The sequence below is a fragment of the Telopea speciosissima genome, chromosome 1 (genome assembly GCF_018873765.1).
Source record: "Telopea speciosissima isolate NSW1024214 ecotype Mountain lineage chromosome 1, Tspe_v1, whole genome shotgun sequence".
In the NCBI taxonomy this organism is placed as follows: Eukaryota; Viridiplantae; Streptophyta; class Magnoliopsida; order Proteales; family Proteaceae; genus Telopea; species Telopea speciosissima.
The window spans coordinates 40,787,465-40,859,553 of NC_057916.1; the positions used below are offsets into that span (position 1 = coordinate 40,787,465).

The 72,089-nt window shown below is 41.2% G+C and overlaps 1 protein-coding gene and 1 long non-coding RNA gene across 2 annotated transcripts; both read left to right on the top strand.

Moving 5' to 3' along the window:
• Nucleotides 1-6,305: 6,305 nt before the first annotated feature.
• Nucleotides 6,306-13,042, top strand: LOC122647426. Its single transcript, XR_006330888.1, has 3 exons — nt 6,306-6,317; nt 7,849-7,852; nt 12,909-13,042. It is a non-coding gene; the product is annotated as an uncharacterized LOC122647426 (long non-coding RNA).
• An 11,163-nt stretch (nt 13,043-24,205) lies between these two features.
• LOC122649550 (uncharacterized mitochondrial protein AtMg00810-like) lies at nt 24,206-31,904 on the top strand. The gene is made up of 4 exons (XM_043842749.1): nt 24,206-24,254; nt 27,297-27,628; nt 27,751-27,970; nt 31,561-31,904. The coding sequence occupies exons 1-4, from the start codon at nt 24,206-24,208 to the stop codon at nt 31,902-31,904; spliced, it is 945 nt and encodes a 314-aa protein (XP_043698684.1).
• The last annotated feature ends 40,185 nt before the right edge of the window (nt 31,905-72,089 follow it).

Here is a 72,089-nt window from a genome sequence, read left to right on the forward strand (position 1 = left end):
ACTCAGATATCATCGCAAATAAAAGAGAGAACAACCTGTCGAATATTTGGTTTATGTGGAAGGAGGGACTGTCGATACCAGTAATTATCCTTGAGTCCAATCAGCACATTACTCTTCAGGTTGAAGTGAACAATATTAAAAGCTTCATTTCTGTGGTTCATGCTAGTTGTTTGCAGGTGACTGGACGTCATCTTTGGTGTGATTTGGTGTCGGTAGAAGGGATCTCCTACCCCTGGCTAGTGATTGGCGACTTCAATTCCTATTTATATGCAAATGAAAAAAAAGAACCTGGGCGGTTCAACAAGGGATCAGTCGAAGACTTTGCAGCAATGGTTGATTTAGCTTCTTTGACGCCGCTCCCCTCTTCGGGCAACAGGTTCACCTGGACCAATAATCGAAATATGGGGAATGTTTAGGCGGTTCTGGACCGCAATTTCTACAATGACGCGTGGTGGCAGAAATATGACGGTAGTTTGCAGCGGGTTCTAATTAGGGGCTCCTCTGATCACTCGCCAATCTTGGTTGTATGCAATAATCTGCCTCGCCCGACCAATGTGTCATTTCGCATGCAGCGTTTCTAGATGGAACACGAGGAGTTTCAACACTTTTTGCAGCGTTCTTGGGGTGAGCCAGTTTTGGCTTCCCCCCTTTTTGTGATAGCAAAAAAATTGAAGCGCCTCAAAGGTCCTCTTCGAGAATGGGCAAGAGGAGTGTTTCCCCATGTTGATCATGAAGTCTCTCGCACAAAGGCTAGTCTAGAGTTAAAAAGGAGGACGAAATGGTTTTGACGGATGCCAGTGCGGTAGGAGTTGCATGGTGGCCCATTTTGAAAAATTTTTCAAGCATGGGGTGTTTACTAGAGATACTAATCTACTTGTTGTGATCCCTTCGTTGGTTTCTGACACAGACAACGAAATGCTAGCCAAGATCCCTTCTCAGGAGGAAATCAGAGAAGCGGTCTTTGACTTAGACCCTACCAGTGTGCCAGGCCTAGACGACTTTCCAGGCACATTTTTCAGAGTTTGCTGGGATTTTATTGGCATGAACATCTACCGTGGAATCCAAAATTTTTTTCGGGAAGGAGTGGATACAAAAGGGATGAATTGCAATTTCTTAAGCCTAATTCCAAAGGTTGAGAATGTAAATAAGGTGGGGCAATTTCGGTGTATTTGTTTGGGAAATTTTTTCTTCAAAATTATCCCAAAATCATGGCAACTAGGTTATCTTTAATTTTGCACAAGTTGATTTCGGCAGAGCAAGGAGCTTTCTAAAAGGGCAAGGTGATTTTCGAGAACATAGGGGTGGCTTCGGAGTTAACGAACTTGATGGCTGCTAAATGCAGGGGTGGTGGTATGGGTATGAACCTGGACATCCAAAAAGCTTTTGATTCGCTTGAATGGGGTTTCCTATTCGTCGTTCTATGTGCATTCGGTCTCTCTCAGCTGTGGATTTGGGTGCTCCAAATCCTGCTCTCTACCAGGATCTTCTTGCTTATTAATGGAGGACCCACCGGTTTTTTTGGGGTCAAAAGAGGTTTGCGACAAGGAGACTCACTGTCCCCTCTTCTATTTATTTTATCAAAAGAAGTCCTATGCAAAGGACTTAGTGTGATTCGTGACAGGGGGTGGATCACAGCCCTACCAGGTCCTCGCCAAGTTTTTACTCCCTCCCATCTCTTATATGCTGACGACCTCTTTATTTTTATGAAAGCAGACTTGGTGAATGCATGAAGGATTAAAAACTTCCTGGAGGTCTACGGGGAGTACTCGGGCAGGTGATAAACCTAGCAAAGAGCAAAGCTTTTTTAGGGTGCATCTCTGTTGCTCGTAAACAACGGGTAGCATTGGTTCTTCAAATCCCAATTTGTTCTATCCCAACCAGATACTTGGGCATTGAACTGCTGAAAGGCAGAGTGAAACGAGAGGTTATACAACCCATTGTCGATCAGTTCAATAGAAAGCTGGCCTCCTGGAAGGGGCAACTATTGTCAATGGCAGGGCGTATTGAACTGGTTTGATCTGTAATGGGAAGTATCCCGGTGCATAATTTTTTCATTTACCTTTGGCTAGCGGGCACAATCGACATCATGGAGAGGTGGATTCGCAACTTCATCTGGTCAAGGGAAGCGGATCAGTCTAAAGCCATCACTATTCAATGGGATAGTTTGTGTAAGCCAAAGTCTAAAGGGGGCTTGGGATTCATCGTCTGCGTGACCTGAATTTGGCATTGATAACCAAGTTTGCTTGGGCCATTAAGACAGATAATTCGGTTTGCACAGGTTTTTTGAGAGGAAAATTCTGAAAGTCGATGGTCTCCGTAAGGTTTGGGAGTTTGTTGAATCGGCCGAGCGGTGGGCGGTTGGTAACGGTAGTTCCATCAAATTCTAGTCTGACAAATGGGTGGGTGACCAAAGTATTGAAGAATTGTTGCTTCTAGCCCAGATCCCACGCACCCTATCGGCTTCAGTTTCTGATTTTTGGGAGGCGGGCAATTGGATTTTTCCGGAGGTGAGGGCCGCAACCCTTAAAAATATCTTCACAGTGATCCAAGGTTTGGAAATCTCAATCTCTGATAGAACTGACAGGCGATTTTTGGCTCATACAAAATCAGGGGCTTTCTCTGTTAAGTTTGCCTGGGACGTGCTGAGAGCGAAGGCACCTACCCCTGCATGGGGTTGGGCAATCTGGCATCGGGATCTCCTCCATTGCACGTCGGTGTTTGGTTGGCGACTTGCTCATGTGATGACAAAGTGTGTCGCAAGGCTGTGCCTCTGGCCTCTAGATGTGTACTTTGCGCTGCCGCTTGTGAATCAAAGACCCATTTATTTTTGGACTGCATTTTCTTGGGTCATGTTTGGAGGGAAATACTATATTTCTTTAATGTGAACTGGTGTGGGTTCCCCTCTACTAAGTTTCTTTTTTCTTGGTGGCGCAGAAAATCTAAGGTGGTCCCTCTTCCCAAAATATGGGAGGTACTACCTATTGTTGTTTGCAATCAAATCTGGATGGAGCACAACAGGCAAAGGTACGACAATTTGAAACGAACTCCAACGCAAGTGGTGAAAATATGCTTCAGAGAGGTTGCGGATTGTTCCCGCATTAAGGGGGTACAAATCAAGTCGGTCCAGGACCTTACTTTGGCAAGGAAGTTCAACATTGCTATAGAAAAATCTCCATCGAGGGAAATTTTGGAGGTAAGGTGGATGCAGCCCCCTATAGGCTGGTGGAAACTAAACATCAATGGGTCATCCTTGGGTAATCCAGGGTCTGCAGAAGCAGGTGGGATTTTTTGAAACTATCTTGGGTCACGTATAAGATGCTTTGCATCCTATCAGGGAGTGGGCACTAACTTCATGGCTCAGATGGGCGTCTTCTTTGTGGGAGTAAAACAAGCTCAGGAGTTAAATAGTGATAAGCTTTGGATTAAGAGCGACTCGACAGCTATGGTTTCATCCATTCTTTCTCGCAAGATTCCATGGTGCTTCGTGCAGACTTGGTGGTCGGTCACTGCTTTCCTTGACTCCATACAGTGGAGAATCACCCACTGTTGCCGGGAGCTAATCATGCTGCCAAATCTATAACTTCTACTATCTGGAATGTCTCCCCTCAATTCATAGTTCAGGCGACTTCTTGGGAAGCGCTCGGCCGCCCATACTACAGGTTTACTTAAGGTTGTTCTTGAGTCGAGGGCGTTCGACTATTTCACATAGCTTCTGTGAAGTTTTCTAGGTTTTTGCCATTTTACTGATGGTTAAGCCGAAGGTAAACTGGCAGAGATCGAAGTTTTTTTCGATAGTTTTCCAGTCATACCTGTAACACTTTTCCTTTATAATCAATATATACCTTGCTAATCATTAGCAAAAAAAAATAACCTTTGTTACTGTTTATAAACTTTATATTAATAAGAACATAAAAGCAAATTCTCATCTTTGAATCTAAATATTTCAATAACTCTCTATATCACTGATTACATAGTAATAAAAATTTATTCTTCAAATTACTACAAAGTGATATCTCTTGTGAAAGTTCTAGCATTTAAGCATATAAGTTATGTATTTTGAATGTGAAACTTGAGTTAAAGAAAATTGGCCTATAAAGATGAAACAAAAAGCCCTATCCTTGCTCTATGTATTAACTAAAATAAAGATTCCAACAACAAAGAAAAGGAAACCTAACTTTGTCTAGCAACTATATATAAAACCAAACTAAAATACAAACTACTAGCTAAAGTGAATAAATGAAAAGCAAATCTTGATCTTATGGCTGTTATAATCAAAATTTGTTTGATCTTTTAGGTTCAATTCGATAAACAATAACTATTACATTTTCTTTTTCGAGATAAAAGAGCAAATTATGAAGACTTAAACTTTGATAAAATGAATTAACAAAAGGAACACCAATAAACTAACCATTAATTTGTAGATGAAAATATAAAAATTAATTGAATGAAAATATAGAAAAAATGTATTATTTAACAAGAGTAGAAAGTGCTAAAAGTAGAAACATAGAGTTGAAGAAAATTGTCCCGCAACGATGAAACAAAATGCCCTATCCTTGCTCTATGTATTAACTAAATAAAGATTCCAACAACGAAGAAAAGAAAACCTCACTTCGTTTGGCAACTATGAAACCAAAATAAAATACAAATTACCCAATACAGTGAATAAATAAAAAGCAAATCTTGGTCTTATGGCAGTTAATATCAAATTTTGTTTGAGCTTATAGGTTCAATTTGATAAACAATGTTACTTTTTTTTCGCTAAAAGATGATTTGTATTAAAGAGAAGAATTAAAAATTTTCAACCAAAAAGAGAAACAGGGAAGCCGCCTGAAACTACAAACACAAGGAGCAAAGCTAGCCCCTCTCACATTCAGCAATGCCATCAATAGGAGGAACTGACTTGCAAACAAAAAACAGCAAGATCAAAAAACACGGAAATGGGGTCGACCCTGAGCATCCATCTGTAGGTCATGCACAATCGACCGAAGAAAGTGAATCATTAACTATTAGATTTTCTTTTTCAAGATAAAAGAGCAAATTATGAAGACTTAAAAGTTTGGTAAAATGAATTCATCAACAAAAGGAACACTAATAAACTAACCATTAGATTGGAGAGGAAATATATATAAAAGAAACTAATTGAATGAAATTATAGAAAAATGTATTATTAATGAACTAGGGAACCGCTGACCTACCGTCCATCCAACATGTATAATATTGATTGGCCCAGTAGAACCACTTTCTAGAGCCATTATAGCTTCACTGTATTGATCCATTAAAACATTTGGGCGGTAAATACTCATTAGGGGACCTGCTCCATGGAATTTTCCATCGGTTTTGAAGACAGCAACCTAATTACGTGAAACAATATTATGCTAATAAATCATTGAAAATAAAATTTCTTAATGAAAATTTTAAACAAAAAAGCCTCACTTAGCAGAGTTAACTTACATAAAATTGAGCTGGGTCATTTGAAAGTGGATTAAAATTTCTATTATGTCTTTTTTAAAGTGACTTTGCTCGTATCAGACCTTCTCTTTGTATCCTTTTTATGGGAACTGTTCCTGCTAGACATCCTTCATTTGTGTGACTATCTCATAAAGGTATAATATGTGATGCAGCATTATCTAGCATTGTTTTTCGAAAAGAAGTAGTTCCTTTTGGGAAAGAACTAGGTTTCATCTGTTAAGTAAACACTTTGAAATGATTAATAAATTTCCAAATAGTTAACATATAATATAATTATTTCAAATTAAATAAGAAAGAATTAGAACTTGTAACTACAACATATCTATCAAAAAATTTAAAATTAACTACTACAGTTATTCCAAAGAAATTCTAAGAAACAACATAATTAGTAAAAGTGAGAACTTTTTTTGTTGTATATATTTGCGAGAGCCACTATGACATGTGACAATTAAACAATGTTTATAGAAATGAAAAATGCTCTCTCTCTCTCTCTCTCTCTCTCTCTCTCTCTCTCTCTCTCTCTCTCTATACCCTTTGAACTGACCCCATGTCCCTCCTGCATGATGCCCCGTCCCGTACCCCTATTGGTGCTTTACGGGAGAAGTGTGCCTATCCTTCTCCCATAACATATACATCAATAAAAAAAAATTAAGTCAGAGCAAAGCATAGTATGGTTCCTCTCCAATAGTTGATTCTAACTTGATGTAGAACAGGAATAAATAATTTAATATAGAAAACATGCTTCCTGGTATTCATACAAATGTAATTGGTGTAATTATATTTTATATAATCTATGTTTATTAGGGGGGATAAACTATGGTATCAAAGAGAATTTTTCCCGCTAAAAGGTCATGTATATTAATGAATGAAATAAAAATACAAAACAAAGAGCATTTGAAATTGTGGTATAGATGAATATAGTAGATTATTGGTGATCATAGAATGTCATTTTTCTAGGAGTTTTAATAGGGAGTGATACAGTTGGATATAAATTTCCAAAGGAGTGGAACTGTGTTGAATCAAATGTTTTAAGTTCATCCAAGTCATTAATAAAAGAAGGGTTAAATACACATGCACCCCCTAAATAGTTAAAAAATTCCGCATGCCCCCCTAAGATTCTGACTATTCCACACGCACCCCTTGATAATTTCATGCACACCCCTACCTTTCAAATTATTCCATATTTAAGTCCATGTCGTGAATATCATATGTCATTGCTTGTGAACAATATATCATCCACATAAATAAGAATATAACAGATCTGGTGACCAAAGCGACTTATGAACAGAGAAGTGTTCATCTTGGAGCCATGGAAACCAAGCTGTAGAAGAAATTCAGAGAGGCATTGGAACCACGCATGCAGGGCCTGCTAGAGACCATAGAGGGAACGCTCAAGCTTGCATACATAATGAGGATGGTTGGAGTCCACAAAGCCAGGAGGTTGGGACATATAAACCTCCTCTTCAAGCCGGCCATGGAGGAAGGCATTGTGGACGTCCAACTGACGAATGGGCCAGCCCTGAGAAATTGCAATAGAGATAACACTGCGAATGGTGGTGGGTTTAACTACGGGGCTGAAGGTCTCACCATAATCATGACCCTATTGTTGATGAAACTCCTTAGCAACCAACCAACCCTTATAACGCTCAAGAGTGCCATCTGCCTTTCGTTTAATACGGAACACCCACTTGCACCCTATGAGATTTTGGTGGGGTGCAGGAGGGACCAATCTCCAAGTACCATTGTGGATCAAAGCATTAAATTCCTCAGACATAGCCGCACGCTACTCCAAAACCTTAGAGGCTTGTGTAAAACAAGTAGGCTCAACAGAGACATCAGTAGCACTAGTAACCATCAAAGCACGAGAACGAGTGTTAATCGGTTGGGTGGTGGCATAGATATCTTGGAGAGGGCGGTACTTGGCCGGCAGGGAAGGAGGCGAGGGTGTTGGTGAGAGGTTCGGCAGGGGTAATGGGGAGTGGGGAGGGGTGCCTTGGGGCAGCGGGGTAGGGAGTGGGGAAGGCGATGTCGGTGGTGATGGTTGGCATGGTAAGGGAGTGCCATGGGAACCATTTGGAGGTAACCGAACAGGTGTAGCACCCCACGGATGAGTAGGAGGAGAAGCCGTGGGTGGTGGTGGACCAAGAATGGATGTAGAGAAAGGAAAAACGGTTTCATCAAACTGAACATGATGGGCGATGACGAAGCGACCAATAGATGGATTAAAGCAGCGATAAGCATGATGGGGAGGACTATAACCGAGAAAGACACAGGGGAGAAGACCTAAAATCCATCTTATGATGGTTGTAAGGATGAAGGTAGGGAAAACACAGACAACCAAACACACATAAAAAGGAATAGTCAGGAACCTTGTGAAAGACAAGTTGAAAAGGGGAAACACCATTGGAGACCGAAGATGGCATCTTGTTGATGAGAAAGACAGTAGCTTCACAAGCATAATGCCAATAAATTCTTGGAACATTGCTTTAAGCAAGGAGTGTCAGCCCAGTCTCAATTATGTGACAATGGTGGCGCTCAACACTGCCCTGCTGTTCATGGGTATGAGGTGCAGACAAGCGATGAGAAATGCCCAATTGAAGAAAGAAGGAGGGAAGAGTGCAAAACTCCCCACCCCAGTCTGTCTGAACTGACTTAATTTTACGCTTAAATAGGCTTTCAACAAGGGCTTTAAATTGAATAAAAATGGTAAAAACATTAGACTTGCGTAGAAGAGGATAAAACCAAATGTATTTAATATTATCATCCACAAAAATAATGTAATAACGGTGACCATTACAAGAGGCAGTAGGGGAAGGCCCCCAAACATCACTAAAACAAGGTCCAAAGGAAATAAACTACGACTACCAGTAACAGGTAAAGACAGGCGACTAGCTTTCCCCATCTGACAAGCACTACAAAGAGAACTAAAACAAGAAGAAGTGCAAGGCAAATTATTTAAGCGGAGCATGGAACGGAGGAGACACTCATGAGGATGACTAAGACGACGATGCCACATATCAAGAGAAGTAGAGACAACGGCATATGCAGATGGAGGAGAAGGTAGATCCAACTCATAAAGACCACCCTTACTCGGACCGGACTGTAGAATTGACTTGGTGATCTGATCCTTCACAAGAAAATGAGATGAGTGAAACTCAAAATAGACATTGGTATCATGCACAAATTGATGAATAGAAAGCAAATGTTTAGAAATTACAGGAACATGCAGAATATTATTTAAACACAAAGAACAATTAGAAGTAGTGGGAATAGATGAATGACCAAGATGTGAATTAGGCAAACCCTTACCATTACCAACATGAAGTTGATCTGATCCATTGTATTCTTCATACTGTGAGAGAGAGTGAAGGTCAGGGGTTACATGGTGAGTGGCACCCGAATCGGGATACCATGGTAGCGAGTGGGAGGGGGGTGGTGTAGGCAGTAGTGGTGGATTAGCATTGCCGTAGGGAGGCAGGGTGGTGGGATAGGTGTAATGGGCGGTAGGGTAAGGGCCGGTGGGTGGGTAGAACGGTTGAGGGAAATTGGGGTAGCCTTGTTGTTGTCGATAAAAACATCGATCCGTGCTATGATTTGTGCGACGGCATATGGTGCACCAAAAATGGCCATAGGGCTGACCACCACAGCCTCTACCACCACGACCATGACCACCGCGGTTAGTTGGGGCAGCACTGGAATCACCAGGCATGGGCGTGCACTGAGCAGTGTTTGCCGATGGAGATGTAGGGGCAGCAGCAGGAGACTCAGTGTGAGAGAGTTTGTTCAAGAACAAACCATTGAGGAACTCATGATTGAGGAGCATTGTATGAAGATCATCATACTCAATAGGTTCCGTGCGTGTAAGTAAAGACGACACCATAGGATGAAATTCTGCCTTGAGCCCCCTGAAGATATGGAGATTAGACTGAGTGGAGCAAAGAGGTTGCCCAGATGCTGCAAGTTCTGCCGCAGTAGCCTTGGCACGTTGTGAACTGCGAAATAGACTCATCGGGCTTCTGTTCCAAGTCTTGAAGTACCATGGACAGGGACATGATGCGACTCTCAGAGGGAGCAGAGAAGGTGGTGCAGAGTGTGGTCCAAATTTCACGACTAGTACACTTACCAAGCACCAGAGAGACGACCTCTTCACAGAGAGAGGCATGGAGAAGACTGCGGATCATAGAGTCTTGACGCCGCCAATGAGCGGCAGCTGGTGGATCGGTGGGGCAGACATTGGTTCCATCAACATGACCAAATAGATCAAGGTCATCATGAAACGGTTCTATCTAGGTTTGCCAATACAGAAAATTCTTCGATGTTAATTTAATGGAGATGTAATGATGTGCATTAGGGAAGGAAGGTAAGCTCGGCAACTCAGTGGAAGAGGAAGAGATGGCGCCGGCAACCGTGGAGGAGAGAGCACCTTCTGTCATGGTGTAGAGAAAAAAAAAATTTAGAGGATTAGGGCACTAGTTGGAGTTGTGGCTCTGATTACCATGTTGGAATTAGTAAGTTGAATTTCATTCCTTGATTGATCTCTCTAATAAGAGAGTTTATATAGGAGTACATTACAAAGGATCCAATATAGATTTACATGGAAATACATTACATAAAATATAGAAGTATAGAACGAGTGATTCACTGAGTTGCCATTCATAAGAGGTTTCCATATCACATGTGGGAACTGAATTGACTTGCCATTCTTAGTAGGATTCCATATCACATGTGGAGATCTTCAGCCAGGATTTTAGTCACGTGCATTCTCTAAAAGAGAAAGACATATATACCCTTGATAGTCCCAATCTTTGGCTCAACTAAACACAGGAAATCTGGCTTACTCTCGTTAACAAATAGTTTTAGATGCGCACGTGCCCTTGTGTTCCCAACCCCCCTTATATTCCAAAAGAAACATTTCATAATCACTGAGAGCATGGGATTGCACTGCGCGCTGCTGGAGCGCCTTCATGTTGGTCACCAGCCAAACCCTCATCAACTAGTCCCACCTCTGTCGCATTTTTACCACGACGTCATGGCCCTGAGATGATATTTGCACGCTCTATGTGCTTCCCCGTACCTGTCGGTAATGAGTGACTTCCGTGAACTGGGCAGCACCCCCTTGCTCGGCCTCTGGAGCAGGCTCTGTATGCACAACCACCGCCGTTCAGCCGTTGTCTCGACTTAAGACGGAGATGGGAGAAAGAACGACATCTAACTGGTCTCCTTCCCATAGATAAATTGAACCAACCCGGTTTGAATCAATTTGATGGGCTGCCACCTCAGTTGGGTCAAGCCGAGTTGCTGACGCAGGCGCCACATCATCGAGGAGATCGAAACTGCTGCTTGCGTGATCTTCTAAACTTGCAACTGCACGGTTGAGGGAATCTGAAGCTCTAGAGAAAAGGGATACGTGCCCAGGTGGCACACGGTTGTTATTAGATTTCTCCTGGATTTCCTCCCCCAAACAGCCTGCTCCCTAGATGTTAGCCGCTGATACTGCCACGTGTGCCGCCCTTTCCAAAATGGAAAGACCTTCGTCCCCAGCAATCTGAACCTCCGTCGACCCGACCGGAGCAGGCCTTGGGCGCCACACCCTCTGTTGACACCTAGTATGGTCCTGTGTATCCACATAAACCGCACCTGGGATTTCACCCTCTGCGGGTTTGCCTTTCACTTGGTCCTTGCAAGAATCCCCCCGATGCCCATAACGGCGACATACCGAGCATCGGGACGGAGGATCCTCGAAGACCACAGATTGCTTGAAAACGAACATCTCTGAAGAGCCTTCCTGTTCTCTCTCGACGTAGACCTCTTCAACATAGGTGATCGTGTCATCAATGTCCACGCATTCCCGTGCAAAGTGTCCGTAGAATGAATCTTTTGTTCTTTTATCGATCGCAATAGGCCTCCCTACTGCCTTTGCATTTGATAGCAAGACATCTTCATGTCAGTATTCCTGTGTTAGTTTTGGTATGCAAATCCAGGTTAGCCTGTGAGTGGTGGCTTGATCATCAACCTTGAAATCTTTCCTTCATTGCTGGAATCTCAACAACTAGCCATCTACTCGAAACGGACTTCGCCTCCAAACGTTTGTCGTTTCCTCCTCGTTGAGGAAACTAAAGATAACAAAACCCTTGCCAAGAGACTTCATGAGAACTCCCTCCTTCAGTCCCCAGCCCCTAGCGGCCTCTCGAAGCCTATCCATCGAAGTAAACCGGAAGTTCATCCTCCCCAGAAGTGAGAACCTAAGGCTGCGTTTGGTAACGGTCTGAACAAAGAATGCCCGTTCTTGACTAAGAACGTTCTTTTGCATTCTTCGTCTAGAACGACGTTCTGAGACTGAAAATGATCGTTTGGTAACGGTCTCAAGAACGTGTTCAAAACGAAAATGATGTTTGGTAAAACCTATTCTTCCCAATTTGATATTAATTATAATAATACCATCCTCATCTATATTAAGACCAAAAAATACTTGTCAACCCATTTTCTCTCTTACCAACCTTAGGTCATTGTAGAAAACAAACCAGCAGGGGCAACAACCTTTCAAATCGATTCAGCTCCTCAAACAAGGTCACCCATCTCATGGAAGATCATGAACAGGTTTGTAACCCTTACCCCTATTGAATCCACACTACCCCAACATTTTATTTATGCACCAGTCCTAAGACAAACTCCCAAAGTTGAAGATGCATGGTACAGTCACAACCAGTGATAGTGGCTAGTGCCGCTAGTTTGTAACTCAAACAAAAGTGAGCTTTCCAGATCTGAAACTCTAGGAACTATCCCATATTTGGAAGCCCTTTGATAAGGATCTCAAGGTGCAAGGGCTAGGTCAGAGAGAAATCAACCCACTACTGTAGGATTACAACTATCACCCAGATCAGAATATGATTCACTGTGAGCAAGCTAGAAACAGGGAAAAACATGAGGAAGAAACAGAGGTAACCTGAGGAAGAAGTTTAGACTCGCAAGAAAGGGAAAAAATGAGAGAAGAAACCCCCTTAAAGAATAAACCCCTTAAGTATCAAGGCTAGTTGAATGATCTGAGTTCAGATTTGCAGTCCCAATGGTGAATCATAGAACCCATTTTACTAGTAAGCAATCTGCTTATGAACCATCCTAAATTATTTTTCAAAGACTGCAACCATTTCAGCCTCCATTACTCTAATTGAAAACGAGATATAAATGAAACTAAATACAAAAAATAGAAAAGGATCCAAATTATTTCAAAATTCACAAGATATTACATCCATTTGAACTCATCTACGTTCTTGAACTCAGAAAAAAGACAACCCAAGAATTTATACAAGGAAAACCCACTACACAACAAGTTTCTATCATTAAAAAGGGTTAAAAGATAACAAAGAATTAGAATCTAACAGCAACCACTTCCTCCCTGCATGTTTCCATTCTTCTGACTTCAATTGATCTTCTACCAAAAGCAGCGATTATTTAACTGTCGTCATCAGCAGCAATGGACTTTGACGAACCGTTACCAGTCTTCTTTGGCAACAAGAGATTGTGAATGTTAGGCATCACGTCACCGTTGGATATTGTAACAGCACCAAGCAACTTGCTCAATTCTTCATCGTTCCTTACCGCCAATTGAATAGGGGACATTTGAAACCCACCTCTGCTATGAATTAAACCCTAACCCATAGATAGGAAAGAAACCCTAATAGATAAATAGGGGAAATTCGAAACCCACCTCTGCTATGAGGTATTCAAGAATAGCAGCAAGATACACAGGAGCACCGGCACCATTCTATAGCCTTCTTCGCCGCTCATGAGCCAAGAGATTTTCCCCTTCCAGCCATTGTCAAATATCAAACAAAGAAATTTTGCAGAGCTTGTTTGAGTTAAAATAATACCGCAAGCGTACGGGTCAATCGTAGCTACGGGTCGAACACGAGGAGATATACGCCACCCTATTTAATTAACTTAAAAGTAATGCAAAGTGAACCAAATTAAAATGTTAAATTAAACTAATTAAACTAATGAAAATTAATGCATCCTAACTCATAAGCATCTAACAAAATTAAAGGATTAAATTGGCGTCCTAACACATGAGCATCTAACCTATCAAACTAAAGCGAATTGAAAGGAATAACAAAAACGCAGCCACACTTCATAATCACATAAAAAGAAATAAGAGAATAAAAGTGCATCCACATACCACAACCATATAAAAAAAATAAAAGAAATAGAGGGAGAAGAAGAAGAAGATAGAGAGAGATAGAGGAAAGGGAGAATGAGATTAAGGGTTTAGAGAATGAGATACCTTGATGTGCTTGAATACTTGAATAAACTTACCATGGTTTCCTCTTCTAAATCTCCATGTCTTGTCATCAACATAGGAACTTAGACTAGGAAGCTTTAAACTAAAACTATTACAACCATTAAACTAGACTTATGAAATCAAAATTAAGAACTTGAAATCAAAACTAAGAACTTAAGCCAAAAATAGGAAAAGAAGAGAAAATTTCACTAAGTGAATGAAGTAAAAATTACACTAAAAAACTGAATTAAAATTGAACTAGAAACTAACTAAAAAACTGAACTAAAAAACTCACTTCTTACAACCCAAAGGGCAAGGGGTATTTATAGGGGAAGAGAGGAGAAGAGAGAAGGGGAAAGTGTAGGAGAAATATTCCCTAAGAAAAGAGAATATTCTCTTCTCCTTCCTCTTTTACAATGCCTTGAATCCTAAGAAAAAAAGAAAAAAATAGAAAGAAGAAGAAGAGAAGATTATTTACATAGACCTTCTATTTTTAGAAAAGTAAATTTCTAATTCTAACTTGTGTTTCCTTTTCTTTGTAGATATCTTCTCCAAGCAATAAAATCAAAGCATCTTTGACTTTTCAACTTTCCATATGTGAGAGAATATCTTTCAAAATAAATCTATCCCAAGTAGAATTCCAGAAGTGCCCTTGAGAAGTTGGAGGAGAGAGAGAGTAAGGGTGATGACTAGGATTCCTTCAAGAATAAATAAAATACCCATTCTGTCCTTCAGAAAACGTGGAGCATGGGATGTTTATATAGGCCTCACCATTGTGTTCCTTGCAAAAAAGCACCCAAAATAGACCCAAATTTCGTCCAATTTAGAGTTTGGGAGCCCAAGATATCTCAAGTTGAAGTTGGACTGTCCAGAGCCCTCCAAATGGAATCTTTCGGGTACAGGAAATATAACTTCTGGCTATTGCAATAAGGCCCCTGAAATCTAAACTTTTGCTTCACTTTGTCCCCGGCCGACTATCAATAATTATAAATAAACCCCTATAGACCATTTTCGTGCTTCGTTACGGAAACGGCCGTAACTTCTTCGTTTCAACTCGGAATCAAGTGCCGTTTGAACCATTGCGAAGCTGACTCGATGGGCTACGCATCCAAGCCATTAACACCTTTAAACAGCTTAAAAACATTTTCTTAGCATCATCTCCTCCATTTTCACAAGAATTCACCTAAAACCTGAAAAGCACAAGAAAACACCGAGTAACTCTGTCCGTTGTGGTAAAATGTATGCTTTATGCCCTAAGATTTCACACATAAATGTGCTCATCAGATTCCCCCACACTTGAACGTTACTTGTCCTCAAGTAAAGCAAAAGAAAAACTAACCTAGAATGCAGAAAATCCTAACTCACTTTCGTAGGAATCACGGTTGCACTTAGCATATGCAACAAGCCTTTGAACCCCTAGGTTACCCCTAGTGGACGAGTTGTGTCTCGTGGGTGTTTGCAGTGAATATACACCCAAAATTCAATTGTAAATGAATGCTGCAAATTTTAATCATAGCATAAGTAGGACAGTGCACATAATCCCAAAAAGTGTTCAACTAAAGATCAAGGAGCCAAAGGTTCCCCCACACTTGAATTTTATCACCCCACATCAATTCAAGTAACAAGTATGCATCAAGTTCAGGGGATCTCCTCATATTTTCTGAACACTACTCACCTTCAAGTAAACCCCCCCATAGCATCGATGGAACCAAAGACTTAGGCATTGAGTATTGTTGACCATACTTTCTTTTTCAGGCATTAAGGCAAAAGCTTTTTTTTCTTTCTCAACAACAAACTCTTTTTCTACTCCACTACTATTCCCTGAATGACATGGTGGAGCATACACCAGACACCCAAATACTTGGTAGCTTTGCTTTTTGCATATATCCATAAGACATTGAGACATTGATGCAAGAGTTTTTTTTTTTTTTTTTTGAGTTTCCTTCCAAGGAATTTTGATCAAGTCACCCCGCTTCATGAGGCAGGTTCTGTCTAGTCCCAAGGAATTCCACCTTCCTTTCTTTTTTTTTTTTTTTTTTTCATTCACTTTCATGCCTTGCCTTGTCACAAACAAATTGGTCTCAACTACTAGCCAAAAGATCAAAGGGTCCATAAAATACATAGAGAAATCTAACCATCAAATGAAATAATGCTCATATTTTCCAATTCAATCACTCTCACCGGATACAAACCAACCACCGTCCTTGAAAAGGGATTTTTTATTATTTCGCATGCTAGGACACCTAATTCCCTTTCTCTCTCGTTTTGCAATCAAAGAGACATGCATAAAACCAAACTATTGCCACAATCAAAATTCACCAATTAAGCCCAACATCCCCCCCACACTTAATTCATGCAGTGTCCTCAATGCATGCATAAAAGAAAAAAAATAAGGACATGGGAGGAGATGAAGGGGCTTACCAGATATAATCAACAAAGAGGATCATGAAGAGTCATGAGCGCTACAAAAAGTGCTAGGAGCAGCAATAGAAATCTCAATCCATGGCCAGTAAATGGAGAAATAGCTTCAGACCCAGAAAACACTCGACCATGAATTTTAGTAAAGCGAGAAATAATATGAAAGTTAAGAACAACTGAGAAATATCCAATAGAAAAATCTATCCTCATGGGACAGTGGAAAATGAAGGCATTAAAATTCAGGCCATAAATCCGTCCCTCCTCTCCCGTTTGCAATGTAGAACACCAATAATTCTTTGAAAAACCAATCAAAAACGGATCACAATAAGCATAAAAGGGATTATGAATAACCTCATCTAAATAATCATCAAAAATTGGAGATTTACTCAAATCAATCCTAGCAAGACAACTAAACGTTCTTTGCATAACTTGGTTTGCCAAATAAGGATCATGGAAATATGCTTGAAAGACATTATGACTGACATTGTCCTCCTCAATAAAATCGTCAAACCTAGGAGGTTTGGACAAATCAACATGTGAGACAATGAAATCCTCAAAATGACAATTATCTAAGTTTTTCAAAGAGAGAGGGGGAGATCGAATTTCTTGACTTTCTATGTTATCATGAAAATCTGATTCTAAATCAATAAATTCACTAGGCTCACTAAAATCAGAAATTTCAGGCAAAAGGTGGACTTCCCCAGGTAGCTCATCAAACCTCGCTTCACTAATATCTTTAGGAGACTCAATCTCAACAAATAAATTGTCATGAGAAGCATTTTGTTGGGAGTGACTCTCATTAACCTCAAATTGGGGTGGTGGACTTTCAATATCATTAAATTGGGGATGGAGTGGTTCATTCTGAACAGGAATCTGGTAACATAGACTAGGTTCAGGCTGACTAGGTAATGTACCCATTTCCTCCTCCTGCACCATGGTGATCAGTTGAGAGAGTTGCTTCTCCATGGTATTTTGGCTTGTTGTGAGAAGATCTATGTATTTCTCAAGTTCATTCAGTCTGGCCTCCTCACCCATGTTCTGAAATTCAGGGGGTTGGTGGTATGGTTCAAGGAGAGGTGGCACATTGAGATCTAATGGAGGGTTGGGCATTGGAGGACCAAACTGACCATGATATTGGGAATTGGGTGGTCCAGCTTGGTTATTCCATTGATCCCACGAGAAATAAGGATGATCACTCCACCCGTGATTGTAAGTGTCAAAAGAATTATATTGAAATTGAGGACTCACATTCTCATTACCATTGCTACCCTCATAAAGATTAGGGCATCCTTCCATAACATGGATAGTCTGGGGATGTGACCAATCAAAATTTCTCGAAAGCCCATAGTTGGGTTGGGGAGCAAAATTGTACTGCGGTGGTGCAAAATTGTTCTCTCTCTCACTACTTTTGGCTTCCCTAACCTGTTTAAACATTTCCTCCAAAATCATGGTTGCCTTAGCATAGGTCCATCTTTCCCCCAAAGTCTTATTTGGAAGTGTATCTCCCATTATTCTAAATTAACCACCTATCCCAAATTGAGGTCTCCCATAAAAAAAAAAAAGTTTAAAGAAAAATAAAAGACTAGAAGAAAAAAAAAATACTAAAAACAAGAGGGAGCCCAAGGTAGATAGTGCATCTATCCCTCAGAAATCGAAACAATGGTTCCAAAGCTGTAAGGTTGCCATATAGGTTGACAGCAAAGGAACCTGTATAGTCTTCACGAGCCACCTACGGGCGACTCCAAATGGATTCTGATGTAGGGTGGAGGACTACTATACGTTTATGTTTCCAACGCTCTCACTATGTCGCTTTCCTGTTATCAAGAGTGGTCACCTCCAAAGATAAGTCACATGCCAATCCAAACCACCCAACGAATCAAGGGGCACCAAGATTGGTTGGGTTTGGACATATGAAGGACTTTAGATTGGGCGCATACTATTGAAACAGAAAAGAAACAAGAGGAGGTTTTCAAAATTTTTTTTTTGTTTTTTTTAAAAAGAAAGAGGAGAAAGAGAAGAAACTAAAGCACTTCGAATTACTTAAAAATAAAAAAAAAAATAAAGTGGTCAATAATCTCCCCGGCAACGGCGCCAAAAACTTGTTTGAGTTAAAATAATACCGCAAGCGTACGGGTCAATCGTAGCTACGGGTCGAACACGAGGAGATATACGCCACTCTATTTAATTAACTTAAAAGTAATGCAAAGTGAACCAAATTAAAATGTTAAATTAAACTAATTAAACTAATGAAAATTAATGCATCCTAACTCATAAGCATCTAACAAAATTAAAGGATTAAATTGGCGTCCTAACACATGAGCATCTAACCTATCAAACTAAAGCGAATTGAAAGGAATAACAAAAACGCAGCCACACTTCATAATCACATAAAAAGAAATAAGAGAATAAAAGTGCATCCACATACCACAACCATATAAAAAAAATAAAAGAAATAGAGGGAGAAGAAGAAGAAGATAGAGAGAGATAGAGGAAAGGGAGAATGAGATTAAGGGTTTAGAGAATGAGATACCTTGATGTGCTTGAATACTTGAATAAACTTACCATGGTTTCCTCTTCTAAATCTCCATGTCTTGTCATCAACATAGGAACTTAGACTAGGAAGCTTTAAACTAAAACTATTACAACCATTAAACTAGACTTATGAAATCAAAATTAAGAACTTGAAATCAAAACTAAGAACTTAAGCCAAAAATAGGAAAAGAAGAGAAAATTTCACTAAGTGAATGAAGTAAAAATTACACTAAAAAACTGAATTAAAATTGAACTAGAAACTAACTAAAAAACTGAACTAAAAAACTCACTTCTTACAACCCAAAGGGCAAGGGGTATTTATAGGGGAAGAGAGGAGAAGAGAGAAGGGGAAAGTGTAGGAGAAATATTCCCTAAGAAAAGAGAATATTCTCTTCTCCTTCCTCTTTTACAATGCCTTGAATCCTAAGAAAAAAAGAAAAAAATAGAAAAGAAGAAGAAGAAGATTATTTACATAGACCTTCTATTTTTAGAAAAGTAAATTTCTAATTCTAACTTGTGTTTCCTTTTCTTTGTAGATATCTTCTCCAAGCAATAAAATCAAAGCATCTTTGACTTTTCAACTTTCCATATGTGAGAGAATATCTTTCAAAATAAATCTATCCCAAGTAGAATTCCAGAAGTGCCCTTGAGAAGTTGGAGGAGAGAGAGAGTAAGGGTGATGACTAGGATTCCTTCAAGAATAAATAAAATACCCATTCTGTCCTTCAGAAAACGTGGAGCATGGGGTGTTTATATAGGCCTCACCATTGTGTTCCTTGCAAAAAATCACCCAAAATAGACCCAAATTTCGTCCAATTTGGAGTTCGGGAGCCCAAGATATCTCAAGTTGAAGTTGGACTGTCCAGAGCCCTCCAAATGGAATCTTTCGGGTACAGGAAATATAACTTCTGGCTATTGCAATAAGGCCCCTGAAATCCAAACTTTTGCTTCACTTTGTCCCCGGCCGACTATCAATAATTACAAATAAACCCCTATAGACCATTTTCGTGCTTCGTTACGGAAACGACCGTAACTTCTTCGTTTCAACTCGGAATCAAGTGCCGTTTGAACCATTGCGAAGCTGACTCGATGGGCTACGTATCCAAGCCATTAACTACTTTAAACAGCTTAAAAACATTTTCTTAGCATCATCTCCTCCATTTTCACAAGAATTCACCTAAAACCTGAAAAGCACAAGAAAACACCGAGTAACTCTGTCCATTGTGGTAAAATGTATGCTTTATGCCCTAAGATTTCACACATAAATGTGCTCATCAGAGCTCTATTGAGAAACCAGGGTTATTTGAAGGAGATACAAAAGAGGAAAGAGGGATTTGAACAATCGGTAGCGAGAGGGAGGAGCATCATAAAATGAGAGGCGTTTGAATAGGCTAGGGTTGCAGCAGGGGTCTCCCAATGAGAGAGGTGATGTCGAAGATGAAGTCCACAGTTGATCGCAAGAGAGCCCTCTGAACTTCAAACTCAAACGCCAAGAAATCACGGGTTTTCCTCGATAGTTGCTGGCATTATTTGTTCTCGTTCTTTACAGACCGTGTTTGAGACGGTCTGTAAAGAACGGTCTTTTAATGAAGATTCCCTCCGGTTCGTTCTAAAAGACCAAAAAAATGAACCGGCAACCCAAATACAATTTCATGTTTTTTCGTTCTTAAAGAACAAAAAAAGGGCAAAGAACGTTCTTCAGACCGTTACCAAACGTAGCCTAAGCTTTTCCAGTTGCACTACATACGCTGCTTGGGGGATCTTGATTCTCATTAGTGATCCATCGCGCACCGGCGAGGGTAGACTCACAACCTCCGGCAGTGTAGATCTTACTACAGAAATGAAAGACTTTGGAAGACCCGCTGCCTCCTGGGCTTGATGGTGCAACACCGGGAAACCAAGGAAACCCCCAAGATTTACCCCTAGTGCAAGCTCACCGGCCAAAACCGCCTTCCCCATGTGCTCTACATAAGTCGCACCCCTAGTAAGCTCTGCATTCCCAAAAGACGGCCCCATAATCGCAACAATAGTAACAAATGTAAATATCACACAATTTCTTATACTTATTCATTTTAGTCCAACCAACTATTGTAAAACTTTATCCTTTTTACATTGGGATTATTTAAACTTTTGAATTATCATTGTATAGAGTAATTATTTTCTCTTAAATTTCCTAATTTTCATGTTGTTTATCAGGTAAATCCAATTTTATACAAGGATAATCTGACACAATCATTTGCACTTTGGAGTGTATGTTTCCAAAATTACTTCTTCTTCTTCTTTAATTACTCAAACCTCCCACTTATTTATAATAAAAATTAGTTATTGAACTAGTGTATAATTTGTTAACTTTTCTATTTCTTTTGGTTTTCAATTGTTAACAGGTGGATGGTTCCCCTAGAACTGGGTGTTATAGTATTATGTGTCCAGGTTTTGTACAAGTTAATACTAACTATCCCTTAGGCACTCCAATTCAACCAATTTCATAGTATGGCGGTGAACCGACATATACATTTCGAATTCTTGTTCATCAGGTAAGGAATTTATTTCCATTTATCTATTGCCCAATAGGAAATTAGAAGGTTAAGATTTTAGCTTATTGTAAAAAGATTATTATTTGTCTTTTCATTTGTGTAGTTTGTGGAAAATCTACATTATAGGAAGGCGGGAAACATCTAGCCTTACCCGTTACCCGTTACCCGTTACTCAACATAAAAGTATTAATATTCATACTTTTCACACTTCGTCTGTGTTCGGTATGCATTCTTGGAATGCATTCTAGGTCAATTTTGCATTCTCGGATGATAAAAACAAATATTTTTATCATCTGAGAATATGAATAACCCAGAATGCATACCAAACGCAGCCTTCACCTCCCTCAACCCCCACAACAAATAAATAAAGAAAAATAATTGTTTTGATAAAAAAAAAATAATAAATAAAGAATAATAATTGTTTAAACCAAGATAATAACAACAGATCTGAATTTATCTTCATATAAAAATTGCCACAATTCAAAAATATAAACAAAAATGAATCATAGGAAAAAAGGACATTGTGTGCACAAGCAAAATCAGCTAAACCATATGTCACTCTATTACCCTCCTAGTAGATGTGGACAAAATAAAGATTCATATGCAAAAGAAGCATCAAAACCTCTTTGACCATATACAAACATTGTTAATTGAAGCCTTGAAGCAATGCAATCATTGGATAACTAAGAGTGAAAATGTTTGATTACCCAAACATTTTTCTAAATATATTTACACTAATTGTTTATATTATTGTTTGAAATGAGCCTTACCATGTAAAACTCTTGTCTGTCAAGTTGAGTCTTACTTTACCCTAGATGTATTTATCATTGCTATTGCACATTATAGATAAACTCCATAATTTAAAGTATGGCAAATTAATAGTCCTCTTCCAATCACATGCTTTCTCTGTTTGATGTATTCCATGCTCCTCTATTTATATTGAGGTTCCATTAGTCTATTCTGCAATGGTCATTTAATTTTGATTCCATACCAACTTTTATTTCCACTTATCTTGTGTAAAAGAGATTTTTTATTTTTGAAAAGTAGTATCTCCTCATTAAATTTTAATCTCTCATTGAAAACTTTATTATTAATCCCCTAAAAAATGCTGGACTCATATTTAAACTAACGATCCGGAGAGGACCAGATTGGATCATTAGTCCATATACTGGGGAGGATATATAGAGCTTATGCAGAAATAGTCGTCGTCTTCCACTCTTGAACATACCCTAGTTGTGACCGTAGTCAAGTTACACTCATGAGTTTACAAAGGTTGTGATGAATGCAAGGAATGATGCAAGGATGCTAAAAACAATAGTCATAGCCTTACTATCGACGTGCCCCAAATGTGACCAAAATCTAGTTACATACATGAACATTTGAGATTGCGATGAATACAAATACATGTAGATGTAATTATAAATGTATAAACGTCTTATCCACAAGCATATTTATAAGTATACCTAGAAAAACACCTGATCGGACTGAAACCCTAATCAGGGTACTTAACTAGTGTATTAGATAATCTACAACTATTTTTAGTTGAATTTTTAAGGAAGATTAGAAGAAAACTAGTGTATTAGATGATCTACAACTATTTTTAGTTGAATTTTTAAGGAAGATTAGAAGAATAACTCACTTACATATTAAAACTAGTAAACATCCAAGTGCATTTGCATGTGTGCCCATATGTTTGGGGAGGGGGAGAGTTTTTGGAAGAGAGAAATTACTTGGGAGAAGGAGATCGCACAGAGAGAGAGCGAGAGAGAGAGAGAGAGAGAGAGCATGGAATGACCTTTGGAGAATGAGTAGATAAGAGATGGGAGGGGAGTTCATGGAGAGTGTTTAAGGAGATTACATCTTGAGATCAACAATATTGTCTTATAATTATGAATATTTCGGTACTAATAAATCTCAAGTGTTTTTTTCTACTTCAGGAAGTTCTTCTTTTGCAGTTAAATAAGAATAAATAACCATAAGATAGAAGCACGAAATGCGGAATTGTTACAATTGCAAAGAAGAAACTCTATATGTTCCTTGAGGATAACGGACTCATTTCTTTCATATCATATTTGTTGTCTTAAAGCATGGAAGTATAAACATTTGGAGAGAGAAGTCCAACAACAGTTCAGAAAGGAAGTCTGTTGCTTAAATTTGAAATCAATCATAATGCAAAATCAATAATATTACAAAATTCTCAAGAAAAAAGTGTAATGTGTTTCTCTTCAACATTTGAAATGAACAAGGTGTAGAACAATTATACCCAAAACTGTTTCCTCTTCCGAGACACAAGAACACTGTCAATAACTTGAAATCATAATGTAGGCCCACAAGTATTCGACAACCAGTGCAAAAGGAAAGAGAAGAAAAGTAGGATCACTAAATAAATATCTTAATCACGTAGATGTCTGACATACAACACTCACCTCATTATAATTGTACAAAAAAAAAAAAAAAAAGGAAATTGTGAGCGAATTACCCAATTTCTTTTAAGGCCTTGTTTGAATAATGCATTAGCTTATGAGATGTAGAAATCCCTTTTCAAGTCAATGACCTTTTTAAATACAAGAAACCTTAGATTTACTTGGAACTGCTGCAGCAATCTTTTTCCATCTAATGACAACATCTCTTGGAAAGGCCTTCAGAGCATTCAGAAGAGCAATATCTTCATCAGAGCTCCAATTCAAACGACTGCTGTTTTCTTTATAAAACTCCTAGTGAAAGAAAATTCCAGTTATAATCCCTGCTTTAATAGAAAGTGCAAGCTTTAGTCCATGAAAGGAGAGCAAGTTTTTTGAAGGTGTGTTCAAACCTTGTAAATTCCCAATCTACAAGATAGCAAGATCAAGAAAAGAAAGATCAAATGGATACAATATATTTCTCTGAGAGAATCTTTCTCTTACGAGTAATAAAATGAGTGTTCTTACTATGGGGATGGGAGTAACAACATGCTATCTAATGAAGAAAATAGATGACAATGGAGCAGCTGCAAAGACCCAGAAAAGCTTTTGTTTCCTCATTCTCGGGTATGTAACCATTGGAAAAGGAAATGAGAGCCACACAATTTGTCAATAAAAAAAGGTAACAATGGGTTATGATTCTAAAAATTAAAACCAGAAACCTCCTTAGTTTGAGGTTTCAGCCCATGACAAGATATGCTATTGAAACTAGACCTACGACAAGATTTCCAGAACACCCAAGGATAAAAGAAAGAAAAGGAATCATTAGTTGTGCAATATTGCTTTTATTTATGTTTCTATAAGAACATCAATTACAGGTGGTAAAGTGCATGAGTCATATCCTCATCATTGGAGCACTATTGAGAGATATCGACAGAAATATCCTTCCTTTCTTAGTCACCCACATGTGATAATAGATATCCACATGTGAGTTTCAGGCTATGGTCTCATCTCTATTGACAAGGACTGATCCAATATCATATGATGACCTTCATGCAATGTTGTTAAGCCATGAGTTCCTCCATGGCACCTCTCTCAACAAAGTTACAATGACCGACTCTACATCCAGCGGATCCTCTCCATCTGCAAACACTGTGCAACGCTCCTCTCCTGGCCCTCAAGGCTCACCATCCCCTTAACGTGGTGGTCATGGTGGTAGGGGAGGCAGGGGCTGTGGTGGTTGTGGTTGAGGTTTCCAAAGTTCCAACATGGTCATTTTTGGTGTTCTATTTGTCGACTAACTAATCACTCAACAGATCGGTGTTATTATCGTCAACAACCTGCATTTGCTCCTACCAATCAACTTTCTTACCCATCTATACCTACTGCCAACTATACCTATCTCACACACACGGCCTATGCAGCGCAACCGTTGCCCTACCATCACCCCAACCCACCACTATTACCTAACCCATCACCGCCCTCCCCTCTTCCTTGGTACCCTGACATTGGTGCTAGCCATCACGTCAAGCCTGATCTAAATTCTCTATCGGTTTATGATGAATATACTGGTCAGGACCAATTGCATGTTGGTAATGTTAAGGGTTTACCCATCACTCAGATTGGTTCTTCTTCTCTGCCTTCCAACTCTTCTCGTTTATTTACTTTACACAATGTTTTGCATGTTCCGTCAATATCTAAATCTCTCCTTTCTGTTCAAAAGTTCAGTTGTGATAATAATGTGTTTTTTGAATTTCACCCTTCTCACTTTCTTGTGAAGGATCAAGTCACCAAGTCAACCCTTCTTTCCGGACCGAGTAAAGGTGGTCTCTACGAGCTTCGGCCGTTTGGTCCTCGAACTACCGACCATGCCGTTTATAGCTCCCTTAATATTTGGCATTGTCGTCTAGGACACCCACATGAGCAGCTTCTCCGTCTTATGTTAAAAATAAATAATTTACCATCTCCATCATCTCGTTTAATAATATTTGTAAGGCTTGTCAGTTAGGCAAAGCCAGCCATTTATCTTTGCCTGCTACGCATCATAAGAGTTTATTTCCATTAGATCTTATTTTTAGTGACGTTTGGGGCCCCCCACTATTTTTGTTGATGGACATAGGTTTTATGTGATTTTTGTGGACGATAACACTAAGTTTATATGGTTTTATCCTTTAGTTTGTAAATCGGATGTGTTTGATGTTTTTCTTAAATTTCAAGCTCTTGTTGAACGCTTATTTGATCGCAAAATTAAATCAATACAAACTGATTGGGGTGGTGAATACAGAACTTTACCTGCTTATTTTTCAAAAATTGGAATTTCTCACCGTATTTCTGCCCCCATACTCATGAGCAGCAGGGTTCTATTGCACGACGTCATAGGCACATTGTTGAGATAGGACTCTCCCTCTTAGCTCATGGGTCAGTTCCTCAAACATACTGGCATTTTGCGTTCGACACAGCTGTTTACTTGATTAATCGAATGCCTACATCGGTTTCTCTTGGAATTTCTCCTTACCAACTGGTTTTTCATCATAGTCCTGATTATTCCTTTCTTAAGGTTTTTGGCTGCCTTTGTTTTCCATATTTGCATCCGTTTAATCAACATAAGATAGATTATCGCTCTTCCTCATGTGTGTTCCTAGGCCACAGTCCCTCTCATTTTGGGTATCACTGTCTTAATCTTTCCACAAAAAGCATTGTCATTGCATGGCATGTTCGATTTGATGAGGAATCTTTTCCTTTCTCCACCTCTATTTTAGGACCACCACCTTCCACGTCCATTGTCTCTTCTCTATGGGCTTCTGTCCCTATTCATGTTTCTTCAACTCCTATGCCCACACCATTACCAGCGGTGCAATTTCAGGCACCACCATCACCAGTGGGGGGTAACACCCCTACAATCGGTTCACCCTTGGTTGCACCTACACCAACCGTACCCAGCCCATAACCTATAACGCCACCTCTAGATGGCCCTTTCCAAGACTCCCCACCTCTTAAAACCTGTCCCCTACATGAACTCTACCCACCCAACACCATACCCCAGTCGAGTGCCACCCAGCCGTCCCAACAATCTGTACGCCATCCCATGCACCTACAGTCCAGGCCCCATGCTTTAAATGCAGTAACTGCTGCTACTGAACCGACTTATTTTTTGCAGGAAAATAAATTACCGGCTGCGATGATGGAGGAATTCAATGCTTTAATTCGGAATGGGACGTGGTCCCTTGTTCCAAGGTCACCCGATATGAACATTATTGGTTGCAAGTGGGTATACCGAATCAAACGGAAAGTCGATAGGTCTCTTGAGCGCTACAAAGCTTGATTGGTTGCAAAAGGGTTTCATCAGCAGCATGGGCTTGATTATGGTGAGTCTTTTAGCCCAGTCATCAAGCCCACTACGATCCGTCTGGTTCTCTCCATCGCTGTGTCCCAAGGCTGGTCCATTAGATAACTTGATGTAAGTAATGCATTTTTGCATGGTGTCTTAACTGAGGAAGTCTACATGACTCAGCCTCCTGGGTTTGTTGATACATCTCATCCAGATTCGGTCTGCAAATTGCATAAACCACTATATGGATTGAAACAAGGAGGATACATCCCTGTTTATCCGACACACAGGTGGTCATGCCTGCTATATTCTCATTTATGTCGATGACATTATCATAACAGCCAGTGACACTGCCATGATTGATTCCCTTATGCATCAGCTTTCTGGAGAGTTTTCAATTAAAGATATTGGCCCTCTATACTTTTTTCTGGGCATTGAGGTGGTTAAGAATTCTCGTGGAATTGTCCTGACCCAGTCTCGGTACATTTGTGATTTATTGAAGCGCACAGGAATGGTTGACTGCAAATCGATCAAGACACCTATGGCCACTACAGGTAAACCATCTGATTCAGGGGGTGCTCTTATGTCTGACCCTACTAAATATTGGTCTGTTGTTAGAGCTCTACAATATGTGACACTCGGCCCGATGTCAGTTTCTCAGTCAACAGGGCATGTCAGTTTATGCACGCTCCAATGGAGGATCACTGACAACTTGTTAAAAGGATCCTTCGTTACCTTCGAAGTACACAATCCCATGGCCTTCTCATTGAGCGTTCTCCTATCCACTCTCTTCAGGCCTTCTCCGATGCTGATTGGGCCGGTAACAGTGCAGACCGCAAGTCCACAGGTGGATTTGCTATTTTCCTTGGGCCCAACCTGATTTCTTGGACCTCCAGAAATCAAAGAACTGTGGCACGCTCTAGCACAGAGGCCGAGTACAAGGCCCTGGTTGATGCGTCGGCCGAACTTATCTGGTTGGAGTCCCTTATGCGTGAGCTTGGTTACCCATTGGCTGGTCTGTCGATCTTGTGGTGCGACAATATTGGTGCCACCTATTTGTCTGCCAATCCTATCTTTCATGTGCGTACCAAGCACGTGGAAATCGATTTCCACTTTGTGCGTGATCGTGTCTCCAAAAGGCAACTGCAAGTCCAGTTCATCTCCACCCACGATCAGCTCGCAGATACACTCACAAAGCCACTTGCTTCGACGTGGTTCACTTTCTTGCGGGACAAGCTGAAGATTCGGCCCACCGATTCTCCACCTTGAGGGGGTGTAATGAGAGATATCGACAGAAATATCCTTCCTTTCTTAGTCACCCACATGTGATCACAATATCTTACCTTGTGAAACACAATCCCTTGTATATGTAAACTCAATATTTGATTGTAATCTTTTTGTAATCTCTTCCTAGTTTAGATTAGCTAGGATCTCTCCCTTGTATTGTGTATATATACTCTCTAATTGAGAGAATCAAATCAAGGAATACAATTGCAAGTTATTAAGCACCCATCAGATAACAGAACTATACATGCTAGATAACCTAGGTTCCACAACTTGTTCTAATTTCTAAATCCAATTAGCATTCAGAGGCATGTTGTGGCACAAAATAAAATTCTTGACAAGATCATCATTTGAACTCACATTCTTAGGAAACACCATTTAATGACAACTATTTTTGCCAAGAAAATCTCTTGTTTAGACAATTCTAAGTTTATTTTTAGGAATAAAATGTTAGTTGCTATTCCAACTGTATTCTTTCTAAATAGTGAGATTCATGTCAAGCAGGAAACTCATAAATTTAACATTGCCCTAGCATCCAAAAGCAAGCATTAAAGGGTTGGCTAGCAAACAATAATAATATAAAGACAAATAGGCAATGGAACCATGACTGGTTTTAGAAAGAAAAATCTGGACTGCAAATCCATATACAAAGGTAGGGGGTCCAATTAAGTACCTCTAAGAAAGATGTTTATCCATCGTTAGTCAGTAATGTGGTGTTGGCTAGGATTACTTAGTATTGCGTACCTAAGAGTGGTTTGGGATGCGGAGGAGCTATTATCGCCCAACTCCCTAACCTAATGCGACACGAGGTCTGGTAATACCCTTGTTTTTTGTTTTTGTTTTTTTTTTTTTTTGCTTAGAATCATCAAATGTTTTCGTTGCATCAGGGAATCGGATAAGGGCAGTCAGTATGAGCTACTGAGCTAACGAGTTAACCTATCCATAAGGTCCTTGCTGAAAGCAGGAACTAGGAGAGGGCAGACTTCCTCTTGTTGTTGTTAAGGTAGTTGATCCTGTAAATCGGTGATGGGCCAAAGGCCCAGCTGGTCCGCCCACATGGGACAGGCCGGCTGAGCCAAAAATGAGAGAGAGAGAGAGAGAGAGAGAGAGAGAGAGAGAGAGAGAGAGAGAGGGACGCGGTCACTTAAGTGACCGATCCCTCCTCTGATTGGCCTATCCTAGGGTTTTAGCTTATATATAGATATAAGGCATAAACCCTAGGAGTGCATCAATTGAGTAGATCTCTCCCTCTTTCAAGTCTGTGTTTTCCTAGGGTTTCCATCGTTGCCTAGGGTTTTGTGTTGTGGAGTTCTCTGTGGAGAAGCCTGTAGAGATAGCGTTGTGCTCGTAACTGCAAGCCGCCTTCGATAATCCCTTCCGCTGCATTTTCACTCCGTTCAGGTGAGGTCTAAACCTCTAAGATTAATGGATTGGAATGCTCTTAGAATGCATGTTTCCCTAATAGTGGCATCAGAGCCGTTAGGGTTTGCGGTTCGCATATGGTGCATTTTTTTTTTAGAGATTAAAAAAAAAAGATTTTTGAAGATGCACAATCAGATCTCTTTCTTTTTTCTTTCTTTTTTTTTTTTTTTTCCCCTTCATCTCTTTTCTTCCCATTCGATGAATCACATGGAGGCCATGGCACTTGACACACAGCGAGGCAGCAGCATGCAGCTGCTACCGCGGCTGTGTGCGAGTGCGCGCAAGAGAGGGAAACCGAAGGGAAGAAGGGGAGGGGCAAGCCGCATTTGGCTGCCGCAACCGCGTGTGCACAGTAGGCTAGGGCAGCAGCCATGCTTGGCAGCACCAAGCAAGGCCTGCCACAGTCCACGTTTTAAAAAAAAAAAAACAGAAAATAGAAAGAAGGAAGAAGCTGCTGCCTAGGCAGCAACACGTTAGACCCAAAACAGAAAAGGGGAAGAAGAAGAGAAAAAGAAGAAGAAGAAAGAGAAAAAGAAAGAAATAGAAATAAAAAAAAAACCCTATTTTGTTTTGTTTGTTTTATTTTAGTTATAAAACAATTGCATATATGATTGTATCTTGGTTATAACTATATGCATAATATGGGGGTTTTGGTTCTAACAAAATGCATTTGATATGGTTTTAACTACATGCATGTGGTATGGTTCTTATTATATGCATATGCTTTATTTTTGTTATGCATGCATTGGGGTTTGTCCTTGATAGCTTATTCATGTGGTTTCTTTATTGAAGCATATCTTAGGTTTATGTTTTTTTTTGTGGCCCCTAACAAATTTTGGGGATCTCCCCTATAGGGTTTCTCGTTTTTGGGAGGCATTTTATTTATGTCATGTGCACCCCCCCATTAGGAAGAAATCATTTTGTGAGATCCATGGGAGAAAAATGGGAGATAGGGTGTTGCCCCAAATCATCCCATATTTTTCCCATGTGTATTGGAGATTACCCAAGGCCACTTTGTTAATAAAGAAACATATGTTCCCCCCATTGCGGTATAGACCTGTTTGACGCTGCCATTAGGGTATCGCTGTCAAACACCCCATCCCATGCACACCATGTGTTTTGCTATTTTTTACATCTTCATGTGATGGATTTGGTACTTGTCAAGTGACGCGCTTATTTGGATAGATGTGCGTTAGAGTTAGTACCTGGAAGTGATACAAAGTGCAGTGCTCGCCGATAGTTTGTAGTAGGATCTTGAATGCAAAGAGCCGGTTGTAATTCTAATATTTTTTGAGAAGCCATGTAATGGGAGCTACTGCACTGCGTATCACAACCACGTACTGACTCGGCATATTACTTCGAGTACCAAATTTGGGTCTCTTGCGTGAGTCCCTTGTGCACCCAATGTATGGCGCATTACGCTGTGGTTAGGAGATTCTTGGGTTTTCCCCTACATTTGTTCAAAATCAATTAAAGTTATACGTCCCCAGACCCATACATTGTGAGATTTGATTACCAACTTAGCGAAGTTTTTGGTCTCACCGTGTGGAGAAGGGTACCATTAATTTTAATTAGGGTTTCTTAAATAATTTTTGGGTTTATGGATGTATACTAAATGTCCTCCCTTACACATTGTAGTGATGGCCTCTAAGAGTGTTGTTGCCAACCTTAACCAAGGCAACAAGTTGGATGGCACCAATTATGACATGTGGCACAGAAAGGCCAAGTTCTTGTTGGATGAGCAAGATCATCTTAAACATCTGACCACTGAGATGGCCCCACCCAAAGTTGGTACTACCGCCCATCACCGTCAAGAAAAAGAGGCTTACAACAATTGGTTTAAGAGAGATCGTAGTGCGTGCTTTCTTATGTTAAGCATGATACATAATGATCTTATAGGCCAGTATGAGAAGTGCGAGACTGCCAAGTCCATGTGGGACTTGGTAAGGCTCGACTATGGCGGTATATCCATGACCAAACTTAGGTCCATGACCAAATTTAGGTCCATGACCTTGAAGTTTGAGATGTACCGTAAGGACCCCAAACACACTATGGTTGAATACCTTAGGGTCATAAAAGACATGATCCAACAATTAGATGATACTGGGAAACACCTTACCGATGAGCAGCAAGTACAGGCTATCATCAGGACGTTGCTTGATTTCTGGGGGCAGATAAAGATAGTTCTGACACATAACGATACTGTCAAAACATTTAATGACATTGCCGCTCATGTGGAATAAGAGGCAGAGCACCTAAAGGTGATCCAATCACATGCCCTTGTCGCCCAAACGGGGTAGCGCAAAAATGGGTCTAAGCACAAGAGACAGAGAAACACTGGGAATCAGGATCAAGCTCAGAAAGCTGCACCAACTGGGTGTAAGACCACCAAGCGCCGACATGGCAAGCGAGGTGGAAAGAACGATATTACCAAGGTTAAGTGCTATAATTGCCAGAAGATGGGGCACTTCGCTCGTGACTGCACTAAAGCAAAGCATGTACCATTTCTGCCTCTCTCTCCTTGTACTTTTGTATGTACACACATTTTGGTTGCCCAAACCCAATCTGATTGGATTGTGGATACAGGTGCAACAAGACACATAATGTGAGATCAAGGGGGGTTCGTAGATTATAGAAAGATTCCGGATGGTGCCTAAAATATCTACATGGGGAGTGGCACTAGTGAAGTAGTTCGAGGAGTTGGTACCTACCAGCTCACCTTGCGTACTAGACGTATCTTGCTACTTCATGATGTGCTATACGCACCAGAAATCCAGCATAATCTACTTTTCGTTACTGCATTATTGACTTTCGGATATTCATTTATTTTTTATGGTGACTCTTTTGAGATACGATTGGATGGTAGTAGTTTTGGATATTGTAGGCTTGAGAATGGTTTTATTAAATTAGATTTGATAATTCCTATTGTTTCCTCTTCATCTTTTGTAGTTGGTTCTAATGCTAGTCCTGATTCAATTACTTGGCATGCTAGACTAGGAAACATAGGTCGAGATAGGATGGGATGGCTAGCTCGAGAAGGCCTTCTTGGCTCACTCGCTAAAATTAACCTACCGACATGTGAGGCCTGTTTAGCGAGTAAGGCCCATAAAAAGCCTTTTGGAAAGGCTAAACGGGTAACCCAGACCCTAGAGCTTGTCCATTCAGACATCTGCGGACCAATGAACGTGAAGGCACGTCATGGTGCTTCCTATTTTCCCACCTTTATCGATGATTATTCGCGATATGGTTATGTGTATCTGATTGCTCACCGCTACGAGAAGCTAGAGTGCTTCAAACGCTTTATAGCAGAGATTGAGAATCAGCAAGGCAAGAGGTTAAAAACTCTACACGTTGACCGAGGACGCGAGTATCTGTCCAATCAATTTAAAGAGATGTGTGAGGAAAAATGAATCACTAGGCAACTGACTATTCCCCAAACTCCACAGTAAAATGGTGTAGCAGAGCGGAGGAATAGGACGCTTTTAGATATGGTTAGATCGATGACCGTTGCCTACGTCATGATGACCTAGGAGTACATCAATTGATTAGATCTCTCCCTCTTTCAAGTTCTGTGTTTTCCTAGGGTTTCCATCGTTGCCTAGGGTTTTGTGGTGTGGGGTTCTCTGTGGAGAAGCCTGTAGAGATCGCATTGTGCTCGTAACTGCAAGCCACCTTCGATCATCCTTTCTGTTGCGTTTCCACTCCGTTCAGGTAAGGTCTAAATCTCTGAGATTAATGGATTGGAATGCTCATAGAATGCATGTTTCCCTAACAGGTCCTATTTGTATGCCTTATTTTAATATGTTTATAGGGTGTTTATGGTACTCCTAATGGTATCCTAATCTATCTAATACTTATAAATTACATCAAATACATATAGATGCCTTTATTACCACTACCCACTATGGAGCCAACATCGTTTTCAGGTACGGAGAGCGAACCGATTCCACTACCCTCTTGGCAAGAAAGACTGGATTTCTAACCCCTATAGTATCGGACTCCTGACCTAGTAGGGCTGGGCACATCATCTGAGTGATAGGCGTCAATGACCACCTTCTTGTTCTGATGCTTGAAGTTGTTTTCGATCAAGCACCTCTCTTGGTACTCTACCTCCGTTACTCCACTCTGAATGCACCTTACTCAGTAAGCCCTGCAATATTAGCTCCCTTTTGAGTGGTTACGGGACAAGCTGGTCAATAAACCAATAGCTTACACATTCATATGGTTATCAAAATCGTGTAACCAGGGGATTTTTGGAGTAGAGGAGTCTTATATATCATGGTTATGAAGGTGAAGTCAAGATTACAAAGTCAATTTCTATCATCAATCACCGAGAGTAGAAAGCTTTGATTTTGTTGGCCCAACTCGCTGTTGGATTCGAATTGTGTTTGGATGGAACATATTTGGAGTTTGTTGTGTTTGCAATTTTTACCAATTTTTTTTTTGGGGGGAGGCGAAGCCAGATACTTGTGTGGAGATGAATATTGATGTTCCACTCGCCGTCTTATCACCACTTTATCCTCTAAAAACCTACACCTTCACCGAAGCTTCTGGCTTTCCGTCAAGGCCCACCCGATTCCTATCAGTGTAATACATCACCTTCCACTGTCTCTTTCGACCCAAATGCATGGATCAGATGCATGAACAACAATGCTATGGTTTAATGTATAGGGTTTATGATATGATACGAGCGTAGGAGGCCCCATGCCCGATCGGGGCTTTGGTAAAATGTATTATTGACATTATCAGTGTAGATCTTGGGTTACATAAATATTTTCCATGCATGGCTTAGTGAAATTTTTGCATTCCTTCTAACACTTGATGCCAAATTTCTAAATGGAATTTTTTTTTTCTTTTTTCTAACACTTCTATTCTTTTGTTAATGACAGGATATTGTAACTGGGAATTGGTGGTTGAGTTCTATAAATGATAACGAGCATATAGGATATTGGCCAAAGTCTATATTCACTAGTTTAGCTGACAGTGCTTCTTTTGTGGCATGGGGAGGTGAGGTCTACAGCCCTAAGAATAGGGTATTGCCTCAAATGGGAAGTGGTCATTTTGATCCTAAAGAAGAGCATAAATCAGCCTACATGAATTATATTAAGGTTGTCAGCAAAAAATTTAAACTTAAAGTTCCTAACAAAGTAACACCAGGCAGAATAGATGATCCCACATGTTACAAGGCAGAATATTATGATGACATTGGTGGTAACTTAAAACAAGTAGTAATGTATGGGGGACCCGTATGTCATCGTTGAATGCTGTTCTCTAATGTGTCATTAGCAAATAAATAAAATTCTCATTTAGTCCTTTTAGTATCCTTATACTTTTTTTTCCCTCTCCAACTTAGAACTTCAGGATCCTGTACAGACACTCTGAATTTAACTTTTGTGCGTGTGTGTGTGTGTGTGTGTGTGTGTGAGAGAGAGAGAGAGAGAGAGAGAGAGAGAGAGAGAGAGAGAGAGATTGTGAGGGGCTTATACGTGAGCCATCCATGCAAAACATTTGGGCCTTCAATTCTATCTAGCCCATTACCTTCCATGGGGCCTTCATTATCCCTCTCTTATTATCTTCTTTTGCATGGCCCATTTTATCATTGCATAATGCTTCCTATTCGATATTATAAAGTTTGATTCAGATATTGCGGTTTCTTATCCTTGTGAGGCCACCAATAGTCCAGATTGTGCCATGCACAACCTTAATCCAGACAAGGGGATAGGTCATTCTCTCATGTGTGCCGATCCTAAGGGTCACAATCAACCATATAAATATAACACAAAACATGGCTCAGATCATTCATACAAACACTGTGGAAGCGATACAATTAAAGACATTCTTAAAGTTATATACACTAGTGGTTAACTACATTTATACATTAAAACATTTCTTACATGATTCATATGATTATATACAAACTTTACCAGAAACATAAACGTATATACATTAGACTGGTCACCAACAATTAAAACCTCAAGTACACAAAAGACCACGGAACTCAATATAAACATCCTTCCAAAATACATCTGAAACGTCATAACATCATCAAGATTCTCTGCTTTCATGACCATATGCCAAGTAAACCCCTTTTATAGTCTCATCATCAGTAAAACATCAACTTAAATGGGGTGAGCTTGCGCCCAGTGATCAGGTACTATGAATATTACATACACATGCATATATAAGATTATAAACTTTGCAAGCATAGATGGAAAGTTAGCATATCAAAATTCATTTCCAATTAATTATGTTAGTTCATGGCCATTTATTGGTCTACCGAGTCCACAACAAGCTAAAGATGGTAGTCGACCTCGTATCACTATTCTACTCTTGTTCCCGATCACTGTAACTTGGGGAGGATGATACAGTAAGAATTATAAATGGACTCTACCCCCTTGTATCTAGGCATCGGAGCTCTGGGAGGGGAACCCTCATCTATTTAAACATCATACTAGACTAGTCTTCTCCCATGTGTCCAAACATCATAGTCCTAGGGGAGGACAAGCTTTAGGTCATAACATCTTACTAGACTCATCTTCTTTCATGTGTCCTATACCGTAGCCTCAGGGGAGGATAATCTCTGGTTAAATACTTTTCACTAGTCTTACCTTCTCCCATGTACCCAGGCACTGTAGCCTTGAGGTAGGGTAAGCACAAGGCACACTGTCGGCTCTCATCCAGTACATAGACCCCCTACTAGAAAGGGGCGGTAGCCACAGGTTGTATTACAAATTACCATTAACCATACACACATACATCTTTTTCATTAATTACTTCATCTCTCTTTTCATTTCATAAATCAATCTTTCCTTCTCTTGTTATAACATGTATAACCATTCAATATAATGTTTATTGCAAAGCATATCAAACTTCATCTCACTTCCACAGACCGTATACATATGATCATTTCGTATAAATTTCACATGTCGTACTTCATTCAACATTCAAATATTATCATGTAAACATTTAGGTGGTGTTTTTCACGATGAGCATGCCAAGGTGGTTTTTTCTTATAGAAAATTCCTAGGTGTTACGACAAACTTTGAAGCAGAATTTTAAGCATTTATTTTGGGGATGGAGCACGCTAGAGATCAAGGGTTTTTTCGAAAGTCCGGATAGAATGTTATTCTGTGGAGGTTTTACTTTTTGTGTCCTGTAAAAAAGTCCCCTGGTTTGTTTGGCAGGCTGGTGTGTTCTCTAAGCATTCTTTGACTCAATCGATTGGAAGATAACGAACTATTATCGTGAAGCCAACCCTATTGCTGACTTCTTGGAAAAATCAGCAGAAAGACTACAAGTTTTATTGTAATGGATGCCCAATGTAGACCAAGGTTTCGGGTGTTTCCTTTTTGATTTTTATTTTGTTATTTTTTTTATACTTCCTTGTCGATGACAATGCCGAAGGTGGGGGGATTTAAATTTGTTTTTTCTTTTTGTGGTTGTGTCTGGCTTCTAGCCGGTTTAGTTTTTGTATACCTCTTCTCATTTTTCAATACAAATGATCTTTTAGCAACAAAAAAAAAATTTGAAGGCATCTTCATGACATTCATTCATGTAACAATTTATATAATTCATGCATCATACAGTAATTGCATCACATCATACAAATTCATATCATGCATCATTCACAACATACATATATTAGGTTACAATACTTAGTCATATGTCCCACAACTTAGTACTTACAATCTGAGATCGAACGCCAACAATCGAGTAAATGAGCCTTCTAGTTACTCGTTACCTATTTGCAAAATGACCTCTCAAAAAAGGGTCACAAACCTTAAGGAAGCCAAAAACTCAAGTCACAATGGGTTCAACCTTTCAAAACAGGCGAAATGCCAAATTGGGTTGCACCAGTCTCGCCAAATCCCAAGTAGCTCATTGGTACCCTCGTCTGAAGTCTCTTCCCATGAACCCTGTGGAACCCTATGTAGGCAATGCTACGGTCAATGGGATCATGATGGTTCACCATGCTAAACCAATAAAAAATATGTTTTGAGTTCCCAACTCTTGGGATCTCCAGGGTTGTCCCTAGGGTTGCCCTAGGGCACCTTAAATTGTCTTGGGCATCCTATTTTCAATTTTTAGGGTTTTTCATGGTCGCCCATGGTGCCCTACTAGGATCCTATTAGGGTTTGGTATGACAAACCAATGCCTAGTCCATCTCTTTGGCGTCCCGTAAAATAATGGGATCCATGTCTAGAACAGCCTAGTGGAAGCTGCGGATCGGGAGAATCGAGAATACTTTGAGTCGTCATGGAGTTGATCAATCAAACAAGCACTACCAGTTGTAGGGGATACTCTTCTTGAGATCCAAGAATAATGTCTTAATTTTATTCAACCTTCACTACCTTTCTCCATTCATGGAGGATTACATATAGGCTTAGAGCTAAGTACATGTAAGGAAGAAAAGAAAAATAGGAATCCAATCTTCAATCAGCCCAATATACTCTCAATCAGAAAATAAGAATCCAATCTTCTCTTCAATCAGCCCAATATACTCTCAATCAGAAAAATAAGAATCCAATCTTCTCTTAAATAAAAATTCCCCGATCGGCAAGTTTGACACACTGTTGGAAATTTCAAATTCAAATCTTCCATGTATAGATCGTCATCCAATAGGAAATAATTCGATAGAAGATTCAATGCTTCAATACTTCAATTATAAGAATCACTTTAATTAGGAAACTATGTGAACCGAGGTTTCCACTAAAATCTCATTCCAATTATGAAAGTGTATCTCCATAGCAGATCTCGTACTTTCCATAATAGGAACCTTCCAATTAATGTAGGGCATTGCTGAGATGGCTGATAGGAACTTCCAACAATAGAAGATGCAAAGCTGGCCTGCATCAATGTTATAGAGAAAATACATCTCTATTCCATCCCATGGAAAGAGAGATCCATCCCATACTTGAATGCACAGCAGAACATAATCGATTTGGGTGACTTTCACATCCCATGAATAATCATAAAATTGGAACAACAGGAATTAACATAAATTTGCTAACCTGATGAGCCTCAAGTGTTGCTCCTCCAATAGACAATGGTTCTTCCTTCAATGAGCATTCCAAGTAAAAAGATCTGAACCTCCAATGGTGCAGCCAAGGTTCTTCAAGGAAATCCTAGATCCTCTTCAGTTCCTCAGTCACAGATCTAGGTTTCCAAAACCCTAACTCTCAAAAGTCTAGAGAGCTGGAAGAAGGGAAGAGAAGAGATCACAAGAGAGAGAGAGGGGGAGAGCCAAAATTTGTCCAGAGGGGGGGGGGGGCAGCCAAAAACGTGGAGCACTGGTACCCCCTCTGCGTTTTTTAGCTTTTTATAAAGCCAGGGTTTCTAAAACCCTAGATGGGAAAAATCCCACTAAGAGTCTTGCTCTCTGTCCCATTGTTGGCTTTCCTGTTTAAACTCCAAGTGCTTCTAATTGGTGAAGAAGGACAACCTAATAGGGAATGATATAATTAATTAATTATTTCAATTTATGGATAATTATAATTGGCACCATATCCAGTAATTAAATAAATTACCAATTATTTTAGCAAATTCCAAATAACTCCCTACATGATAATAAATTATCATGTACAACCCCCCTCACTAATCAACACCATCATTATGGAATCAGAGCATGTACACTAGTACTGCCAAACCCATTCCATAGTACATGTCCATACAAGAGTGTCTGTGTATCTGATCGGGTCCCGTAAAACTTGATAAAACACTTTAATAAAATAACCATATAAACGTAGGTGTGCTACCCCACTCGCGTATGAGCCTGCTGTAAATGTGAGTGGGGCTCGGTCAACAGGGGAGGTGTTACCTATCGCTGTTGAGGCAATTCAGCCTACAACGCCACTTGGAGATACATTTGAAGTGTTGGAAGGGACTGCCTTACCCATGGTGGGTGAGGCTGCACTTGCTCCAACGGCTGTGGTGGAAGTGGCAGCATTACCTTTGGTGGGGGAAGGCCCAAACGGCTTGACATCTGTGGCTGTGCATGATAGCCTAGAGGCAGCTCCTTGTGTGGACCATTGTGGATCACAAAACACTGCTCCAACGGTAGGGGGCACCATTGAAGTGGCCTTGGGTTGCCCAATCCCAATTGGTACATAGGAAGGTAACTCAGAGAGGGTGAGTTTGTAGGAGGTTAGCCCTATTTCGTCTAGTGCTTGCGAAGGCCAGGTGGCATGCCTAGATCCATCGTCTACCGTAACATCTTTTGATGAAGTTAGACAGGTAGATGCAGCTCTTTTGAGTACCTTTACACCACTTACCAATAGGTCTGGTAAGCAGCCTAAGAATGTGCGGAACCAGCCACAACATGCCGTCAGGGGGGCTTCAAAATCCAGTAAGTATCAATGAAGATAGTATATTGGAATTTGCATGGCATATTGAACAGCCGTACTAGGGCTGCTTTGAAGATTCTGGTTCAAACTTAGAACCCTGATGTAGTATGCATTGCAGAACCTATGGTTATGCCTAATAAATTCCCTAAGTTGTTTTTCCAACGAATGGGCTTCTGTGTGGATTTTATACATAATGAGAGAGTGGGGAAGAATCCTAACTTATGGATAGTCTGGAGGAATTCATTCTCTAAGCCAGTGGTCTATAGCTCTTTTGATCAATAAATCACGGTATTCATGGAGGTGAGAGGTGAAAAATTCTTCCTTTCGGTTGTGCATGCTAGTAGCCTATGTGCTCGAAGGAGGGATCTTTGGGTGGACTTGTCGAGTCAGCCTATCTCATTGCTGCCTTGGCTTGTGGTAGGGGACTTTAATGCAACCCTACTAGTGTCTAAGAAAAGAGGACCGGGTGCTTTTCATACAGGGGCTGCGATGGAGTTTGCGGCTTTTTTGGACTCTGCTTCTCTCCTTCCTTTACCGTCCAAAGGAAATAAATTCACATGGAGCAACAATAGAAAACAAGGGAATGCTAGTGCTGTGCTGGATATAGGTTTATGTAACCAGGCCTGGCTGGATTGTTACCATGATGCATATTAGCGGGTGCTTCCGATGTCTATGTCTGATCACTCCTCTATTGTGATTTTTTCTAACTCTGTGCCCAAGTCTGTCAATTGCCGTTTCAGGTTGTAGCGTTTTTGGTTAGAACATAAGGACTTTGCCACTGTGGTGCGCCAGTCCTGGGGTGAATATGTGTCAGGCTCCCCATTTTATCTTGTCACTCAAAAGCTAAAAAGATTGAAGGCGGCCCTTAGAGGATGGTCTAGAACTGCCTTTCCCAATGTCAATTTTGAGGTTGACCAAGCTAGAGCAGCGCTGGAGGACGCTGAGGAGATTATGGAGACGGTGGGAACCACAGACTATCTTATGCAGTGTGAATTCCAAGCAAGGTAGGAGTACATTACGGCTATCACACTACAAGAAAAATTATGGTCAGAAAAGTCTAGAATTAGGGCTCTCACTTTTGGGGATCGGAACACAAGATTCTTCCACCTGGCTACTAAGATAAGGTGTTCCAAGAACCTCATTCGGGTGCTTAAGAAGACTGATGGGACTATTCTTAATGATGGACCCCAAATCAGCGCCTATGTAACGGAGTACTATGAAGCTTTTCATAAGAAAGTGACTTCTGAAGCATAGCCGAATATCCTATCTTGCATTCCGTCGTTAATTTCTGCGGATGACAATGCTTTTCTTACGGCTGTACCTAGCAGGGAGGAGATTAAAGCCACAACTTTTGACTTGGATCCAGATAGTACGCCTAGTCCGGATGGGTTCCCAGGTGCGTTTTACAGATCCTGTTGGGAGATTATTGAGAGTGATGTATGTCAGGCTGTCTCACGATTTTTTGTTGATGGCATCATCACCAAAGGGATTAATAATAATTTCATCTCACTAATCCCAAAAGTTGAAGAGGCACTTACCCTGGATAAGTTTTGGCCTATTTGTGTTGGCAATTTTCTATATAAACTGATTCCCAAAATCCTTGTGACCTGCTTGTCTGGTTTTCTTCCTAGGTTGATTTCTGAGGAACAGGACGCTTTTCAAAAGGGGAAAGTTATTTTTTCCAATATTTGTGTGGCTTCTGAGCTGACAAATATTTTGCGTATGAAATCTCATGGTGGAGGGATGGGCCTTATGCTGGATATTCAAAAAGCTTATGACTCAATGGAATGGGACTTCATGTTCGATGTGATGAGAAAGTTCGGATTCAATGACAAACGGGTCAACATGATTCATCAGCTACTTTCTTTGGCTCGGCTCTCAATCCTCCTTAATGGAGGACCAGTTGGCTTCTTTGGGGTAGAGAGAGGACTACAACAAGGTGACCCCCTGGCTGTCACACCCCAAACAACCCCTAGGAGGATTGGGTAGGTGACCCGAATTGCATAACGGTAATTCGCCAAAATCCCACAGATCTAGAAGCAGTGCTTACGATCATGGAACCACAACCATCTCTTTACTATAGGTAAGATCAGAGTGCAGCAGATAAACTGCAATTCAATAATAAAAGGAAGCATAGCGATACGGGGAAATAGTGATAATATATACATATAAAAGTTTTACATTTCCCATCAACCCACACACAAAGAAAACAAAGAAGCAAAGCTGATAAGGTACAGTACTACATACAAAGACATGTATAGGGCAAGCATACTCAACCCCAAAAAGGAAAAAGAAAAAACTACAACAACCAAGTCAGAATGAGGATAACTCCAAATAACCCAAAAGGAGGCCCCAAGTCAAAAGCTGTCACGAACACACTTCATTGGTCTTCATCAACAACCACCGAAAATGTGCGCAGGATCGGTATGACCTCCTTCGGGGTCCACACCAATATCATTGTAACAACCAAAAGTCTCTTCCTCGAAATGACTCGCCATGCCACAGTGGCATCCACCTGCAAAATCATCTAAGAAAAACATTGCATAATAGAGTGTGAGCCCCACTAAGCTCGTGAGCAAATAACATCAATCATGCATGCACAAGCAGTCATAATTCACAATTCATATGGTCCTACATGATATGCAAGTCCAGTTTAATTATTAACCACCTAGCAATACAAGTAAGTCGGGTCTGTGCTACTACAATCTCCAATACATGTATCCCTAGTGCGGGCTTCTAACCCCTTTCCGTGATACACCCATTGAGTTGTCTGAGAGGACCAGTCAGCTCCCGCATTCGTTCACCAAGGTTAGCCCGACCAGCCCTCTGTGATTAACCCGTGGGACAATCCATTTCTTTCTTTCTTTTCTTTTCTTTTCTGGCTTAAAGCCCATGTGCACCATTCTGGTGTTCTATACATTCATGCACCATTCCGGTGTTATTTTCATTTCTTTTTCTCTTTTCTCTTTTTCTGATGGTCGCCCCCACAGGCATCCAACACCTTAACCCCTATTAGCAAGGGTGCGTAGCATGGATGATGAAACTCTAGCCCCGTGTCTATATGGCATCGAATGAGTCAGGTGGTGTCAACCGCATCCCATACTACGGCCTACCACGAGCCTCATTTCCAAGCTGACTACGGCATCTAGTCTAACATTCACAATCATCATAGAAGAATTCACAGTGTTGATCATCAGACAGTCATTATGCAGTGAGTTGAGTAGTTTGAACAAAAGTAAATAACACTGCAATTATATTCAATTCTTATTAGCCGACATCAGATCATAATTACATATACACATATGATAGTATTATTCACTCACCTGCACTTGGCTCTAGGTATTCAGTCATAATCTCAGTTCCAGCAGTTGTCTGGTCGTTGACCTTGAGCACGGAATCAGGTCCTAGATGTAAATCAAAAGTTGTTATGTTAAGTTATTAGCCTGTCATTGGAAGTCCAAGGGTTACCCTAAACTTACTGGGTTAACCCGGGGTTTAGTTGGTTACACTTGGAATCACTGGGCCTTGCATTGGGCCTTAGACTCATATCCCGATGCATCAACCAGTGCCAGTGGCTCAAAGGGTAGAAAAGTCATTTCAATGGTAGTACCTGACCCTAGGCCAGAATATGTTTACAGTGCTGCCCACAGCTTGTCTATGCTGTAGGACCAAGCACAGCAGAGCTTCCTTTACCTGCGGGGCCCACTAGGGTTCCAAAATATTTTCATATATGGACAGATGTGGGGAAGGGCTTTTTGGTAATTTTCCAACCTTCCCACAGTATCCAGGGGTTAAAGGGTGAGGTTCCCCAAGTCTGTCCATCAATCCAGCTAATTTTCCTTCACTGGGCGTTGTCTCTAGGTGATGTCTGCACCGCCCAGTGTATCCCCCAGTGCCCTCAAATCGACATTGGGCTGAGTTCCCAAGGCTGGGCTTTTCAGGCTAGGCTTATTGATGAACACATTCATTTGTGAAATCTTAGGGCATAAAGCATACATTTTACCACATTAGACAGAGTTACTTGGTGCTTTCTTGTGCTTTTCAGGGTTTAGGTGAATTCTTGTGAAAATGGAGGAGATGATGCTAAGGAAATGTTTTTAAGTTGTTTAGAGGTGCTAATGGCTTGGATGCGTAGCCCATTGAGTCAGCTTCGCAACGGTTCAAACGACACTTGATTCCGAGTTGAAACGAAGAAGTTACGGCTGTTTCCGTAACGACGCGCGAAAATGGTCTGTAGGGGTTTATTTGTAATTATTGACAGTCGGCCGGGGACAAAGTGAAGCGGAAGTTCGGATGCCGGAGGCTTTAACGGAATAACCAGAAGTTATATTTCCTGTACCCGAAAGATTCCATTTGGAGGGCTCTGGACATTCCAACTTCAACTTGAGATATCTTGGGCTCCCCAACTCCAAATTGGACGAAATTTGGGTCTATTTTGGGTAATTTTTCACAAGGAACACAATGGTGAGGCCTGTATAAGCACCCAATGCTCCACGTTTTCTGAAGCACAGAATGGGTATTTTATTTATTCTTGAAGGAATCCTAGTCATCACCCTTACTCTCTCTCTCCTCCAACTTCTCAAGGGCACTTCTGGAATTCTACTTGGGATAGATTTATTTTGAAAGATATTCTCTCACCTATGGAAAGTTGAAAAGTCAAAGATACTTTGATTTTATTGCTTGGAGAAGATATCTACAAAGAAAAGGAAGCACTTGTTAGAATTGAAAGTTTATTTTTCTAGAAATTGAAGGTCTATGTAAACAATCTTCTCTTCTTCTTCTTTCTATTTTTTTATTTTTTTTCTTAGGATTCAAGGCATTGTAAAAGAGGAAGGAGAAGAGAATGTTCTCTTTTCTTAGGGAATATTTCTCCTACACTTCCCTCTTCTCTCTTCTCCTCTCTTCCCCCTATAAATACCCCTTGCCCTTTGGGTTGTAACAAGTTAGTTTTTTAGTTCAGTTTTTAGTTAGTTTCTAGTTCAATTTTAATTCAGTTTTTAGTGTAATTCTTAGCTCAGTCACTTAGTGAAATTTCTTCTCTTCTTCTCCTTCTAATTTGTGATTTTTGGCTTTTCTAAGTTGTAGTTTGCTTTTTTGATTTTCATTTAATGGTTATAATAGGTTTAGTTTATGCTTTAATTTCAATTTAAGTCTTCAATTGTGTTGTAATTTCTTAATTCTAGTTTAGGTTTTAAGCCTTCTAGTCTAAGTTCTTAAGTTGATGACAAGACTTGAAGATTTTAAACCTCAAGTCGCTTTAGTTTGATAGGTTAGATGCTCATGTGTTAGGACATCGATTTAATCCCTTAATTTTGTTAGATGCTTATGAGTTAGGATGCATTGATTTTCGTTAGTTTAATTAGTTTAATTTAACACTTTAATTTGGTTCACTTTGCATTACTTTTAAGTTAGTTTAATAGAGTGGCGTATATCTCCTCGTGTTCGACCCGTAGCTACGATTAACCCGTACGCTTGTGATTTTATTTTAACTCAAACACTTATACTTGATCCTCTGCATGTTTGGGGGATCAGGTAGCCCTTGAGATGGCCTACCCAATGGTCCAATTGGATCATCCATCAGATCCACCATTAGGCTACCAGAGTTGCCCAAGCAGTCCAGATGAATAGTGCCACAGGGTTTTGGCCAGGCTTGGGAGTTGGTTTCAGCCACATGCAGGGCTGGAAATGCATGAATAACAAGGGTTCAAGGTTGCAATCACCTAGGGTTTGGTCTCTACAGCCCTAGCTTACACCCAAGGTTCCAAATCACAGATCAAAAGGGCCATCTGGCAGTGCAGGTGGGCACAGCCAGGTTTCGGCCATAAGAGCAGCATAACTAAATGTTTAATATCCATAAATATTCCAGATCTTCCATGCACAAGGGTCGCATGACAGATCTGGACCAGTACTGGGTAAACCCTAGCTATTCTGGGCTGCCCAGGGAGCAAAAGTACAGTATACACAGAGAGGAATGGAGACAGCAGGTATGAATGGGTGTTTTATACTTGAAATACCTTGAGAGAGGGCTCGGATGCAGTAGGGATGGGGGTGGCGGCACCTCCTTCTTCTTGCTTCTCCTTCTTCTTCTCCTTTTCTCTCTTCTTTCCTCTCTTCTCTCCCACGGATTCTCCAACAGATAGGAAAGCTCTAATGAGCTCTAACACCCCCTATTTATAGACCCAAGACCAACTAAGGTCTGTTTGGCAAATGAGTCTTCTTTTAAAATCAATTCTTGAACTGATTCAGATTGATTCTGGGCACACGGGTGGGGTCTACAGTGAACTAAGGTCATGAGGTGGTCCTTCAGACTCCCCTCTATCAGTGGAGGGTGCCCATGTCCATAATGGGTGGTCCCCATAATTAAAATAATTAAAAATATGCAAAATCAGTCATTGGGAGATGTCACTGACCCTTACTGCATCGCCCAGTGGCATGACCCAGAGAATTCCAGCAACTGAAACTCAAAGGGGCTTGCACAGAGGTTTGACCCCAAGTCAGGGTATTATCCTCACATGCCCATTAGGGGTTTTTGGCGCATTTTAACGTAGGTGGGTCCCACAGTAGTGGGGAGGAGAGAGAGATTACCTGGGATCCAAGTCATACATTAGGTTGTGAGCTGCACAGTTGCAGGGGTCTACTATCCATCTTCTGACAGGTGTATAGCAGGACATGCACTGGGTTTCTTCATTGATCCATGTCACTGGAGTGATGCTCCATAGTGATCCTAGTTGCATGGTCAGGGGTTCCTATTCTTCAGCAGCAATTTTAGCCAGTCAGGGGCAGGGTTTGACATTTCTCCCCACCATACAAAAATTTTGTCCCCAAAATTTGCTTACCTTGTAATCCAAAAAGTTGAGGATACTTCTCTTTCATTTCCTCTTCAAGTTCTCATGAAGCTTCTTCTACAGGGTTATTTCCCCATCAAACTTTCATAAAAGCGACGGTATGGTTACGGAGGTTATACTCCTTTTTGTCCAATATCTCCATGGGGTGTTCTTCGTAGGTCATATCTACATCCAACTGTTCAGGTTCAACTGACAATACATGTGTTGGATTGTTTAAGTACTTTTGTAGCATTGACACATGAAAAACATCATGGACGACTGACAAGGATGGTGGTAGAGCCAGTCGGTATGCTACAGGTCCCACTTTGTTAAGAATTTCATATGGACCGATGAATCTTAGGCTTAACTTGTCCTTCTTGTTGAAACGTAGAAATCTTTTAGTTGGGGATACTCGAAGGAATACTTTTTCTCCGACCTCAAACTCAATATCTTTCCTTCGATTATCCGCATAACTTTTCTATCTTGACTGGGCTGTCTTGATCTTTTCTCTTATAATATCCACCTTGTCGTAGGTCGATTGTATCATCTCAGGTCCGAGATATTTCCGCTCGCCAACTTCATCCCAATATAACAGAGTTCTACATTTTTGTCCATAAAGTGCTTCGAATGGTACCATGCCAATAGTGGAGTGGTAGCTATTATTGTATGCAAATTCCACCAGAGGTATGTGAGCATCCCAACTGTCTTTCATTTCCAAAACACAGGCTCGGAGTAGGTCCTCCAGGGTCTGAATGGTTCTTTCTGATTGTCCAACCGTTTGCGGATGGAAAGCTGTGCTAAGATTTAGTTGAGATCCCAATGCCTTCTGCAACCTTCTCCAAAACCTTGAGGTGAATCGAGGATCTCTGTCAGACACAATACTGACAGGCACGCCGTGTAAGTGGACTATGTTTTCAATGTATATCTGGGCAAGCTTCTCCATTGGATAACTTATTTTGATCGATATGAAGTGAGCTGCCTTTGTTAGTCAGTCTACAATCACCCAAATTACGTTCATGCCCTTCCTAGTGTTGGGCAAGTTTGTCACGAAATCCATAGTTATCCTTTCCCACTTCCATTCAGGTATAGGAAGTGGCTGCAACAATCCGTACGGTCGGTGTCTCTCCGCTTCTATTTGTTGATAGGTGAGGCACTTGGACACGTATATTGCTATGGTTGCTTTCATTCCCATCCACCAGTAATACTTCTTCAAATCTTTGTACATTTTTGTACTTCCGGGGTGGATTGTGTAGAGTAAGTTGTGCGCCTCTTTAAGAATTTGGTCTTGGATATCATAGTCATCTTGCACGCACAATCTATCTCGAAACTTCAATGCGCCATCCTGGGCCAAGGAAAAATCTGGGTCCTTATAGACACCTTGTTGAACTTCCCAAATTATTTTGGCCAGCTCGGGATCCAATGGTTGTTTCACAATTATTTCCTCTCGTATCGATGGCTGCAGGTTCATAGCTGCTAATTGCATAGCCGTTCCTTCGATCACGAGTTCTAAATCAAACTTCCGAGCTTCCTCTATTAACTACTCACTTACGGCCAAAGATGCAAGGGACGCAGTCTGAGATTTTCTGCTTAATGCATCCACCACAACATTGGCCTTGTCGGGGTGATACTAGATTTCACAGTCGTAGTCTTTCACCAATTCCAACCATCGCCTCTGTCTCATATTCAGCTCCTTTTGGGTGAAGAAATACTTCAGACTTTTGTGATCGCTGAAGATCTCGCTCTTTTCACCATATAGGTAACGTCACCAGATTTTTAACACGAAAACTACCGCCGCCAACTCTAAATCATGAGTGGGGTAATTCTTCTCGTGTTCCTTCTATTGCCTGGAGGCATAGGCGACCACCTTTCCTCTTTGCATCAAGACACGATCCAATCCTGTCCTGGATGCATCGGTATATACTACCATTCCTCCGGTGTCATCCAGAATGGTTAGAACTGGAGCTGATACTAACCGGTTTTTCAATTCCCAAAAGCTTTTCTCGCACGCTTTATTCCATTCAAACTTAGCACCCTTCTTTGTGAGTTTTGTCATGGGCGCCGAGATGCATGAAAAATTCTCAATAAATTGGCGGAGTAACCAGCCAATCCTAAGAAACATCGGATCTCCATGGCATTCTTCAGAGTCTCCCACTCGAGAACCGCTTTCACCTTGCCGGGGTCTACTTTGATGCCATCCTTGGTGACGATATGCCCCAAGAATCTGATTTGGTGAAGCCAAAATTCACATTTGCTGAATTTGGCAAAGAGTTGGTGTTCCCGCAATCGCTGCAACACGAAAGCAAGGTGTCACGCATGCTCTTCCTCACTCTTAGAGTACACCAGGATGTCGTCAATAAATACTAGGATGAACTTATCCAGCACGATATGGAATACTCTATTCATCATATTCATAAATGCTACAGTGGTGTTGGTTAATCCGAACGATAGAACTAAAAATTCATAATGTCCATATCGAGTTCAGAACGCCGTTTTATGAATGTCACCGCTTTTGATCTTCAGTTGATAGTATCCTGACCTAAGATCAATCTTGGAGAAAACTCTCTCTCCTTGTAGCTGATCAAATAGATCGTTGATATGTGGCAACGGATATCGATTCTTGATCATCAGTTTATTCAACTCGCGGTAGTCGATACACAGCTGCATGCTACCAACCTTCTTCTTTACGAACAACACGGGTGCTCCCCAGGGTGATACACTGGGTCGAATGAATCCCTTCTTTAGCAAGTCTTAAAGTTGTGCTTGCAATTCTTTTAACTCGATAGGTGCTATACGATATGGTGCCTTGGATACCGGTGCTGCACCGGGAATCAAATCAATCACGAACTCTATATCGTGGTCCGACGGTAGCTGAGTCAGATCTTCTGGAAATACATTAGGAAACTCTCTGACAACGTGGAGTTCCTTCAAGGGTTTTATCTTCGCCTCCGTGTCTATCATAGTGGCCAAAAAGTCTTGGCATCCTTCTTCTAGTAACTTTCGCACCTGGAGTGCGGATAATGTTATCCTTCTGGATTTCCTCCTTGGTTCACTTTGATAGGTGAAGTCTGACCCATCTTCCAGTTTAAATTTTATCTTTTTCTCCACACATAAGATGATTGCACCATATGCAGATAGCCAATCCATGCCTAGTATCACGTCAAAATCATTTATATCCATCTTTATCAGTCGTGCGGTTAGTTTTCTCCCGTAAATTTTAATCTAACAATGGTCGTAGACCTCCTTCAAACTCACAACACTCCCTGTCGGTGTGCTGACTACTAGCTCGTGCCCGATATCCCTTGGTTGATCTTTCATCTTACTCGCAAAGGTTGAGGAGAGGAAAGAGTGGGTCGCGCCCGAGTCGCATAATACTCGTGCGGGTATGGTTGAGACATTTAGGGTACCTAGGGTTCTTAGGAAATTTAGGTTACATGTAGTAAGCCAATTATTCCCCATAGTTAAGTAGTGTTCAGCAACTTACCTGTCAATACGTCAGGGTTTGCCTTAGCTTCTTCATTTGTTAAAGCATACACCTTTCCTTGCATCCGATTGTCCCGTGGCTGAAATGGCCTAGCGTAGGGCTGGTTTGATGTGTTGTTGCCATACCCACGCGATCTGCAATCTCTAGCCATATGTCCTTCCTTGTTGCACAAATAGCACTTAAAGGGTGGAGGTCCAGGTGTTGAAGCTTTGCTTGCTTGACTTGTTGCTGGTTGGGCTGGCGAGGCTGCTGTCGTCGCCTGACTCGTAGTAGGTTGAGCAAGTCGAGTAAATGTAAGGTGAAAAGAATTCTGACCCATGCTCGGCCTACGATACAGAGTCGAAGTAGGGCTTGAACTCGAACCTCTATAAACTTTATTCGGCCATCCAAAGGTTTGAAAATTGTTTAGCCTTTTGTTCAAACCAGATAATGTCATAGTCTTTTCTTTCTCCTTTTCCTTAAACCTATCCTCCATTGTCTTCGCTTTCTCGACCATTTGAGCATAATCCCGAATATCCATGATTGAAAGTACTGACCCAATTTCAGTTTTGAGTCCCTTCTCAAATTTCTTGGCCTTACTAACTTCCCCTTTCAGGTGCTCTGGGGTAAAATGGAACAGATCTTCAAATCGCTATTGATAGTCCAACACTGATTTAGTTCCTTGCACCAGTGTAATAAATTCTGCTTCTTTCCTGTCCTTAAAACTCTCAAGAAAATAGTTCTTGAAGAAAATCTCCTTGAACTGTGCCCACGTGGGATTTGGGTGAGCAGCTTCCAAATTAGGCCTAGTTGCCTTCCACCAAGCTTCGGCTTCATTCTGCAATTGATAACCCGCACAAATAATCTTTTGTGCATCCGTGCACTCAAGTACTTCAAATGCCTTTTCTAGGGCACTGATTCATCATTCCGGCTGCATTGCCTCAGAGGTTATTTTTGAAAATGCAGGCGGTTGAAGTTTCTTAAATCTCTCCATAACCTTGGTGGTGGAATTTTTTGCTAAATGCTGAGGCACAGGTGGTGGAAATAGCACTAGTTGATTGGGTGGTGGTGGGGGTGCTGTGCGCTCATGCATCATGGTTGCAAACTGTGTAGACATCTGACCAAGCAATTCCTGTTGTTGTTGCATGGTCCACATCATCGTGGTCATGAATGCAGTCATGTCGCCGGCTGCCACACTTGACTAAGGTGCTGCTGCAGTAGCTTGTGTAGCCGTTGGTGCTCCTGATGAAGAAGCCGATGCCTCAGAGTTTTGAGCCTCAGTTCCGTTAGGCAGCTCAACCTCCGGTACAACTCTAGGTTGTTTACCTTTACGACCTCCACGAGAACTTCTAGTGTTGACCATTGTCGCTTCTCTGGAAAGAGGAGCGTGTTCAATATTCCAATTTCATCTATATGGATCAACAGTTGTTTTCTAGCTAAGCAGGTACAAATCCAGTCCATAGTTCCAATGAATATCATGAGTCACACCAGTAAGGTGGATTGTTAGATTCACTGTCTTGGTTTATTAGGTGATGTGTCTTATTGAATGCTTTATGTTCCTCTTTCTTATGCATTTTATGTGTCAATATGCTATGGATGGCACTATTGAAAAATTTCAGATTCTTAAATAAAGACTTTAAATTATTTACCTGATCTAGCAGGCAAGCATCTCCAGCTTCTTCCCAGTCACAAACTCCATTGCCAGTAGAAATTCTGTCAACTCTTACCTCTCTAGCTAATCTCATAAAATATTCTCATTCCTCAGGTCCACTAATGGCAGCGATAGCCAAGTAAAAGTCCAGTTGATTCTCAGCTCGGGGTAACACTAACCGTATCCGTCTCAGTCTCTCTCGTAGATGTCTAATGTAAATCATGATGCTGGGGTCTCCAGCCTTAGTCAAGATAGTGGGTCCTGTCACATAGAATGGTTCTAGACATTAGGGCATACTTAATTAAAAAAATTAAGTACACAACTACTAAAACTTAAATAACTAAAGATCAATGAAACAAATTCTTGGGTCGGCTCGAGGTACCCTAGCGTCTAGGTGGTTGATTTACTACAAACCATATTAGGTCCTATTCTCAGCTATCCTAGGCCTTGGTTAGGATGAGATATACGCTCCCTGTACTTTCTAATCCCTTATTACAACATACCTACATATCTAAGTTCTGTTTGCATAGCAGCACTCCAAGCAGTTCGTACATCACAATATTCAAACTTGTGGTAATTAGGTAGTACACACCAATCATTATACACATTTATCATAAGCACAACAACAAAAGTTTTTCTAGCCCTATGTGCTCTATTCAACCCTCAAATAGAAATTTCACCCCTTTGGGTTTAAGAAGGTTGTGTTTGCTTAGTACTCGCTTAATTTATTGTTATTTATATATATATATATATATATATATATATATATATATATATATATATTTTTAAACCTTCTGAGAAAGTTCATATTTTTATGTTCATTAAGGGTAATATGGTCAAATCTCAAGTCCTTGTATGTGAATAACCTAAAACAGTAAAATTACACACACTGGGCGATGTCTCTGGGCGTTGCCACATCGCCCAGTGCCATCGCCCAGAGAATCGGGCGCAGGCTTTTTAAGTCTGAGAGGGCCCCATGTTGGTTCTATTCCTCTCTAAACTCAACTAAACACCTAGGAGAAGCTCTTGGAGGGTAGTGTGACCTAGTCCACACCAAATCCTCACAATCCCCCGTGGTTTTTGAGAGTCTACGCGTGCCTAGGTATGCTTTCTTCTCTACATTACCTAAATAGTTGTTTGTTTCTTTAAATCTTTCCTTGGGTTAGGGTTTCTCTATTTTTCCTTATCCTAACCTAGTTATTTTTGTTATTCCTTGTAGAAGATGTCCACAAGTCGTCGTACCACTAGGAAATCAGTAGCCCAAAAGAGGCTACGGGTCAAATCCGAGGAATCTTCCTATTCTTCGGTACCTCCTTCATCATCCACAGACGATTTTTCTTCAGAGGAGCCTCCTTTCGATCACTTCTTCTTCTCTAGGTATGAATATGCCAAGGAATGGAAAAATTTTGATTCTGTAAAGATAGTGAGTGGCCAGGTGGTACGGGTAGAGGACTTCCACCAATACAACCTTTATGCCAGGTTCAATGCCCTAGGTTGGGCATCGATGTATTCTCCTACCGAGCCTTGTTATCCCAACTTGGTTCGGTACTTTTACTGTAACCTGGGGCCTTCTAGTGCCCAGGAGTTTGGAGTAGAGAGTAGGGTGAAGGGAGCGGATATCAGGCTGACCACTACCCTATTGGTAGAGATCCTGGGTTTACCTGATACAGGAGAGAGGGTTTACTATCAGCCTTGTATGGACATATCTGAGATGTTTTCTTTGGAGACTAGGAGAACAGTCTTCCAAGCTTTGACAGGTCCTCCGAACACGCCCAAGTCTGAGACTTCTTACAAGCCCAGTGCTAGGGTGATTAGTAGGTGTGTAACCTACAATATTTATCCTAAAGGCGAGAATAAGGGCAGTATATCTATGATGAGGGCATATATTACCTACTGTCTTCTAGGAGCTGGGAAGGGGGGTCCAGTCATAAACCTCCCATAACTTCTTCTACAGGTGATGCTCTACCATGCATGGAACCTAGCTGATGGGAACCTTCCATATGGGAGATTTCTCACCTTGGTCTTTCGATATTTTGGGGTGCCATTGGAGGGCGAGTACATTGATAAGACCAGATCCAGGCCCATAGATAAGACTTCCATTCTGAAGATGAAAGTGCCTGGAGAGGAGCCACTAGAGGATGAGGGGCAGATGGGGATACAGTAAGGAGAGGAGCATGGTGATGAGGTACACGTTGAGGAGGTGCAGGGGATGGAGCAGGGAGACATTCAGGGGGACACCTAGGGCATACATGTGGAGGAGCAGGGTGTAGGTCCAGGCGACTTCGAGGGTTTTGACACTCAGTTTACTGACTTACCTGCATATGAGACGACAGGTGCTACTAGCTCTCAGGTTCTAGGACCTTCTGATTGGGCATAGATGTTGACACATCTCCAGAGTCTTGGCACTCAGCTCTCTAGCTTGGCGACTAGGGTGGATAAAGGCTTCACTTCTTTAGAGACGAGAGTGGGGTCTATGGAGCAGCGTCTGGACTTCTGGGATAGATTCTACAGAGTTGACTCTCACCAGACTCAACCTCCTCCTAGTGATCTGCCTTCGACTGAGTAGCTCCAGCAGTTTCAGACATTCTTGCTACGTGGTTCTGATCACTTTGTTTTTATGCTTATGTACTTTTTTTTTTTTTATATATCAGCTATGTATTTATTGCATTTTAGCCCATGTAATTAAAGCTTATGTAATGGCTTAACTACAATTATCTTTTAGTTAATGGAAATCGTACACTTTTGTTTATTTACATCTACCCCCCATATAAATTTTAATTATGACATGTTTAAATGTTTAAGCTTATTAGTCCTACTCTGCAATCCATAATCGTAAGAAGAGCCTCACGCTCTGATACCAAGCTCTGTCACACCCCAAACCACCCCCTAAGAGGATTGGGTAGGTGACCCGAATTGTATAACGGCAATTCGCCAAAATCCCACGGATCTAGAAGTAGTGCTTACTATCATGGAACCACAACCATCTCTTTACCATAGGCAAGAGCAGAGTGCAGTAGATAAACAACAGTTCAATAATAAAAGGAAGCATAGCGATACGGGGAAACAGTGATAATATATACATATAAAAGTTTTACATTTCCCATCAACCCACACACAAAGAAAACAAAAAAGCAAAGCTGATAAGTACAGTACTACATACAAAGACATGTACAGGGCGAGCATACTCAACCCCAAAAAGGAAAAAGGAAAAACTACAACCAAGTCAGAATGGGGATAACTCCAAATAACCCAAAAGGAGTCCCCAAGTCAAAATGCTGTCACGAACATACTTCAATGGTCTTCATCAACAACCACCGAAAATGTGCATAGGATCGGTATGACCTCTGTTGGGGTCCACACCAATATCATCGTAACAACCAAAAGTCTCCTCCTCGAAATGACCCGCCATGCCACAGCGGCATCCACCTGCAAAATCATCTAAGAAAAACATTGCATAACAGAGTGTGAGCCCCACTAAGCTCGTGAGCAAATAACATCTATCATGCAATCACAATTCACAATTCATATGGTCCTACATGATATGCAAGTCCAGTTTAATTATTAGCCACCTAGCAATACAACTAAGTCGGGTCTGTGCTACTACAATCCCCAATACATGTATCCTTGGTGCAAGCTTCTAACCCCTTCCCGCGATACACCCATTGAGTTGTCGGAGAGGACCAGTCAGCTCTCGCATTCGTTCACCAAGGTCAGCCCAACCAACCCTCTGTGATTAACCCGTGGGACAATCCATTTCTTTCTTTCTTTTCTTTTCTTTTCTGGCTTAAAGCCCATGTGCACCATTCCGGTGTTCTATACATTCATGCACCATTCCTGTGTTCTTTTCATTTCTTTTTCTCTTTTCTCTTTTTCTGATGGTCACCCCCACAGGCATCCAACACCTTAGCCCCTGTTGGCAAGGGTGCATAGCACAGGTGATGAAACTCTAGCCCCATGTCTATATGGCATCGTATGAGTCAGGGGGTGTCAACCGCATCCCATACTATGGGCTACCACAGGCCTCATTTCCAAGCCGACTACGGCATCTAGTCTAACATTCATAATCATCATAGAAGAATTCACAGTGTTGATCATCAGACAGTCATTATGCAGTGATTGGAGTAGTTTGAACAAAAGTAAATAACAGAGCAATTATATTCAATTCTTATTAGCCGGCATCAGATCATAATTACATATACACATATGATAGTATTATTCACTCACCTGCACTTGGCTCTAGGTATTCAGTCACAATCTCAGTTCCAGCAGTTGTCTGGTCGTTGACCTCGAGCACGGAATCAGGTCCTAGATGTAAATCAAAAGTTGTTATGTTAAGTTATCAGTCTGTCATTAGAAGTCCTAGGGTTACCCTAAACTTAGTGGGTTGACCCAGGGTTTAGTTGGTTACACTTGGAATCACTAGGCCTTGCACTAGACCTTAGACTCATATCCCGGGGCATCAACCAGTGCCAGTGGCTCAAAGGGTAGAATAGTCATTTCAATGGTAGTACCTGAGCTTAGGTTAGAATATGTTTACAATGCTGTCCACAGCTTGTCTGTGCTATAGGACCAAGCACAGCAGGGCTTCCTTTACCTACGGGGCCCACTAGGGTTCCAAAACATTTCCATATAAGGACAAATGTGGGGAAGGGCTTTTTGGTAATTTTCTAGCCTTCCCACAGTGTCCAGGGCTCAAAGGGTGAGGTTCCCCAACTCTGTCCATCAATCCAGCCAATTTTCGTTCACTGGGCGTTGTCTCTGGGCGATGTCTGCATTGCCAGTGCATCGCTCAGTGCCCTCAAATCGACATTGGGCTGAGTTCCCAAGGCTGGGATTTTCAGGCTAGGCTTATACTTGATCCTCTGCATGTTTGGGGGATCAGGTAGCCCCTGAGATGGCCTACCCAATGGTCCAATTGGATCATCCATCAGATCCACCATCAGGCTGCCAGAGCTACCCTAGCAGTTTAGATGAATAGTGCCACAGGGTTTTGGCTAGGCTTGGGAGTTGGTTTCAGCCACATGCAGGGTTGGAAATGCATGAATAATAAGGGTTCAAGGCTGCAATCACCTAATGTTTGGTCTCTGCAGCCCTAGCTTGCACCCAGGGTTCCAAATCACTGATCAAAAGGGCCATCTGGCAATGCAGGTGGGCACAGCCAGGTTTCGGCCATAAGAGCAGCATAACTGAATGTTTAATATCCATAAATATTGTAGATCTTCCATGCACAAGGGCTGCATGGAAGATCTAGACCAGTACTGGGCAAACCCTTGCTATTCTGGGCTACCCAGGGAGCAAAAGTATAGTATACATAGAGAGGGAATGGAGACAGCAGGTATGAATGGGTGTTTTATACCTGAAATACCCTGAGAGAGGGCTCGGATGCAGCAGGGATGTGGGTGGCAGCACGTCCTTCTCTTCCTTCTCCTTCTTCTTCTCCTTTTCTCTCTTCTTTCCTCTCTTCTCTCCCACGGATTCTCCAACAGATAGGAAAGCTCTAATGAGCTCTAACACCCCCTATTTATAGACCCAAGACCAACTATGGTCTGTTTGGCAAATGAGTCTTCCTTTAAAATTAATTCTTGAACTGATTCAGACTGATTCTGGGCACACGGGTGGGGTCCACAGTGAACTGAGGTCATGAGGTGGTCCCTCAAACTCCCCTCTATCAGTGGAGGGTGCCCATGTCCATAATGGGTGGTCCCCATAATTAAAATAATTAAAAATATGCAGAATCAGTCATTGGGCGATGTCACTAGGCCTTGCTGCATCGCCTAGTGGCATGACCCAGAGAATTCTAGCAATTGAAACTCAAAGGGGCTTACACAGAGGTTTGACCCCAAGTCAGGGTATTGTCCTCACATGCCCATTAGGGGTTTTTGGCACATTTTTACATAGGTGGGTCCCACAATAGTGGGAAGGAGAGAGAGATTACCTGGGATCCAAGTCATACATCAGGCTGTGAGCTGCACAGTTGCAGGGGTTTGCTATCCATCTTCTGACAGGTGTATAGCAGAACATGCACTGGGTTTCTTCATTGATCCATGTCACTGGAGTGATGCTCCATAGTGATCCTGGTTGCATGGTCAGGGGTTCCTATTCTTCAGCAGTAATTTTAGCTAGTCAGGGGCAGGGTTTGACACTAGCGCCCCTTCTTTTTATTATTGTAGAAGAAGTCCTGTGTAGGGGTTTTGCTGAGTTACAGTCTAGTCGCAAGATCGCCCCCTATCAGGACCTAGAGGTGTGGCGGTTCCAACCCATTTCTTGTTTGCAGATGATGTGTTTCTATTTGTTAAAGTAGGCATACGCTCTGTTCGTTGCCTCAAAACCTTCTTGGGGAAATACCAAAAATATTCAGGGAAATGCATAAATGTTCAAAAGCGCAAGATGTTTCTCTGCAATGTGAGTGCAGCCAAAAAAGCAAAAATAAGGGAGATTATTGGGTTTTCTGATAGTAGCTTCCCTACCAGATATTTGGGAATCGACATTTTCAAGGGCAGGGTAAAAAAGGATGCTATTATGGCATTGATGGATAAATTCAAAACCTGGTTAGCAAGTTGGAAAGGAAGGCTAATCTCTATGGCAGGGAGAGTCCAGTTAGTAAGGTCTATGATTTAAAGTTTGCCAATCCACATCTTCTCTATTTATTGGTGGCCTACTTCGCTAATAACTTCTATGAAAAAGTGGATGCACAACTTCATATGGAGTGGTGACCCTGATGTTGTTAGGGGAATCACTATTAAATGGGAAACTACTTGTAAACCCAGGGATGAAGGGGGTCTTGGCATCAGGAAGCTAAGGGATGTGAATAAGGCACTACTTTGCAAGTTGTGTTGGAGCATCAAGTCGGACAGTAATCCTATGTACAGTTTTCTTCGTGCACGGTTCACTTCATAGGGTGCTTTGAAACAGCACTTTAACTCAACTTCTTGAATCTGGTTAGGGATTAAGAAGATGTGGGCCTTTGTTTCTGATCATGAGTCCTAGAGAGTTGGCAATGGGATGCAAATAGATTTCTGGCATGACAAGTGGATTGATGGCAGCTCGGTAGCAGCTAGAGCAGGGATTGATGGGCCATGGGTCAAAAGGCTGCACTCGCCTTTAGCTTGTTTCATAAATAATGCCACTTGGACCTTTCCCCAAGTTGAATCGCCTACCTTGCGGCATATCTTCAATGATGCAGCGAAAATTACTCTTCCATCGATCTAGACGAGTGATGAAAGGGTATGGACCCTATCTCAACAGGGTAACTTCACAGTGCAAACTATGTGGGAAGGGCTTCGTAGAGCAGCATATCGCCCCCCTTGGCATGCAGTGGTTTGGGCGCGTTTCTTGCAGCCCCGCCATTCATTTTTTGGGTGGCATTTTTCCCAGGGAAAATTGCCTACTGATGATAAGGTGGTACAATGGGGAGTACCTTTTGTTTCTCGCTGCCACTTGTGTTTGAAAGCCTTTGAGACCCAACACCATCTCTTCTTTGAATGCCCTCTCTCGCTAAAGATATGGCAAGGATTTCTTGCAATTTTTCAGAAGGCATGGCCGATGGTGAGCTCACTAGCAGATTTACTCACATGGTGGAAGGACAAGGCCACATGCGCCCCTCTACTGCAGGTATGGATGGCGGGATTAATTTTGATTCCTTATCAAATCTGGAATGAAAGAAACCAGAGGCGATTTCAGGGGTAGGGGAAGACATCACATACCATTCTGCATTGGGCCAAGTCAAATCTTAAAGATGCTTCGTCCTTTATGAAATGCACCGTCAAATCCGTACAGGACTTGCTGATTGTACGTGATATTGGTGGTGCTGCATTCCCACAGGCACAGGCACAGGCCGATGAAATCATTGAAGTATTATGGAAAAAACCGAGCTTTGATTGGGTGAAGCTGAATATTGATGGATGTTCAATTGGGAACCTGGGTCATTCCAGTGCTGCAGGAATTTTTAGAAATTCCCAAGGTCAGCCTGAGGGAAGCTTTGCCGAATACCTGGGAATTGCTACAAACACAAACTGCAGAGCTTACGACTTTCTTTATTGGTGTGCAGATGGCATGTGACAAGCACATTGGACGACTGTGGATTGAATGTGATGTAGAGGTAATTGTGATTGCTATAAAAAATGGGAACATCCCATGGAAATTCAAACAGGCTTGGTTTGGCATGGCAAACTATCTCCAAGGCATCAGGTGGAAAATTACTCATAGCTATTGGGAGGCAAATACAGTGGCTGACATTATTGCAAAGAAATGTGCCTCTACTCACACTTCTCAATGATGGGATAAAGCACCTCCCTATGCTCACTATGAGATTGAATGGGACTTGTAAGAGAGGAGTCGATTTCAGTTTCGATGATGGTGGAAGTATAACCCTTGATTTGTGCTAGTGTAGGTACTCCTTGACTTCCTATTGATGGCAATGCTGAAGGTGGGATTTCAGGGATGTCCTATAACTGGTTTATTGTAGGCATAGTGCAAGGATGTTGCTATATCTTGGGTGTCCCCTACATGGGAGCACTCTTGAACTTGTATTTTACTCATTTTTCTAATACATACTTTGCTGACTTTTAGCAAAAAAAAAATAACCATATATAATCTATTATTTTATGTAAAATAGGTTTTGCATAAACCATTTTCAAAACGATACTGGATCCAAATTCTGATCCGACCATTCACAAACAACCTCAATCTTAGTGTTCCCCAATTGGGCAGTGGTGACCATGTTGAGTAACTCCTTCACTCACAAAGTATTCGTGCATTCTCAGAACACTGGCTTTGACTCACTTAAGTCTCAGTCATTGATGAACCAAAGAATGCGGTCACACTTTGCAGTGATAGGGTCCCCTCAGGTACAGGATCTCGGTGACTCATGTCTATCCCATCCTACACCTGGCAGTAATATATGAGGGAATCGACAAAGTAGATTCTTCGCCAATACAAACACATCGAACATGTGAGTACTCGCATTTGTACCATGACATCACATGTCTAGGCATATCCAATGTGATGACCATATGATAAGGGTGCCCAGCCCAACCCCTAGTCGTGACTACCATTTTAAGTAATACTTACAGACACATAATGCTCAAAAAGTTTATATCACATGTGATAATTTAAACCAAAATGTATAAAGTTTGAATACAAAGTAAAACTGGATTGAACCAGACCAAACCGGATTTGATGGACACATAAATCCAACACCCTATTGGTTCCAAAGGCAAATGGTGTCCACTGGTTCCTTAACTTTCTTGTCGATAGAGCCCAATGGCTCACCGGATTGCCCAGAAACCCAGCACTGGGAGTAGCTCTGCCCAGGGGCTTTTGGAGATTTAGGAGGTTTCTCATGGGGGTTTTACCTCAACTTACTATGTACCTCTAATGCAATAAATAACACACTAAAACTAATCATAAACATTCATTAACACTTAATTAGAACTATGAACACAACATTACAAACAAATAAAAAATAAGTAACTCACCTTACAACTTTGTAACACTTGAATTTCTATGCAACTTTTTACTTACAGCAACTCAATCCGACATTAACCACTACCCTTGTTGATAAATGTCCCCTTCAAAGATAACCTTAAACTAATTAGTCCAAAAGAAACCAACTCTTTAATATGAACTTCATTCAACGTAGAATCTGATTCACACTCACCTTTTTTATCAAGTTGCAACTCAGTTAAAAAAATTTCAAATTTGTTGCATGACTCAAGGGTACAAAGCATCTAAGACCTAAATTTCATGTTTGAATTCCCAGATTCATAAACCTACAGTACTCTAAATCCTCTTCTTCTTCTTTTCTCTCAGTTCAAGTTGTTGAAATGTCTAGCGTAATCTCAATTTAACCCTTTTTATAGGGTCCTTTCTAGTCCCCATTAAGCCTCTAATAAACCCCTTTTAACTGGATCAACAGCTCCTAAATAACTAACTGACCCAAGAACAAGGGTTGTGTTGTAATAATGTCAATCCCACTATAGACTTCCAATTTTCCCCATGCCTTAAATTCATTCCACTAACCCAAAAGCCCAATAGAAGCCCATGCAACTCTACTTAGCTAATATCTTACCCAAAATGCCCTTTCTTCCAAACATAAATCACTCTTATAATTCAAGTCAACCATGGGCTAATCTTGAACCAACTCATGGGTTGAACCACCTATGGGTACCACGACCTCTAGATATGGGTTTGTCCACCTTGCGAGCAGGATCCATTTGGTTTGGGTCCCCTTGGTGACAGGGGTTGGTTTACAGTCAAGATTCATTATTAAAATGGGGATTTGAAATCATGCCACATATATATATATTAAAATAAAATAAGTCACCATCATGGATTCGGGCCTAGGAACCAATGAGTGGTAGTCCTATCCAGGGTGAATGGAAAGGTTACCTGATTCCATATAGTCCGGTCAGAGAGTCTGGGTAAGTAGTCTGGTTACGAGAATGTGAAGGTGTTAGCACCCCATCTCGCCCGGTTAAATCGATCTTTCTACTAGATGCTTGATTTCAAATATTCTTTCATAATGATATGTCTTATACCAACATGAAAGGCTAATTTGAAATGCATTAATCACAAAAAAGAGAAGTCAAAATGCTATTCTTGTAAAAAAAAAATACTATGTACACTGAAACAAGTTACTTTAATTGTCTACATTGTACCAAAAGTAAGGGGAAAAGTAGAGATGTATACCTGCGAGTAAAACTAATAAAATAAATAACAATGTAAAAAGATATGAAATGGAAAATGTCTCCCGGCTTAAGTGGAGATGGACAAATGTCTTGCCTCTCTCTTGTCGAATAGAATAACGGTTATGCAAGATGGGTTCAGGTTACTCAGACTTTAGGCAGAGTAATGACATCACGAGTACTTTTGGGAACCCATAGCTCGAACTTTCGACAGAGTAATAGCATCCCACGGGACCAATGGAGGCTACTTGAAGAGGATTTGGTGAAAATATGGGTAAATCAAGATGAAAATAGGTAATAAAAAGAAGTATTATGTTGCTTGGGTTTTAGACAGAATCACAGTAGTGCGTGTTTCGAGGTGGAAGTCGGGGTGAACTCTGAAATGGATTAAAGAGACCTCTTAGACACTCAGAAGGCCAAAAAAACTGGTTAGGATGTGCTTCCCGAGGAGACTTGGAGGTGTGTCCAAATGAGAGGGGTCCTCTATATATAAGGGAAACTGTCGTGCCACAAATGCCAATAGTGATTATCTTCTTGTCGTGATCCACGTGTAGACACCTCTTTTGTCTTTCCCCCCAGAGGTTTTCTGTAACGATGCTAAGTACCTTCCAAGTCCTAGAGCCATTGTATCTATGGATGTAGCATCAGTGTACATTGTCCAAATCCGTTTATCGATCATCATTTACCCTTGTCGGAGCCCAAACCAGAGCCTCCAAGCCCTCTAAGATCCCCTGAAAAGGCTAGCCCTGACCCAGACCCCTTGGAACCACCTTGGCCCAGCATAGACCCTGTCCCAAATAAGCCAAACCATCCCTTTCGACACCGAAGTCTAGGTCGACACACAAAGACCCTGAGTCAACATCGATCCCACCTTCCATTAACATTGAGCCATACCCTTTGACTGTCGAGCAGAGCATCCCTACTATCTAGCTTACCTCGACATTTAGAATTTAAACAACGGCAATTGAGTCATTTCCCTTGATATCGAGTGTTGTTCATCGATAGCCACTCGATGTTGACCTCATCCTCCTCGATGTCGATTCGACCCCAGTTCACTGTCGAATCTATGCAAATCCGAGAAGCCAAAACTTGCCATGTTTAGTTTTGATTTCGATTTCATTTATGAACAAGCCTATTTTTGGCACTTTGGGTGCATATAGTGGCTTCCTTAGGCCCCCAAAAACCTTTTCTAAGGCAACTAAACACATGCCCACACCCCATTGGCCATAACCTTGACCAAACACCCACCATCGATGGAAAGACACCTCCTTTCGACGATCTGGACAAACCCAACATCCTTACACAAATTTAGGAGTGCACACACCCCTTTTTATCTATAAATACACCCTCTCTCACGTTGAGGAGGGTCCTTAGATCAATTACGCATTGTTTGGTGCTTGCCTACTCCAATCTCAACTCCCCCACTCTAGTGTCTTGAGTCTTTAGCCTTTGGCCCTTACTTGGCCTTAGCCTATTGCCTCCTTATCTCCTAGAGTGCTACCATCCACACTTGCTTCATGTACAAAGCTCCTGAATGACAAAAGGGAAACCTCCACACCCTTGTTTTGGTTTTCTTCAAGCTAGGTAGGTCCCTTTTCACTCTTAAGTATTACTTACTTAGTCTACTTATTCTTCAATTTCTATTTCGTTTTGCATCTCCAAAGGAACGTGATTCCATCTCTGTAGATGGTGATCACATACACTCCTTGTGTCTCTTCTTTCCTTTACATTGTATCTTCCATGCATGCATACCTCCATGATCCCTATCCCTTATAGTCTAAGACTCCCTCATGCTAACATTCATATTGTTGATTTTCACATGCCATGCACATAAGCTTTCATGTTTTACTCTTAATTTTCATGCTCCTCCATGCACCTGTATCTAGGTACTATTTTTGTTTTCATACATTCATTATTTTACCATGTTTAGTTTAGTATCCATCATGCTTAAGTTATCTTGGATTTGAGTCATTTCTTTACTGTCCTGTATACTAACCCCTACCATGCTACCAAACTTCTAGATATGTTTCCTCATCTTTCTTTGTACCTTATTCATTCTCTTTGTACTTTACACTCTCCCCAAAAGCATGTTACGACCTTTCTCTGCCTACCAATAGAAAGACCAGCAAGTTCGGGCGGACTGGGGTGCCTAATACCTTCCCCGGACCGTAGCTTGACACGTACCCAGACCAACTGACCATTTGCCCCAAAAAAGGCATTACATGAGAGTCATTACATTACAATTTTTGGGCCTAGACCCTCCTCTAGTTGGCGACTCCCTAGATACCACTCACCTCTCTCTTCTCCCCGAAGAGGGGGGATGAGGTGGAGGCCATGAGGCGATCCCCCGCCATGTCGCATTCCCCTCACAGTAGCAACTCCACTGGGAATACTTTAAAGGTCGATGCATCCATGTTAATATCCCTCTTGTCCAGGAGGTGGTTCAAGACCTTAATAGAACAACTCAAGGTGGTAATATCATTTTAAAAGTATATATGACTAAGGCTTTTGACAGTCTTGAGTGGAGCTTTCTTGTTGATGTGTTGCAGAAATTGGGTTTTACCAAAACTAGATAGGTCTCATTGAAAAAATGCTTAAAAATTGTTGGTTCTTTGTAGTGATGGATTCCGGCCCAACTGGTTTTTTTTAGATCTACAGGGGGTCTATGGCAAGGGGACCCTTTATGTCCTACCTTATGCATTATGGCTGATGAAATAGAGGCTTAACAAAAAATTTCCTTTAAGGTCGTGCCAACTTTTTTCTCCTTCCTCGTGGATGCCCAAGTATCTCTCATAGCTTGTTCACTAATGACGCAATTATTTTTCAAAAGGTCTTAAATCTTCCCTAAAACAGATTTTGGGCTTTATCTCATGGTATGAAATATACTCTGTCCAACTTGTTAATCGGCAAAAAAGTTGTTTTGTTATGAACCATAAAGCTTCAGATTTTTGAAGTAGAGTGGTTGGTGAAATTACAAGGCTTGAAAGGAAATCACTGCCAATTACCTACCTGGGAACCCCTGTTTATACAAAAAGACTAAAGGTTTCCTACTTTAAAAATATTCTAGCGAAGGTGAGGACAAAAGTGATGGGTTGGAAAGGAAAGCTCTTGACCTCTGGGGGGGAGATTAAGTCTTATTAAGCATGTATTATCCACCATTCCACTTAGCCTGCCTAGATGTTCCTCAGATAGTCATGACTCGATTTTACTCTATTTGTTCAAATTTCCTCTGGGCCGAATCGAAATTTGACAAAAGTGTTCATTTGTTAGTTGGCATAAAATCAGCAAGCCTTTGAAGGAGGGAGGGCTTGGGTATTCAACCTTTGGAGGAAGTTAACCTATCCATGAGACTCAAGAGTCTTTGGCGTGCTTTTTGTGAAAGTTCTCTTTAGAGTTCTTTTTTCAAAGCCAATTTTTTTAATGAGAATCACATTGCTTTGGCACAACCAAACATGTATGGTTCAAAAACTTGGAAGATTTCTTTTGGCCTCAAAGACATCATGTTATCCAAATCTAAATGTTTTATTGGGTTGGGCAATGTCCTCTTCTGGTTGGATGATTAGGGTGGAGAGGGTCCTCTCATTGATTATGTGAATGGTGCTCTTTAGGTTGGTTTTGATATTAGAGTTAAAGATGTATTGCATCTGATGGATCTTCAGATCAAGCGGTGATGTGTTTGATTGACAATGATCTTGTTTGAGAAAGAGTCATCAATAGTAACGCGAAAATTTCAGATAGGAACAACTGATTTGCTTGAACTCCGGCTAGAAATGGTATCTTTACTATTAAATCTGCCTGGAATTCTATTTATACCGTTTGCCCTATAATTCCCTATGCCAAATGGATTTGGAATTTGTCAGTGCCTTCCAAAATCAGTTTCTTTACTTGGCAGATCCTTAAAGGGAATATTGCAATAGATGAGACGGTAATGCAGGTAGCAATCTAGATATCTTCCAAATTTGTCTATTGTATAAATCCCTAGCAGGAAACCTCCTCTCACGTTCTGGTGTTAGGAGGCACGGCTACAAAAGTCTGGGAATTTTTTGATAGGCTTTTCGATGTGGCGGTTCTTCCCACTCAAGATGTGAGGGCCAGAGATCTTTTTTAGCAGTCGCAAGGAGCTTCCCATGGTTTATATGAGTATTTTATATGGATAGTTCCCTCTTTCATTGTTTGGAAACTTTGGAACGAAAGAATAATTGTCGGCATGGCAATGGTGTGCACACGACGATTACTGAAAAAGTAAAGCTTTGGTACAAGAAATTCCCTATCCATCCTTCTCTGAAAAGCAAACTACTATGAAGGATGAGCAAATTTTAAAGATTCTTAAGATCAATTGCTCATCTATCAAGCAGTGTGCTCCCCCGTCAGGTCTATTGGTGCCCCCCATTTAATGGGAATAAAATTATTATTGATGGGGCTAGCAAGGGAAATCTAGGTTCTAGTGGAGGAGGTGGCATTATTCGGCATTATTCGTGGTCAGAATGGAATTTTATTATGACCTTTGCCAATTACTATAGTGTTTGCACCAATACTGAGGCAAAAATGAGGGCTCTTTTGGATGTCTGCATGTGTGCTGCTTTGGGTCATACAAGTTGTCATGTCAGTTTTGACTCCTAAACCATCGTGCACTTTGTCTCTATGAGGTCTTTCCGGTTATGGAGTTGCGAGTATTGGTTCCAAGAAGTTACTTCACTTGATTGACTTACTTGAGGCAAATGTTTTCTTTTCTTTTAGAAAAATAAACCGTGCAGCAGATCTCTTGGCTAATTTAGCTTATGATTCGATGGATTGCATTTCCTTCCATTCACATCAGGACCTTCCTTAAGACCTTTCTTGTATTCTTCGAGAGGACAGAGCTACTTTACCAATTTTCCATATATAATTGTCTCTCTTTTATGAGTTTGGGCTTTAGTTTTATATGATTTGAGCTTAGAGATTTTTTTCGTTTCTCCTTGGGTTGGGGTAAGGTGGGTTATGTCCCCTCCATTGTATCTATTTGGTTTTGATTTCTAATAAAGTTTAGGGGCTTCCCCGGGTCCCAAATAATATTCAATTAAAAAAAACTGTGATGCCATGAAAAATCTATGATTAATGCAATTACAAAGTTCATTTAATTATTTTGTGATTATTATATGTTTAGGCATCTTGTAGTCAACCACGAATAGTAGGCACCATTCGACCAATTGTATTAAGGTCATAACCCGGTTCGCCAGACAAAAGGCTATGTCGGTTTTAGAATCATAACTCATTTTGCCTCATAAAAGGCTATATCAATCTTGGAATCACCCATTTCATAAGACTTAGACGGTCAGATTTCACCCACTTCATCTTTCATAGGTCTCAGACGGTCAGAGTCTTTCATAAGACTTGGATGGTCAAAAATCACCCACTCCATCTTTTATAAGACTAGCAATTAAAAATCACCCGCTTTATCTTTCATAAGATTTAGGCGGTAAGGAAGCAGATAAAATCATCTGCTTCATCTTTCATAAGACTCAGATGGTCAAAAGTCACCTGCTTCATCTTTATAAGACTCAAATGGTAAGAAATCACCCGCATCATCTTTCATAAGACTTAAAACGATTTTCAAATATCCGCTTAACCTTTTATAAGGATAAGATAGTTTCGAAAGATACTCCATATTGGCATTCTAGATGGCCATATGCCTAAGGGTTGAGGGTGAGGTGGCTCCCTTGATCGATTGTCGATGTATAAGGGTGATAAAGCACTACTCAACCGGTCACAAATGCATAAGGGTGATAAGACACCACTCAATCGAAAATAGAATGTGTGACGATAATAAGGCACCACTCAATAGAGAACAAATGTGTGAGGCTAATAAGGCACCACTCAATCAAGAATAGATGCATGAGGGTGATAAGGCATCACTCACTCAAGAACAAATGTGTTAGGGTGATAAAGCACCACTCAACCAAGAACAGATGTGTGAGGGTTATACGGCACCACTCAATTGAGAACAAATGTATGAGAGTGATAAGGCACTACTAAACCAGGAACAGATGTATGAAGGTTCCATTGGGGATGCAGGAGTGATTATTTTACTGGGTATGTGGGGGTAATCACTCCACTAGGGATATGGGACTGATTATTTGATTGGAGAATGAAAAACATAGGGGTGATTTGGTGCTTCTTGACCGGTTTCCAGGGAATTGGGGTGATATGATGCCTTCTGGACAGTCACAAAAGTAAGAGGATTACTCTACTGGGGAGTGATGGTAAATAGGGGTCTTGATCCTTGGTTAGGGAGTGATTCGATACCGTTCAGCCGATCACATACAAATGTATGATGACGATTCGACACCCTTCGGCCGATTCCAAATATATGGATGTGATTCGACACCCTTCATCCAATCACATACAAACTTATGATGATGATCCGGAACCCTTCAGCCAATTCCAAATATATGGATGTGATTCGACACCCTTTGGCTGTTCACATACATATGTATGATGATGATTCAACACACTTAGGCCGATCACAAATGTACAAAAGCGGTTCAACACCCTTCGGCTGATCATGAATGAATGATAGTGATTTGACACCTTTCGTTCGATCATGAATATATGGCCAGTGGTGTGGTACCTTTCGGCCGATCACGAATGCATGCAACACCCTTCAATTGGTCCGAGGAGGTGATATGCTTTTGGTTGATTTAACTGGTTTGGTAAATGTGGAATAACATGCTTCGGTTAAACCAAGCAAATGGTGTAACTTTGGCCGATTTTGCCAAGCAATGGAACGACACCCTTCAATTGATCTGAGAGAATGATATGGTCTTGTCCGATCTAGACGATTTATGGAATGACATCTTTCGTTCGATAATGGTATGTGGGAGGGGGAGTTGTTTGACGCACGCTTTAATTTGCACCTGTAGACACCACATTTTGGCACCTTGGAATAGTATCTCGATGATGATGACTAAAGCTCGACTAACTCACGTGGTGACTGAATGACAAAGACTACCATTTTACCCCTACCCTACTTTTGTGACCAAATTGTCCCAAATAGAGCCAAAACCCCTTGGAAAACCTTATTTAACCATTTTAAGCTCACACATGAAGTTTCACCCAAATTCGGTAACTTTGTAAAAATGATTGTTTTACCCTTGACGGGTTTCTCGATATCCGGACCACCCGATTTGGTTGAAAACACTTATGATGACCTTATTTGGTCATATTGAGCTTCCACGTAATGTTCTGGCCAAATTTGGTAACCTTTACAAAAATTATCATTTTACCCCTAGCACAGCCCTCAAAATCCGTGCCTCCTGTCTTAATGACCTTATCTAATCATATTTTTCTCGTACATGAAATTTTGTGTAAATTCGATATCACTTGGGTCTTTATCGGCGCAAAACGACGTTTTATGCACCTTCCTTGGTTTATGTACCATTTTTGGCAAAATCTGACCATATAAGCCATATGGATGGAAAGTATATGTTCAGGCCTTTGTGGTGATATATGGCGCGTCAAAATTGACCACCCGGTTTGGGAGCTATCAAGGTTTGAACATGGACCCTTAAAATAGAATCTTAAAAGATTTTTTAATACAAAAAAAAAAAAAATTCATCAATCCAGGTTAACCCGATCTGGGTCAATATGGCTTGACCTAGCCCGAGTCACCAAGTGTCAGTAGGGGTGACAAAGCCCCCTATGGCCTGTTGCCTATGGCCCTTGGTTGTGGCAAATATTCTTTTTATTTTTTATTTATTGACTCGATTTGGTTTTTGGCCACAGACACATCCTTACCCGAACCTTGACCTTGACCCCTCGCAAACTTCGACCTCGAACCTCGATCTCAGACCTCGAACCTCGAACTAGAACCTCGATGGTTGCCTGTCACTCAAGGGAAAAATTTCATCGCTTCTATTGGACGGGCTTCCTGGCTGAGTCTATATGTGTCCTGTGTTCGACTATGGGCCGAGGTATGCCTGGCATGTCGGAGGTCGACCATGCAGAGAAATACATGTTTTCTTGGAGGAGACACCCAAGCTCGTCCTTCTGTTCCTTGCTCAACAATGAGCCAACCTGTATGACCTTGGAAGGATCGTCCTTGCTAAGCGGCCATGGGACGAGGTCCTCCACTGGCCTTCCTCTTCTCTCTGTCTGTTCATCTCTCTGCTCACTGACAAGGTTCTCCATGCACAGCGTTATTCAACGGGTGTTGCCATTGTTCTTCTTGACGAAGGTCTGGCTTTCTTCTGATCTCCTCGGACCTCGTCCACCTCATTCTCTGTGGGGAACTTCATCTTTAGATGGATGCGTGATACAACTCCTCTAAGGGCTATTAGAGATGGTCGCCCCTAGGAGGCCGTTGCAGGATACCACGGACTTGACGACCATGAAGTTCACCATGATTATCATCTGTCGAGTGTGTTCTCTAAAGGTGATGGACAACTCTATGGTACCTCTGATGAAGGTGGTGGCGCCCGAGAACCCATGGAGGTAGGTAAGCTCTGATTTGAGTTAGTCATCATTGAACTCGAACTGGCAGTAGGCTTCCAATGAGAGCACATCCACGGACGCCCCATTGTCTATCAACACCCTATGTACTAGTTTGTTGGCTACCTCCTCCTGCACTACTAGGGCGTCCTCATGTGGAAGGCTCAATCCTTCCAAGTCTGCATCCGAGAAGGAGATTACTATCTCGATCTTGGCTATCTTGCTTGGCTTCTCTACTACTCCCATGAACCTAGCATGGGCTTTGGCCTTCCTGGTAGACTCCTGCCCTGGTCCTCCTAGTATAGTGAGGATGGGGGCTCCCTTGGTGCCACTTGGCTCTGTTGTATCTCTCTTTTCTTCTGGGCGATCTCTTTTCCTATCTCGATCTATGCCTCTTCCTTCCCTTCTTGGTTCCTATCTCTCTTGGTCATGACCTCCACCTCCTTAGCTCGAATGGTCGCCGCATCCTCCTTTCACATACTTGTTCAAATTCCCTGCCCTCACAAGCTGTTCTATCTCCCTTTTCAGTTGGATGCAATCCTTTGTATTGTGCCCTGTGTCTTTATGGAAGAGACAGTACTTGTTGGGGTTACGCTTCTCAGGTCCTGCTAGCATGGGTCATGGCCAATATAGTAGGTCACGGTCCTGGATTTGCGACCTGGTGGTATTCAGGGGTGTAATCTCAGGGTTGCTTGCTCGATTACTTCTCTCTGGGTGATGGTCGGTCCTTCCTGACTGGCAGTTACCCTTCTCCTATCAATGCTTGGTCTTGCTTTCTTTGCTGTCATCCGGTGTCGACCTCTTGTTATCTTGTGGCTTGGCCTCGATTACCTTCTTCCGAGCCTATAGTACCTTGGCCATGTTGGCGAACTCACTATACCGCTCTAGAAGCTCCTTCATGGTCCTGGTCTCATGACCTGCCAGGTCTTTAATCAAGTCCAGGTCTCTGATGCCCCTAGCCAAGGGTGCATGCTGGGTCTGGTCGTCTAAGTCTCGAAC

Excerpts from the sequence above, each read along its gene's own strand:
- LOC122649550 (XM_043842749.1), top strand. The coding sequence starts at position 24,206 with ATGGAGCAGCTGCAAAGACCCAGAAAAGCTTTTGTTTCCTCATTCTCG. Across the intron at positions 24,255-27,296 it reads TTTTGTTTCCTCATTCTCGG|CCAGTGACACTGCCATGATT; the intron begins GTATGTAACCAT and ends TTATCATAACAG. Across the intron at positions 27,971-31,560 it reads GCTTGGTTACCCATTGGCTG|GCCAGTATGAGAAGTGCGAG; the intron begins GTCTGTCGATCT and ends ATGATCTTATAG.